Raw genomic sequence first — 72,089 nt, forward strand, 5'->3', positions numbered from 1 at the left:
TGACCACTATGTTCTGGGATAGGCTCTGTGTAAGCCTATCCCCCTACTACAGAGCATCCCCCCACAGCGCAGTGTCTGCTACAATGGCACCTGCGAGCACAGGCGCCGTTATGGCAGAAAACCATTTCACGACAAGGGGTGTTGAGGTGTTGCATCCGCACGTAACCCCTGGGTTTGGTCAAGCTGGCAAGGTATGCACATGTAAGGCAGTATACTGCTAAATTACCACGGCTGGCAACAACAACTGGTTGACACACCTATACACCACCACTATAGTGCATGGGCCGCACCGTCTCATGCATGTTGGCACCGCTTGAGCCCTTGAATTGATCGTCCCATCACACTTGATGCCGTCGCTTGCCACTAACGTTCCGGATCTGACGGTTCCCTTGGCTGTCCGCATCTTGCAGTCATCGTGGTGTGGAGCACTTCCCAGGTATCAGTCATGGATCTAGCCATACAAATCAAATCAAATCAAAATCAGCTTTATTCGGTAAGTTAATTTCAAACCATAAAAGCATGTGCAATTTTACATTTCGACATTTGTACAATACAAGAACATATAGATTAAAAACGTTAATACAATTTTAAAATGGCTCATATAAACGATATAATGGAAGTATGTGCAAAATAGCAATCTTAGGGGCAGAACAGGGTCAGATTATTATCATTTTTCTTTACATATCCATAGATTTAGCTCTCACTATGTACAGTTCTATATTCAAGCATTTGGTTCTGTGCAATACAAATAGATTAAAAATTTATATATTTTTAAAAAAGGTCAAAATGAGCTTTACGATAAAAATGTACGTATGAAGCCACAGTCTTGAAATGAAGGATAATCAATTATTATCATTATGTTTTGAATAATCATGAATTATATAGATTATCACTTTTCAGGCGGAAAGAAATATTAGGATGCTTTGGGGGATACACCCAAATCAACGTTGGGTACCTTATGTTTAAAGCAGTCCGTCATAACATTTTTATAAAATTAGATAGTAAGTCTTCAGTAGTATTTAGGCACTATCACTATTCACAGAAGGGTCTGAAGCTATATTATTTCGAAGTGTGATGAGATTCTTTAAAAAGAATATAACATTTGAAATTATACATTCATTGTCAAGACGTTTAAGCACCATAAAAGCGGGACGACATTGTCGAATGCCCCACATTTTCAAAATTGGGACTAACCATTTTCTTCTCAGATCTTTATAAAATTTACAAAACAGAGTAACATGGATTGTTGATTGCTGAGAAATGTCATCACACGGACAGGTTGGTAAATTCATGGTCCAGTTGTTAACAGATGGAAAGGTAACCAACCTGTGAAAATTATTCAGCCGGAAACGAGTAAGAACCAATCTATCATAACCGTTTGCAGTGATTTGTAAATACAGTTGCATACCAAAGGAGGAAGTTATCATGAGGTTAGAAATGATAGTAGGTTTTGTTGCTTCGCTCGTAAATCTCAACCTCTCCATATGGTGCATACATGATTTCTTAAAATCTTTCCCTGAAACGGCTAACATTGAGAGTGGATTGTAGAAATATTCAGATTTTCCAATGTCTACCATGAAATCCCTCACATATTTAATCCATTCTATGTCAAGGGAATAATCCAGCTTCAGTACGTCCTGGAGCACCAACTGGTTAAGTTCGTTGGACTGTGACTTCCATATGCGATGCCACAGGGTCACAGGTTGGATTTTTATAATATCCGTTATGTAGGGAACTCCTACCTCAACATGGCAGACATATGTGGAAATAGAAGCCGGCACAGCTAATAAGTATCTAAGGAATGCATTTTCCACTTTCTGTAAGACAGAAACGTTACAGTGGCCCCAAACCCCTGCTCCGTACGTAGCTACGCTCATGCACTTTGCATTATATATCTTGATTATTTCAAAGGGAGTCCTTTTTCCTAGTTTTTTTGAAAAATTGACAAGTGCTGATGTGGCTCTCATGAAAAGAAGCTTTCTTGTATTAATTGCTTGGCCCCAAGTGCCTTTATCGTCTATTAATATCCCCAAGTATGGGGAGGTGGATGTAGTGGCCAGTTTATTCCCATTTAGGAATAGATCCCTTCCTTTCTTGCTGCCTTTACCACAGTTCATCACGAATGTTTTTGTGACATTTATATTCAAATCGATATCCTGCATAAAGGTATTGTAAGATTCCAATGCCCGCTGTAGAGCCAATGGGGTCCTTGCTAAAATGACGGCATCGTCCGCATAAAGCAATGCTGGTATGCGTCTGATTGCCGAGTTCTGTTGCACTTGGGGGACGTCCTGGCTTCCTTCCAGTAAGGCCTTTTCAAGGCCATTTGTGTATAGTGTAAAAAGGAATGGAGCCAGGACGCACCCCTGTCTTACCCCTCTATACACCCTGAATGGCGAGGTACATTCACCTGCTGGCCCATAATGAACACGTGCTGTAGCATTGCTATTGAGGGCTTTCAAAAAATTGATTAGGGATGCTTCTACCTCCATTTCTTTCAAGATGTTCCATAGTTTCTTGTGTGAAATACAATTGAAGGCCGCGGAGAGGTCTACAAACGCCAAATGTAGTTTTCCTCTCCGCGCCTTCGTGTATTTGCCCATCAGGATAGACAGGTTAAGGCCCTGATCAATTGTGCTCCGGCCTTCCCTGAAGCCGAACTGAAGGTCAGATAATAAATTCTTTTCAGTTGCCCATGTTTGTAACCTTGACAGGAGTATCTTTCCTGCCACTTTGCCCAATGAATCTAATAATGAGATTGGTCTGTAGCAGGAAGGATCCTGTCTATTACCTTTCTTGTAAATAGGGACCATGATGGATTCGGTCCAACTTTTAATCAGGCCCATCGAGGAGGTTGCGTTAAGGACGCATGTTAGTAATGGAGCCCAAAGGTCGGTGTTATGTTTATAAATGTCAACAGGGACCCCGTCGGGTCCTGGGGCCTTGGAGCCTTTACTTTCGTTTAGTGCTAATAGCACTTCTTTTAACGAAAAAGATACCTCAATTGGATGGACCACACTGTCTTCGGAAGAAGGTAATATTGGAGTATTCCTAGATGTAATCCCCTCGGGAAAGCCAAAGATTTTTGAAAAATGGTTCACCCATTGGTGTTCATCTATCGTTACGTCCAGTGAGGGGATACTTTCAGAGGAGAAAAAAGGAGATCTGATTACTTTCCAAAAAGCCATACTATCTTTTTGGATGCTAGCCCTATGCAGATCTTCCCACAGGGAATTTTTTAATGTCTTTTTTCTTAACTTTATGGCCTGATTATATAATTTTCTTGCTTGCTGAATAGCGAATTTATCCGTTTCCTTATTGTGAATGGCTTTTTTTAGTGCGCGGTGGGCTTTTGTGCAGTTAGTATCAAACCACCTAAATGTCTTTTGGTCCCCCCTTTTTTTCTCTACGCTCAAACAGTTTTTTATTATTGCAGTAATGTTTTGAAAACTATCTAGGACCAGCGAAGGAGGAGAATTTTCATTTAAGCACGTCATGATTTGGTCCAAGGCCTTATCCACTACTGAATGTGTTGTTAAGTGGGGGCTATCAATTCCCATTTCAATGAATAACCGTTTATACTATCAATAGCCAAATTAGTGCAAGTATGATTAAGTTTATTCATCTTATTTTTATTTTGATGGTTGACATTTTTAGCTATGATTGTTACTGTTTGCGGGAAATGGTCACTTATAGCTATCTTATGTTTTTTTAATTGCGTTACCCTGCTACCAAAAAGGCTTAAGACCAAAATAAAATCTATAACAGAACTTCTAGCCATACATAAATGAAACATAAATGATTAGTGCTTTTCGCCTTTAGACGAAAAAATAAAATTCACAAATCAGCGCTCCTTCGTGAGACTGTACCCACCCTTTTCACTCACACCCCCAGCTAGGGTGTGCAGGTATTGTTGTGACACCACCCGGCCACATAATTTGACGGCCCATGGATGCATTGATACTGCGCGATACTACACCTGTATCCAGTCCTAAATTTTTCAAACCCAATGGTTCAGAGGTACTGTCTAACAACATAGGCATCCAAATGTCCCAAATGTGCACAAGCCCCAGGGAGACTAGGTCCAGTGCGACACAACACAGGAATAGCTTGCTTCATTGTACAGGCCCAAGGACGTCAGTAATGTGTGACCCCACACTGACATCTAACTGTGTAAGTGCACAGGCACAAGGGTGCAGAGATACCGTGTGACAAACCCTAGGCATATAATGCCACATTGTACATGCACAGGGGTGCAACGGTACCGTGTGACGCCACACAGACATCCAAGGCACAAGTGCACAGGCACATTGGTGCAGAGGTACTGTGTGATACAATGCATCACCAGGTAAAACAACTTTCTCTGTGTTGAATGGCTCGTCTCCCACACCTTGAAATTTTTATTAATTAATTTCTATAATACAAGAGACGGCACTGACCTTACGCAGCATGTGGTCGCCTTGCAATCTTTTATGCTAGAATACAGTCAAAAACACCACCAACACCTTTGAGTCCAATCTTATAGAGGCTGGGGGTAGGGCTATCACGTTTAAAGGTTGTACATTGGGATCAGTAATTGATTACTTTTTTCTGTCCTCTGGCGTTTTAACTAGGGTTTTAGCTCACACAGTTGTTCCATCTGCTCATAGTGACCATAACCCGGTATTTATGGAGTTGGTCATGCCGAAGAGCATGGGTGGTGCGCGCCATGCTTGTCAAAGAGATCTCCCCCTGATTGTGAAAGACCAGGGTCGTAGGGTCAAATGGGCCAAGGTGGCCCCTGCATTCTTTTTGGAGGAGCTTTGCGCCAAGATGGATGGGTCGTGGGCCACCTGTTTGAATGATCACTCGACCCCAGAGGAGGTGGTAGGGGCCTTCGAGGCCATCTGTGCACAGTTTCCAGGGATCTGACTTCCACCAATACTCGCCGAAGTAGTAACCCCCCTAGATGGTTTGATGGAAGTTGCTCTAGGACTCATAGGATTTTGTATGAGGCGCTAAAAAAGAGCCCTAGGGATAGGGGGGCAATTTCACATGCGAGAAGGGCATATAAAGAGGCAATTGCCAAAAGAAAAAAAGGTAATAAAATCAGAAGCCTGGGACAACCTTTTATCTATCGATGTCCTCCGGGACAGTGGTAAGTTCTGGGCTATAATTAATAACCCTTTTTTCTCGGATATCGAGGGCACAACCCAGGATTGTGTAATTCAGGATGAGTTATGGTACGACCACTTCAGTAAGATCTATGGGGCATGTGGTTCTAGTTCTATTAGTAGCACCACCCCTTTAGCACTTCGCTCCTTGCCCCTTCTATCTTTTGAGCAGCTGGATGTGGAGAGAGCCATTAAGGATTCTGCTAGTAATAAGGCGCCGGGTCCTGACGGTGTACCAGCAGACCTTTTTGGCTTCTCACCTAGTTTGTGGGCAAGGATTTTAGTCAATGTTTTTAATGCTGTTTCGAGCTACAGGTTTCCTGCTTCGTGGGCTACCGCACTAATTATACCAATTTTTAAAAAGGGCCAACGCGATGATCCCTCTTGCTATAGACCCATCTCCCTGTTAGACTCTGTTGTTAAGATCTTGGGCAGGGTCTTATTGGTTAAACTCAGGGATGCCTTAGATAGTCGGGGTATTTTATCGAATCTCCAATATGGGTTTAGAGCAAATAGGGGGACTCTGGATCAATGCCTAAATCTTCAGCTCTTAATTAGTAAATATACGGTGGCGAAGGACGGGTCCCTTTTCATGGCTTTCATGGACCTGTCCTCCGCCTTCGATTTAGTTAATCGGTCCAAGCTATGGTCCATCATGCTGGATCTAGGTATTGACCCTCCTCTAGTAAGTTTCCTTGCAGCTTTGCATCAGGACCTTTCTGCATCAGTGAGGGTCACTCAGGATGGGAAATGCACTAAGCACTTTAAGTCAGAGCGAGGGGTGAGGCAGGGGTGTATCCTTGCCCCACTCCTCTTTACTATTTATATTAACGGCCTGGAGGGGTCTCTGGGGGTCCCGAGAGCGGATGCGCCACGTGTGGGGGAACTAGATGTGCCGGTTCTTCTGTACGCGGACGACGCTGTCCTGTTGGCCCGCACTGCGGTGGGGCTCCAGAGACTGTTGGATGCTTTCGGTACCTTCATGGCTGCTCTAGATCTTAGGGTGAACATTAAGAAATCCCATTTTATGGTGGTGGGGAATCAGAGTAAAAAGCCTAATTCTAGATCTCTATTTTGTAATGGGGAAGAGATCACGAGGGTAAAGGTTTTCTGCTACCTGGGTGTTCTTTTTGACGAGAATGGCTCCTGGGGCCCGCAAATCAAGCTTAAACGTAACTCTGTAGCCAGGTCTACCTCAGCACTGATGAGTTTTGCTAAGAAGCTGGGGGCTAGACCAATGGAGGCTTTCTTGAAAGTTTTTACCTCAAAAAGCCTGGCTATCGCCACTTATGGCGCGGCACTGTGGGGTTACGTTACGCAGGATATGATCCAAGTAGTAGAAAATAGATTCCTGCGTCATTTGCTTTCAGTTCCCCAATCAAACCCTGTTTTTTCTATTCATGCGGAGGTTGGTTTAGGTTATGTTTCCGACAAACTGAATTTGGCCCCTTTGTTATTCTGGGTGAAAACCTGGTTAAACCAGGAAATTTCTCTTAACCATCGGATTTTGAACGACGTCCTAGCCTTAGACCATGTCAAAAGAATTCCTTGGCTGGAGTACGTCAGAGCGGCGTTCTCTCGTTTAGGGCGCCCTGAGCTTTTTTCATCCCCATCACTTATATTCAAGGCAGATATTGCGTGGATTAGGCAGTCTTTTTTAAACAGGGTCACAATGGATCGCGAGGAGAGTGAACTTTTAAAACCTAGTGTGAGAGCGCATTTTTTGCTTCTCCTGTCTCCCTCGTTGGAACCCTATTTAAATATTGTTTCCAATCCATTTCATAGATTTTTATTGCTGAGATTTAGATTTAATTTGATCCACTATTCACTTGGTTTCTATCCATCGTGGGGTAGGCCCGAATGTAGCACGCCATGCCAGTGTGATGATTTTTCATCCCAAGATACTTTGCATTTTATTATGTTTTGTGAGTTCTACACTGTAAGCCGTAAAAAATATCTGCGCCCAATCTTAAAGGAAGCTGCTTCTTACAAGTCAGACCTGCTCTGTTTTTTCTATAACAGCTGAGTAGTACTCGTATCATATTTAGTGTGGCAAATTTCTTGGTGGCTGCTATGCGCTGTAAAGCGTAAAAATCCTTCCAACCTGTGCAATCAATGAGCAATTTTTAATGTATGCCTTTTTATATGCTTGTATGTTGTTTTTATTCTCTGGACTTATTGTAATTATATTTGTACAGTATATGTCCTGGATTGCTCCTTTTTATGAATTTTGTACTTTTATGATTTTAATTAATCAAATAAAGTGTTTTGACTGACTGACTGACTGACTGGCATTATTGTGCATACGTGTATGAGCACGAGGGTGTAGAGATACTGTGTGGCAGACCCCGGCATACAATGCATACGTGTATAAGCGGACCGGTACAGAGGCACCGTGTGACATAACGCACTCCTAAAGCTTACGTGTACCTGCAAAGGGTGCCTAGGGCTTTTGACACAGACCCCTAATTCCTATGTACTGCCGCACACGTGCGCAGGGATACCCTTGAAGGTGTGACAACAAGGACTGGGATGTACTGTTTTGACGTCATAAGTGTTGATAGTGTACTTGAGTGACCCTCACGAGGCCAGTGCCAAGTAGGCCTGACCTCCAAACCATGTAAATAACTTGCTGTAACATGCTAAGCATAACTCCCTCAGTAAGTAATATCACCAAATGTGGAGTCCTGGAGCCTACCCTAGAAGGTAGCGTATATGTAAAGAAAAGCAGGTTTGAGCCGACATGGCAATTTACCAACTGCGTGCGCAGACCCTACAGTGATAGGTCTGACATACATTTTCAAGGCTACCCATGCGGGTAGCACAACCGGTGCTGCAAGCCCACTAGTAGCATTTGGCTTACAGGCCCTGGCACACATCCATGTATTTCCAAGAGATTTACCAGCAAATCAGATACGCCAACCATAGGAAACTTAGTCACTGTCACAATTTCCACAGAGGGCATATGCATTTTTTGGCCAGTCAGTATCACTTTAAACATTTGACACTCTCAAACGTAGGCACGTCACAATCTGAACACACCCTTAACATAAACCACCCATAAGAGCAGTGCACCAGTTGTACTGCATGAGGAACATTTGAAATCAGACTTTCTATTGTGACAGCCTAGCGCAGCACCAATTACCAGGTTGTTCCACCTCGTAGGAATGTTCTGGCTGACACCCAAGAAGCAAAACTGACTCATACTACACTATGACAATAACTGCATACTTTATTCCTCCATATTAAATGGAGTTGCCCTCTTACAGTGTTACTTAGTGTACTTGTAATACAGGCCTAAGCATTGCTTTAGCAATCAAATGAGTTTCCGAACAGCTTGGAATGTGACAAATGCATACATTGCAACTAAGGCACTGAGTACTGACTTATATGTACAACCCTTATTTGTTCCCAATTGATCTCAAGCCTGTAACAAGTGATATGACCCTGACTTCTTGAGCTCTGCATTAGTACTCTTGTCTGCTGTCCAGAAGAACCTCCATGAGTATCAAATGCATCAAGATCCTTCCCTCCTGTTTGCGTAATAGATTCCTAAATAACTCAGCATCAATATACAGTGCCAAATATCTTTGGGTTTGAAGAGACTTGTATTAAATAGAAACCCACTGCATCACCCCAAGTAGCATTTGGCAACGAGTACCTCCCCGAGGAATTTCATGTAGGGGTGTTTATTTCCTGAGGATAAGGGAAATAAATACGCAACTATGGTGTACCCCCTAACCAGTTTTAAATATTGCTTACTAGGGGCAATAGTCTGAGCCATTAGAAAAAGGATGACACAGATCTTTAGGCATTGTATCTTAATAGCGACACCAGCCGCGTTGTGCTGTATTGTCATTGCCTTTATATCAAGCCTATACCTCCCTGACACATGTTATTAGAGGTATGCACGGCACATCTGGGACAAGCAATAAGCCATATGCGTGAGAACACCCACAGTTACTCATCCAAATCCGGCTAAGACAAAGAAAGTAAATAGCCCCATAATGGGCATATCACATCCTGTGCATAAAGTTCATTATACGTTTTAACAGTAGGTGGCAGTGATGCACCTCCTTAAACATATGACATGTTTTATGGTAGATCTCACTGCCTCTGTGATCCTACATTTAGAAACCTCCTCCCAGAAACTGAGACTCGAGTCAGCCAGAAAGAAGTTCAGAAAAGCTCTCATAGTGTTCTGCATGTGCTCCTGTTCCCATTTACTTTTGGAAGCTAAACATAGGGAATCCTTACTGCCACCACTAAACTGCTGTTATTTGATAAAAATCTACAAATTACATGGTCGCGTGCTGACCCTCATATATGCAGCAACTCAATTCCCCACTGAGCCCCGGTCAAAGCACAGAGAGTTTGGTAGGATCTTGAGACTGTCTTCATGTCGCCCATATCGCTTCCGCAAACGAAAGATGCATTACTAAAGCAAGCAAAGGAATCCTGTTTAAAAAATAAAAAGACTTTAACCTGGGGTTTGTCGAACGAATGCACAAATAAAATTAAGGCATGCCTAGTAAATTGCAGATCACTGCCCAGGCATGCGGAAGAGGTTTGGGCAATTTTGTTTGAGTCGAGATGGGACATCATGTTTTTAACGGAAACCTGGTTAAGTACGGATGCAATGACCACAGTTGCATTAGCAATCCCGCCAGGTTTCAAAATATGTTTTGTCAAACGAGAAGATGGGAAAAGAGGGGGTGGGGTGGCTATTATCTTTAGAGAGTCATGGGAATTGGTGTCCTCAGCCCCGCTTCTTATGCAGGGCATTGAAGGCCTAAATTTCTGTCTTCAAATCAAACCCTCATTCGCCCTTGCGGGCATTCTTATTTACAGACCACCCGACTGTATAACGTCCGCTTTGCAGACTTTGTGTAATTTTATTACTCAAAAATCAGTAGTTTATACTAATTTTATGGTCCTGGGAGACTTCAACCTTCACGTAAATGACCCAAATTGTTCTCAAGCAGCGCAGCTGATCGTGTCCCTAGCAGGGGCTAATCTTTTACAACAGGTACCCTCGGCTACAGACATAGCGGGACATACTCTAGACTTAGGGGCAGATTTATGTTTGACTTGCGCCTCATTTACGCCGCCGTTGCATCACTTTTGTGACGCAGCAGCGGCGCAAATCCTGCGCCATGGTGCGGGGTATTTACAACGTGATGCATCTGGGAGATGCATCACGTTCTAAAGCCCTGCACCACATGTAGGCGTTCCAGGGCAGGTGGGGGCGTTCCGGTGCAGGAACGCCTCCTAAAAGTGGCTGAGTGAAATCTACAAGATTTCACTCAGTCACTTTTGAGCCCATCCTGCTCAAAACCCTGCGCCTGCTTGAAGCAGGCGTAAGGATTGACGCAGCATTGTGCAGATAGGGCCCCCCAGAGCATTGCTGGAGCTGCGTCGCGCTTGCGGCGCAACTCCAGCAATGCGCCACTTTTACGGCACAGATGCGTGACGCATCTGTGCCGTTTTTGCCCCATGGTGCGCCGCATTTATAATGCGGCGCATCCATGGTGGCGGAGCTGGTGTGCAAAATAACTGGCGCATCCCTGCTGATATGCAGGGATGCGTCAGTTATTATAAATATGCCCCTTAGTCTTTTCGAATATTAGGGATACCACCGTGGAGACCCCGCTGCCGCTGGTCTGGTCAGACCATTTTCTGATTCCCTTTTTAATTACCCTGCCATATATTAAACAAGTTAAGAATAATCAAAACATTTTAAAGAGAAATTGGAAGAACCTGTCCGAGGCATCAGTAAGCCCCATTCTGCGGGACAATTACCCCAGTCTTTCGGCTGACCCCAATGCTGATGCAGAGGCTATACACCAATGGATTGTGGTGGAGCAAATTGCACTGGTTAAGGTAGTGAAACCCTCTAGAGGCTCCCCCTGTGCTCCTTGGTTTTCCACTAACCTGAAAGAACATAAAAGTAGATGCAAAAAATTGGAACGCAAATGGAGACTGGCCTTTTGCGTTCTACCAAAGGAATCCTATAAAAAGGCACTAAAAGAGTTCCATAAGGCTTTAAAAGCAGCCAGACGGGACTATTTGGTCTCATGTATTCAGAATGCAGACCACTCTTGTAGTGAAGTTTTTAAAGTAGTTCAAACCTTTTTTAAACCTAAGGCAATAGAAACGGAAGTGATGCCATCCCTAGCCTTATGTGAAAAAATTGCCAACCACTTTCAAGATAAAATTTTAAAGGTTTATGATTCTTTCAGAACTTCTGTAGCAACTATGAAAGCTGATATATTTCCTGGGGCAGGGGTGACTGCTCCTCTTATTAACTTCATGCCGATCTCCCATCAGGAGGCGCTAGATGAAATTCAAAAATGTCACTCAGGCGCTCCAGATGACCCATGCCCGTCTAAATTATGGAAAATATTAGCTCTACCCTTGGCGGATGGGCTTTGCCACATATGGAACACCTCTCTGAATACAGGCATTTTTCCTGACAAATGGAAACATGCCACACTTCTCCCTTTGAGAAAGAAACCGAATGGAGACCCAGGTGACCTTGGCAATTTGAGACCCATCTCTCTGCTCCCCGCACCAGGGAAAATGCTAGAGAAACTGGTTCAGTGCCAATTGACTACTTTTATTGCTCAGAACGATGCCCTTCATGATACTCAATCGGGATTTCGAGCAGGCCGTAGTACGGAGACCGCTCTCCAGTACGATGGTCATTGGATGCAGGAGCATCAGCATTGCTGGTGCTCCTGGATTTATCCGCCGCTTTTGATACAGTTGACCATGCTATATTGGTTCAGAGACTTCAGTGTGCAGGCTTTGGTGGGAAGGTACTAGGGTGGTTATCTTCCTACCTGACTGGTCGCACGCAGAGAGTTGCTCTTCAACCATTGGAAACTAAACGGAAACAGCTTAGCTGCGGCGTCCCCCAGGGATCTGCTTTAAGCCCCTTACTTTTTAATCTTTACCTTGCTCCACTGCTCTCCCTTATCTCCAACTGGGGTGTGAAAGCAATCTCCTATGCTGATGACACCCAGTTGGGTTTTCCATTTAAGGAACGAACAGTGGATGCTTTTAAGAACTTTAAGGGCTGTTTGCGGGACATAGCGCTGTCGATGAATACAAACAAATTAAAACTCAATGCGGGGAAAACTGAAGTGCTGTTTTCTGGCAAGGGCCCCATACCAGATCCAGAGTTGTGGTGGCCGCCTAAAATGGGCTCACCTCCCGCTCCTACCTGTTGCATCCGTAATTTGGGAGTGAGATGGGAGGCGGACCTTTCTTTTTCAGCCCAGATACAGCAGGTGTTGTCCATCTGCTTCAGTAAATTAAAAAACCTTCGGAAAGTTTTACATTTTGTACCGGAGGATTGCCGCAAAACCATAGTACATGCCATAGTAACATCTAGGCTTGACTATGCGAATAGCCTCTATCTTGGCCTTCCCAAATATGCCATTGGTCGTCTTCAGATGGTACAGAATGCGGCTGCGAGATTGGTTTGGCGAATCCCTTTCCGCCACCATGTCTCTCCGCATCTACAGAAGCTTCACTGGCTCCCCGTGGAGAAAATAATTAAATTTAAGACTCTGACACTGGCATTCCGGGCCATTAATGGAAAATGCCCTGGTTATTTGAAAGAAAGATTCTGTCCATACAAGCAAAACCGGGCGCTGCGCTCAAACTCGCAGCTATGCACCCCCCGCTTTGTAAAGGCTCGGTTGAGCGGCAGAGCCTTCTCGGTTGGTGCAGCCTCAATGTGGAATGCCCTTCCAGGCTTCTTACGACAGATTATTATGGAGGCTGGTTTTAGAAAAGCCTTAAAAAGGTGGCTTTTCAAGTCAGTTTGATATGGTGTAATCATGTCCACTGTCTTCCTTGGCCGTATTTCTGCCTGCTGTTCTCAGCGCCGGGACACCCCTGTATTGGGTAGCTGTCGCGCTCTATAAGCTCCTGTATTATTAATATTATTATTATTATTACTGTGAATTGTAAGTCATCTATTTCGACACTAGAGGTTGCCATTAGATGGCACTGTTGTCTCATCGAGCTTTACTTTGAAGCAGGATAGTGTTTGAAATTAATCCGTATATCAAACTGCAGTTCGAGGGTTGCCTGACTTACATCTACAGTCTATCCTACTTTTAAACATGAGGTGTGTGTATGTACACACAGTTAAACAAACCTAGGCCACAGAGCCTTCCCAGATAAAAGCATTTTAACAAATAAAGCACAAGTATCCCAATACAGGATCTTCCCCAATTCCTGCAGGAGGCTTAAGGTGACCAAGGTCCCACGTGCTTTCGGTGGCTAAACATAGGAGGAGCAATTTGATCAAGTGACTGGGAAAAGATTCTTGGAAGGCTTTGTCACCTCCAGACCTGCTCCCACACTGTTTTGCAAACACTAGGCCGCTTGCTGGTATCAATAGGCTGAACAGACTTAAAGGGGTTTGGCTGTTTCAGTGTTTTTACTAAGAATCAGGCCATTGCCTGGAATGCAGGTGGCCATTTTCCTTCCAACAAGAGCCCCGAAATGCATTTCGGTGGGTTATTAAAAAATCTGGGGAAATTATTAACACAAGTCTGAATCCCAGTGGGTCTGAATTTGGCCCAAGACTGAAACTACAGCCATCCTATATTCTGTGCTACAGGAAGAGAATCAGGCAACAACGAGGAAAATGTCAGACATGTAAACAGTTCCATTAAGTTTTGCAAATAGGTGTTACGCCCCATTTACTAAAATTTAGAAATAACAAATGCACGTATTTTAGCCCAGCATAGCTAGGCAGTTGCCCTATAAACCAGGGCAGAACAATCAATGAGCAACCAGTCTTCATCCTATGAACAGCTCAAAAGAGAACTAACAGAACAGAAACTTTGGGAATTGTACACTTAACCTTGAGAGTAAGAGTCTCGGACCCTAACCATTAGGCCACAGTGACTGAAAATAGCTTAATTCGTAATAGATACAATACGCCTATCATTAAACACACAGCACGTCACCTAAAAGGTGGTAGACACAACCATACCACAAAACAAGTGTATTAGGAACGCGTGTGAGCTCGCGCTCTTCACTGCGCCAGCGTGCCAAAATGATACTTTCAATGGCTGCCCCCCGCAAATTTTTCCTTCACGCTAGGACCACGCTCCACACGCCTGTGAGCTCGCGCTCTTTACTGCGCAGTGCGTTAATCATTACTTTCAATGCCCAGCGCGCAGTGCTCCTACAATCTACAATACCGGACTTAAATCACTACACTCCCGACATAAAACAGTGAATCACTCTCATCAGCACTGGACAGGCGGCATTCCTGCAGCCTACAATACCTCCTTGGTGTGGTACTCCCGATCTGAAGATGCCGCTCCTGCTGCGCGCCTCCCTTTGCCGCGCCGATCTCAGCCTGGAATACATTAGAACTGGATATAAAGCCTCAACGCGAGGCTGCCCAATTCCATGGCCCTCAGTAGATCGCATCCAACGAGCCAAAAACCGATTCCAGGGCAACGATTAGCTGCTCAACTCCCGCTCTGTCTCGCCGTCACCAGCCCGCTTTTCGACCTCAACACGAGGCCGTCACGAGTCCACATCTCGTCCCGATCGAACTCTCAGAACACCTGAAAGATAAAACAGAAATTAATTACTGCCTCCTAGCGAGGCTGGCATGACTAATGGCAGGCTGAGGGAGCTGTGAGCAAAGAGGCAGACTCCGCCGCTCCCCAGCCTTTTATCACCGAGATCCCAGCCAGGCCAGTTTTAACCGGCCTGGCGTTAGCCCAAGCACATGACCCGGAAGTGCTTTCAATCACTTCCGGTCACGCCCCAATTTCTACCAACTAATGGCGATGCGTGCCTGTCGCGTCATCACTGCGCGCGACAGGTCTGCGCCTGTATGGCCGTCAGGGGGCCGGCACAACCGCCATACCTTCGGCGTGGCCAATGACGGCCAATGCCGGCCCAGCCTTTCTAGGAACCTCATATTTTGCACACGTCTCCTTTATGCGCACACATAGGAAAACGTAATTGTTTGAAATGGTTTCGGGTGATTTTCTTTTCTCTTTGGTCAGTAAATGTTCCAAGTGTCGGCGCTGCTGAGTTTTAAAAGCTATGAAAGCAAATGTCAGAAATGGTGACGTAAAGTTTGCTATTTTATGCAGGGCGTGGAGAACTGTGTTATACAAAACATGTCCACTGCTCCTCATACCCAGTATTAACCAGTGGCATTAGCTAGCTGTTGTGCCCGGGGGTGGGTGCTGGAGGTTGGTGCTGGCTAGTCTCGTGACGAGCGCCAAGAAAGGTCGCAGGAAAGGGGAGGGGGAGGCCGCCGCCCCCAAAATCCGTGCCGCCCGGGTTGCACCGCCCCCTCCCCTTGCTTCCCCACTAGTGTTAGCAATAAAAAGCCAATAATGTGAAACTGTTCCCGAAACTCCAAACATGCATATAACCCTAGAACCAGTAATCATCTTTTTTCATCTGTTGCTGTTCTTGCACACATAAGCATTAAGACGGTTGGCTTGTTCGAATCTGCCCACTGGGTGTTATGAATGTTGGGATTTATTACGTTTTATGTGAGTACATGGTCTGTAGTGTTGGATTGAGTGGATCAGACTGCATATTGCATGAAGGATAAAGGTAGCATTTTAAAGGCCCTGGTAGGGATTTAGACCCATTTAAATTGATGCCATAGATCACCTTCTCTTTATTAGGTTTCGTTTTATTAAGTTTGACATTCATGATATGCGGGAACCTACACACCAGAGGTTGCATTGCGATTGGAAAGTTACACTGGAAAGATAAAAGTCCTGCCAGTTCAACTTGCGTTATATGATGTATTGGCCTCGAGACAGGCAGCAGGCAGGGCGCGCGAGGAGATGAGACGGTGCACTCATTGGCGGTAGGAGAGGCAGGAGGTTGTAGGCTCAGCCGCAAAGTGAAGCACATAGCTTCTGGCTCTTCATACATCAGACACCACCCGCTGGATGTTATTTAGGATGGAGACAGCCGTAGTGTGCGTACTTTGAGCAGTAGGGGAGCGTGCCATTTTGATGGATTGATAGCGGCTCGCAATATTAAAGAAATGTATTTGCCACTTTTTGGGATATTCGCATCCTGAATTTTTCTGTTGGAGACGAGAAAATTACAGATTATGTTAAGGACGTAGTTGTTGTGCTGAAAAGCTGAGTAAACATTTGAATAGGAGGCTGGATTTTACCCTAATAGCAAGTGAAGCAGGTAGAAAATATCAGGGGAGAAATGTTGATGAGGAAATATATCAGTTAGCTGGTGATTCGGAAGTACAACTAGTTGAGAAGAAAGGTAAAAGAAGTGCTCAGAAGCAAAAGCATGCAAATATTTTTGGGTCAAACTGATGTTCCGTTTACAGTGGGTGAGTGCAGTTTGGCAATGATGAAAACAGGGAATGAGGAGTAACTGGCCTCAGCTGAAACAGACAAAAAAGTTCACAAATATGTGTCTTGTGATTAATCCTCCAAGTGTGAAGATATGGTGCAGAATTGTTCATCCGAGATTGAGTATGCCTCAAAGGATGAGAAGATTAAGATCTTTTGTTTTTGTTTTAAGTGCTTTATTGATTTGAAAAACAGAGAGACATTACACGTAGCATTCATGCAAAGAAAACAATGAATGCACTTACAGTACAATATGAATGAGTAAATACATGCTGTAGTAAAGTACAAATTTGATGAGAATAAAAAAGATAATAATGTTTCCATTAATAAAATCCATTTTGGAGGTAATATCAACTAAGGGTGGGCGTCAAATTCAGTTTCGCTCGCGGAATTGCGATATTTTTACATGTTCGCGTTCCACGGAGAGCGCAAAAATGCCCAAATTTCCTCTATTGGCCGCGTTCCGAAGATTTTTTCATGTTCGCGCTTTGAAAATGCGTTCTCGCGAGCGCGATCGCCTTGCCGGGATCCCTGCGTTCGCCGACGAGTTTTCCAATCCGTTCGCGTATGCCACGTTGATGGCCGGTCGCGCTATCACGTGAGAGTTCACGATCACGATCACGTCATTCTCCTCGCCATCAGACACCGCGAGAGTCTGCGATCGCGAACACGTCATTTTCCAGCGCAAGAGAGAGCGTGAGGTCGCAAACACGTCAATCTCTACCGCGACAAAGACCATGAGATCGCAAACACGTCATTTTGGACGCGCCATCGACATCCGGCGGAAGTGTGGTGAAGGTCGCGAACACGCCAAATTTTCGATTTGGAGAAGAATACTAACTCTAGCTGCATAAAACCTTCTCTAAATGATGATTTGGATGGAAAAACTCCTCTGATTGACATTTGGCTGTCCTTTTTTGTGCAAGGAGTCCTTTTTAAAAAAAACCTTTTGGGGAGGAGAGGGAGGAAGTGCCACAGAGTCTCCAACTTCCTGTTCCTGTCCATCAGGCTCCTCCCAGTGCTTTCTCCATCTCCTGTTTATTCTGCCTTTGGATTTCAGCTGGAAGGATCACTCTTTGTGTCTGCTGCATCATTATCATTGGATTTGAGGACTTTTGAATTTGATATTTTACAAGTAAGTTGGTGTTGTGTCTGTTTGATAAGGGGCATTGCAGTTGCTGCAACTACAATTTTGGTACTTAACATTCTTTTTTTTTAAATTGTTGGGGTAGCCAGTAGGCCCAGAGCTAGTCATGGGTGGGTGCATGATGAAGCAACTGTTCCTTTGGTGTGTGTTGAATGTTTTTCAAAAATCATTTAGGGCATGGATGGCATTGGATTGAGTTGGAAAATGTGTTTTTGGGCGGGGATTTCTGTTTTTGGGGGTGTGTTAAAGAAATGCCTTTGTTGTGTGTGCCTGGTGTGTTGGTGTGAACCCTGCATACCTTGTTTTGCCCTGTGGATTTTCGTTTTTGCATTTTATTGAATTAAAAAGGCACAGCAGTGTGGTTTAGCATGCATCTTTTGCCTGGCTTCTTTATAGGCCTTTTGGCAGTTCAAGGATTGCCAGGCCGCCAGCTTGTTGCTTGTGATTTGCGAGTGTCCATGTGGCTGTGGGCCTTTTCTGATGGGAGTTGTTATTAGTGTGCTGCTTTTGCCATATATAGGCCTGCATGGTATTCCTTTGTGACCTAGGCTTCTTGTTGTGGGCCTGGCCATGAGGCTGGCGGCCATTTTGAAGGCAGGCAGTGTGTTTTTTGCAACAGGCCTGCATTGTCTGTCTTCTCTTTCTTGTAGTTGTGTGGGCCTGGCCATGTGGATGGTGGCCATTTTAAAGCCTAGGCCTGCAAGCTTGTGTGGCCTTGTTTGCCCACGGGCCTGCCTTTATCCAGTAGGCTCAGAGCAGGTAGCCACAAGTGCATTAAACAAGTGTTTATCTGTGTGTCCTGTTGAATTTAAAAATCATTTAGGGCATGGATGGCATTGGATTGAGTTGGAAAATGTGTTTTTTGGGGGGATTTCTGTTTTTGGGGGTGTGTTAAAGAAATGCCTTTGTTGTGTGTGCCTGGTATGTTGGTGTGCACCCTGCAGACCTTGTTTTGTCCTGTGGATTTTCGTTTTTGCATTTTATTGCATTAAAAAGGCACAGCAGTGTGGTTTAGCATGCATCTTTTGCCTGGCTTCTTTTATAGGCCTTTTAGCAGTTCATAGTTTCCCAGGCCTCCTGCTTGTTGCTTGTGAGTGTCCATGTGGCTTGTGGTCTTTTCTGGTGGGAGTTAATATGGTCCTCCATGGTTTTCCTATTGGCTTACTGCTTCCATCCATCCCCTTTGCCAGCAGCAGCTCCCTTCTATTACATTTGTATTTGTGTGGTTGTTCTTATTCTTTCCTATCCTTCCTGAGAGTGTAGTGCGTGTATACTGTACAAAGTAAGTAGTATACCATAGCCCTTGTTGCCAAAGTCTCACAAATGGCTACACTATATCTTCTATTTTTTTGTCTGTACTAGTAGCAATTGAACCACAACAACAAATGCAACATTTCACTGATGTTCTTCTTCTGGCTTATTTGCTTTTAGGTGCACAAAAAGACATAGGAGGAGGTAACTATCAACATCATCCATTGTACTGCCAGACAGAAGTCCTGTTGCGCACCACATCACGTCCAACTGTGACCACAGACATCTCTGCAACTGTGCACCTGCGTCCTGTCTGACCTCAGGAGAAAATGGGCCCAAAGAAAGGTACAAGGTCCTCCAGTACCAAGAAAGTTGCCGGTGAGAAGAAGGAACAGAAAAAGCAAGAGGCACTAACCACGACTGGTGTGCCGGCAAATGTGTTTTTTGGGACCAAAAAACACACGCCTGCAGCATCGTTGTCCGGCAGGAACCAAGCTGGGAGCAGCACATCCGCACCAGCGGGCCAACCCCACCAACCTAGGCCCAAGCCCATGAGTGTCGCAGAGGTAGCCAGTCTACTAATGAGCAGCGATGTTGAAATGTCAGTATCGCAAAGTAGTACACAATAAACGCATGCCGAAACTCAGCAGATAAGTCTGCAGCAGCAGGCGCAGCCGCAAGAACAGCAGCAGCCGCAAGAACAGCAGCAGCCGCAAGAACCGCAGCAGCCGCAAGAACAGCAGCAGCCGCAAGAACAGCAGCAGCCGCAAGAACAGCCACAGCAACAGCCCACAATAGTAGTTGTTCCTCCTGAAGTAGGGGCATTTCAGGAAATCGAGCTTCCTGAAGACAAAGAGGGGCAAGCCACTGTTTCAGAAGATCCATTGTCTTCCAGACCCCCAGCAAGGAAAAGGAGGGTTATTCCATCATCTTCTTCAAGACCCGCTTCTGATGATCTTGATGCCACTTGGAAGCCACCAGCTCAGTCTGAGAGTGATGCACGCCACAAGACAAGGCCAGTGAAAAGGAAGGTTCCAGAAAGCCTTAGAGTTATGGAGGTAGATGTACAAGAGGGAGATGATGATGATGACAAGCCAATCATCATGGACATCACTCCCGGCCCAAAGGATATGGAGACCAACATTATTACCCTATCCAAAATGGCTGCAAGGGATGTAGCACGGATACCACCAACACAGGTAACACCACCACGACCTGCAGCTTCCATATTTTCATTTGCAAAGGAAAGGCAGGGACCTACATCCAGCTCAACAACCACCTCAGTAGGTAGTGGTAGAGGTTGCAGTGTAGTTGCTCAGAGTCACATTCCAAGCACACCCTCCAGTTCATCTGGTATTGAAAGTGGCACATCCAGCAGCACCAGAAAGTTTTCCTCCCCAGTTTGGGACTTCTTTTCGGTTAGCAGTAAGGAGGAGAACATTGCTAAATGCTCAATTTGTCGACATGCTGTTCGGCGGGGTAAGCTTGGTACAAACTATGGTACCGGAGGCCAAACAAGTCATCTCAAAATACACCACACTATCATGTGGGAGGTTCACCTACTTCGCTTAGAACAAAGTAAAACTCAACCCATTGTTGTTGGGCATGAAGAATCAGGGGATGATATTATCGCGGGGGAAGGTGAACAAGAGGGAGACAATTCTAGCCCTGCCCCCAGTAGTGTAGTAGTCCCGCCCACATCCTCCTCAGCAACATCTCAGGGGCACCGCAGTAAGAGTCTGAGTCAGGCTGAGACACCAAGGCGACCAAGTAGTACTGCAATTATTATGAAACAAAGTGCGTCGTTGAGCCTAACTGTGTTGAAGAAAACTGCACCACAAAGGAAAATAATCCAGACTACCATTGACAGCATGCTTAGGTTGGAGGGGCAGTACCAACGCAACCACCCAATGGCACGGTTGTACAATGCGAAGCTGGCTAAAATGTTAGCCCTGGACCTTCTCCCTTTTTCATTTGTGGAAGAGGTGGTTTTCCTTGAATTTGTGTCAACCATCTGCCCTAAATGGAAGGTTCCCAGCCAGTCCTATTTTGCAAAAGTTGCTGTTCCAGCACTACATCATGATGTGCTGGAATTGGTTGGACAAGTTTTGCAGCAGAGTGCTGTTCACAATATCCACCTAACAACAGACATGTGGACCAGTTGGCAAGCCACTGATTACATGTGCATCACTGCACACTGGGTCTCATTTGTGGGGGTTAGAGATAAGCTATCTGAAGGTGCTGTTGACGCAGCTGAGATTTTTAAAGCTACTCAGAAACATGCAACTGTATCCATGTTCGCCATGGAGAAAACTCATACTGCTGTAAATATATTGGAAGAGTTTCAGAGCAAGGTTTTTGAATGGCTGCGTCCAAGAGGGCTTAAGATTGGTTTTGTTTCCACGGATAATGGCAGTAATGTACTTAAGGCCATGGAGCATGGTTCCTATTTCAGGGTTCCGTGTTTGGCGCACTGCATTAACATTATTGTTCAAGACTTTCTGAAAAAAGAAGCCATAGTCAGCAACTTATTGACCATCTGCAGAAAAATATGCACTCATTTCAGCCATTTTTTTAAAGCTTGGAAGCAGCTGAGGATCATTCAACGTGACTATAGAATGCCAGTCAAAGCACTCGTCCAGGAGGTGGCAACATGTTGGAACTCAACTTATTACATGCTTGACCATCTGAGCAGTACAGGCCAATCAGTGAATATGTCATGCGAAGAGGGGATGCTACTGTGAAAGGCATGAGCCTTCAGATGGACCAATGGTGCCTAGTTAAATGCCTGACTGAGATGCTTCTTCCTTTTGAGGTCTTCACACGTGAAGTCAGCAAGGAGGACTGTACTATGGGCCAAGCTATCCCATTGTTGCAAATGCTAGAGCACCAGCTGAAGGAGGTGTCAGAAGCGTACAAAGATGTAAAGGAAAAAAAAGAAGCATATGAGTTGGTGGAGAGCTTAGCTCGTCGCTTAGCTGACAATACAAGGGTGCAAAATAAGATTTTGTCACAAAAACATTACATTTGTGCCACAATTCTGGATCCACTGACAAAATGGGCACTGAAGATATTAATTCCTTTTTCAGAAATGGATGTTGCCCGGTACAAAACGTGGATAGCTGAGTCAGCGAGTAAGTTGGAAAATGAACGTCTGATAATTAAAAGCCCGCTAGATAAACCCACAACAAGTACTGCAGCAGGGCATCCGGCGTCAAGTTCAACTTGGGAGCCTGAGCGCAGTGCGTTTGGCTCAGAACATTCACCAACACTATCTACAACACCAAGAGCTGAATCTTCAGGCCCAGTGAAATCGTTACAGGATTGGTATTTACAGCAAGACATTGGTAAGTCCAGTGCTGATGCAACAAGAAAAGAGCCCGAAAAAGGTTTTGCACCCCTGAACATTGAGCGCATGGTCCAGGCCTATCTGGACGACCCAACAGAGATGTACATTGACCAAAACCCATTGAGGCATTGGTATGGGAAAAGGGCCTAATGGCCAGTGCTCAGCAGGCTGGCGATAAACTATCTGGCTTGCCCTGTCGCAAGTGTTTCTTCGGAATGTGTTTTCAGTGCTGCTGGTTCCATTGTAACAGTGAGACGGACCAGTCTATCACCCAAAAACGTGGAGAGGGTAACAATGATCAAAATGAATCAGCACTTTATACCACCGAATTACACAATACATGAGTCAAGGGAGGAAGATGAGGACAGCAGCTCAGGTGACGGAACTGGTGTGTTAGATGATGATTACCTACTTCTGGTTGATCCCCCAGAGTTTGAGGACGAGCTATACTTCCTTGACAATTAGGCTTGCACTTCCAGTTATTACTGTCTTCCTCACTTATTTTTTTTATTGGTGTATCTGTCTTTCTGGTTAGAAACTTTGAATCACAATAAATCCATCACCACCATCTTCTAATTGTTTTATTGCCATATACAAATTTCGGCTGGCTGCATATCAATCAATATAAAATCAATCATCACAATACACTCCTCAAAATCCTGCTCCTCCCTCCTCCTGAATCTCCCTAAATCCATTGCCCTCAAGAAGTCAGATGATGATTGGATGATGCAAAATAGAAGAAAAAAGAAAAAATATTTCCAAGTCCCTCTAAAATAAGTGGAACATGATTGATGACTTCTATAGCTATCCTCCTTTGTGATCCGAGAGAGACTGCCCATTAACTGAAGATGAGAAGGAACAGGTACTGAATGATGCCATGCATTGGGCGCTGACTAAGTGGTTTTGTTGTTGTTTGTTGTGCATGAAGTTACTTCATTGTGTACTTTATGTAATAATCTACACACTAAAAGTAACTCAAGTCCCTTTTCCCTTCTTGTTTTTTTAATACCAAATTTGAACTTCTACTGCAGGCCGATAAATTGCATTTTGAATATAGATAGGGGACTCACTCGGTACACCCAGACTGAGTTGAACAACACCATCATGATGACCACAGTGACATAGTATCTTCACAGTCACTCAGTACACAGATCGGAGATGATTGATGGAATAAGTCAAGCCGTTTCATGAGTGGAATATAAGGTAAAAAAGTAAACAACAACCACAGCAGACCTAAATGTCTGTGTAGCGGTGGAGTCAAGTGTAGCGGTGGTATGACTGCGGTAAATTGTAAATTGATATGTTGCTGGATATGTGCTTTGTCCAAAAAATGTATGCTAAATGGAGGATGTGCAAAGGGTGCCATCACCGTGGGCCTGCACTGTCCTGTTGGTGTTGTAGGTTAATGCTGGAAACAGACTAGAGTAGAGATGATGCATCCATGCCGCCTCGGAAAGTGTTCTTGCTGCACTACAACATTAACTTGTCCATTTTTTTCAACTTGGTTTCAATCTCAATATTGCTTTTGTTTTTGCATCTACAATTACATGCTGGGCCTTACCCTGTGCTATACTTGGGTAAAAAAAACAATGCACACTTACCTTACCAATGAATCTGCATCTGCCAGGCAGGCGGTGGCGTCACCCAAGATTGATGGACGGAGTATCCATGGAAGGGAGGACCAAGAGGAATGCCGAGATTCAACTCACCATTTGACCAGCTTAACACAGTAACAGTATCAACTTTCATCTTTTAAATAATTTGATTCATTTTTTTGTCTACAATCATTACAACAGTGTATTCTTGTTGTTATTACTATTATTATCATTAGGTTTGCTCTCTGTCTATAATTCATCCCTACAGATATTTTAAAATGTTCTTTGCTGTCTGTAAAAGTAAGCCCGGTAACACTGAACACAAACTGTATGTAATCCGGGTCTCTCCTTATCATCAATCATCATGCATGCATTATTTCCTTTTTCTCCCTTAACATATTGATATGGATATGCTAGTCTACAAAGATTCTGTCGTTTGATGCATACTGTTTTTCTTTCTCAAACCTCTCCCCAAAACCCCCTTCCCAACCATTCAACAAACCCTATCCCTCTTCCCCCGGGCTGTGTGACTTATTGAGGTATGACTACATTAAATGTACATCAATAATTTATCACACGCTTGCTGGGGCGGATGTGGCAAAAGCAACAGTACTTCAATTTCAAGGCAGGGCGGGGATATTCTTCTGCTTGCCCACCCATGAGCAGTATATTTGTGAGGTAATTTTTTTACCAAAGGAACCGGCTTATACATCAGCATTAATTCACGGCATTGATTGGATTAATGGATTTCATTCGTTGTCATCCTCCTACACAGCACTAACCGTTATGCTTGTGTCAGTGTGCTGTAGGCCTAGTCAAGTGACTCGACTCAACTAGAGTTTATAACTCTGTGCACTACCAGGCTATCTCCACCACCATTATGTTTTGTTGTATTTGGGTATATTATTGTTTGGCAGTAAGTTCTGTTCTGTACTGTACTTCATTCTACTACTCCTCGAAGAGTCTCTCTCAGGCTACTGACTGTCTCATTTTCTTTTTTGGCAAATGCTGCTGCCAGTGTCTACTACTACTACTACCACCACCAAAACCATGGCATGTTAGGAAAGAAAACCATCATCACCATGCAGCCATCGCTGTGCCTAAGTTAAACATCAAGCAAAGGTAAGAGAAGTTTGGGGGAGGCATAATTAATAATGGACATGTTTTCATTAATTCAATTTCACACACCCCTTTGAGTCCAGTTGCAGAGTGCCTAGAGTAGAAAAGACTGACAGTACTAGTAGTAGGACAAGTCACTCAGTGAGGGGTGCCGCATCTATCTGTTTCTGTCTTACAAAGTCATCCAATTATTAAAATCAAAGACTGGCTGTGGGCGGCCCTGCACCAGCAAGGAAAGAAGGATACAGTGTGATGTGAAACAGTAACCCCACCCAGAAAACATTAACAACATCGTATGTAAACTTAAGTAGAAATATATTATTTAATACCCTAACAAAAAGAAACTATGTAAAAAAAATCCCACACCTGACCCACCCCTCTCCCTAACCCCAACCAATGTCCGTGAAGAAAATGTCCAATTGTCCAAAAGAGAAAACCCAACACCCGGATCCCACCCACCCCAAGAATAATTTAAAAAGGGGCAATAAGTACAGGGTCTAAGTTCGGCGGTACTTGTACCGAGACACAGAGCTTCCGGGCCCTCGCTCAGGCGAACCTGGAAGCCAGCCAGGATGAGATGAAGAGGTGGTATGACCAGCATACCACTCTGATGGAATTTCAACCTGGGCAGATGGTGTGGGTGATGGCGCCACTGGAGCCTTGCGCGCTGCAAGACAAGTGGACTGGGCCATATGAGGTGGTGGAGCGCAAGAGTGAGGTGACCTACCTGGTCAACTTGCGATCTCCCAGGAACCCCATGAGGGTCCTACACGTGAACCGCCTCAAACCCCATTTTGAGAGGTCTGAAATAACAATGCTACTTGCTACAGATGCAGGGATGGAGGAGGATAGCGATCCTCTTCCTGACCTCCTGGAAGCTAAGGAGCAAGATGGGTCAGTGGATGGAGTGGTCCTCTCGCCCACCCTGACCCCAGAACAGCAGAGGGACTGTCGCCATGTGCTGGGTCAGTTTGCATCTCTGTTCTCCCTGACCCCCGGTATCACCAACTGGTGTGTCCATGACGTGGACACGGGAGATAGCATGCCTGTGAAACAGAAGTTTTACCGGGTGGCTGACAAGGTCAGGGCCAGCATCAAGAAGGAGGTTTCTAAGATGTTGGAGCTAGGGGTGATTGAGCCCTCCAGCAGCCCCTGGGCTAGCCCTGTGGTACTTGTACCAAAAGCTGCTGCGCCAGGTGCCACTCCAGAACTTAGGTTTTGTGTGGACTACCGTGGGCTCAATGCTGTCACGAAGACTGACGCACACCCCATCCCCAGAGCTGATGAGCTCGTGGATTGGTTGGGAGCTGCCAACTACCTCAGTACGTTTGATTTAACTTCTGGGTACTGGCAGATTGCCTTAACCGATGGGGCCAAGGAGAGGTCTGCGTTTTCAACGCCAGAGGGGCACTTCCAGTTCCGTGTCATGCCCTTTGGGTTGAAGAACGCCCCTGCCACATTCCAGAGACTGGTCAACCAGGTACTGTCCGGGCTGGAGCAATTCAGCGCCGCATATCTGGATGACATTGCTGTGTTCAGCTCCACTTGGGAAGAACACTTGCAACACCTCTGCGCAGTGTTGAAGGCTCTGCATAGTGCAGGCCTCACTATCAAGGCCAGTAAGTGCCAGATAGGGCAGGGTTCGGTGGTGTATTTGGGACACCAGGTAGGAAGCGGCCAGGTGGCGCCCCTACAAGCCAAGATAGATACCATCCGGGCTTGGGAACCCCCCAAAACCCAGACAGCGGTGAGAGCCTTCTTAGGACTCACCGGGTACTATCGCCGTTTTGTCAAGGGGTATGGCACCATTGTTGCTCCGTTGACGGAACTAACTTCCAAGAAGTTACCGAAGAAAGTGATTTGGACCAGTGCCTGCCAAGAAGCTTTTGATTAGGGGTGGGCGGAATTTGCGTAATCGCGTTACGCAAATCTCCGCGAAACGGTAAAAAATCTCCGCGAACATGCAGAAATTCCGTGAACACGCGGAATTGCTTGTTCGCGATGCTTTTTTCCTGTTCAGAGTTGCTGTTTGCGTGCTCGGGGAGAAATATCTCGCGAACACGCATTTTTTTGAACGCGAACAAGAAAAAATGTCATGAAGTCGCGGAAAGCAGACTTTTAGGCAATTTCGGGTTCTCCGCGGAACGCGAAATTACCGAAATTCCGCAAATTCCGCGAGCGGAACGGAATTTCCGCCCAGGCCTACTTTTGATGCCCTGAAGGAGGCCATGTGTACAGCACATGTACTCAAGGCGCCTGACTTCTCCAAGGAATTCATAGTGCAGACAGACGCTTCTGAGCATGGAGTGGGAGCGGTGCTCTCACAACTAAATGATGAGGACTTGGACCAACCTGTAGCTTTCATTAGTAGGAGGCTACTTCCCAGGGAACAGAGGTGGAGTGCGATTGAAAGGGAAGCTTTTGCTGTGGTCTGGGCGCTGAAGAAGCTGAGGCCCTACTTGTTTGGGACTCACTTCCGGGTTCAGACGGACCACAGGCCCCTCAGATGGTTGATGCAGATGAGAGGTGAGAATCCTAAGCTGTTGATGTGGTCCATTTCCCTACAGGGGATGGACTTTACGGTGGAACACCGCCCCGGTACAGAACACGCCAACGCTGATGGTCTGTCCAGGTTTTTCCGCCTTAGCGATGAGAACTCCCAAGAGGGTGGGTAGTTCTCCCCACTTTCAGCTGGAGGGGACATGTGTTAGACCTGGCATCTTTGGCGTGGTTACCCCTGACTTTTTGCCTCTACCACCTGTGTTTTTGATGCTATGCTGGATTTCGTTTTTGCTGGTTTAGATGCTTTGGGCACTTTGCCACTGCTGATCAGTGTCAAAGTGCAAGTGCTCCCTTGGTAAATTGTTATATTGATTGGTTATCCATGATTGGTATATTTGTTTCACCTGTTAGCCCCTAGTAAAGTGCACTGCGTGTGCCAGGGCTGGTGATTCAAATGCTACTAGTGGGCTGCAGCACTGATTGTGCCACCCACAGGAGTAGCGCTAAAATGATGTCTTAGGCCTGCTTGCAGTGCCTATGTGCAGTCCAGGACTGCCATGTCGACCTGGCCAGTGCACCCACTGACCAGGCCTTATCCTTCCCTTTCTGTACATGCCAGGCATCCCTATGGTGGCCCTAGGTACCCCCCTGGGCTGGGTGAAGTGTATCTGAAAGGTAGGGCATGTACTGAGGTGTGTAACATGCCCTGGTAGTGAATTACAGCCATTTTCGTATTTCACTGCTGAGAGGCTATCTTGCCCATAGGATAGAATGGGGAAGGCTGTTTACATGCCTATCTTCCCATAAGGGCAAGATAGAAAATCCAAGTTTGGTATCTCTGTGTTCAGAATTTAATTATACATCTTTTTAGCAAGATGGTTTTTAAATTCACTGTGTGAGAATAGCCCTTTTTAGAAAGTAGCTATTCTCCTGTTTAACCTTCCTGTGTGCCTGTGTGCTGGTTGGCTGACTCGTGTCATGTGATGGGCTAGGTGGCTCAAGGAGCCTGGATGAGTCAGCAGCAGGGTGAATAGGGAGATCTGCTTTAGATGGGTGGGAGGAGTAGTCCCTGGGTTTGAATAGGGCTGCCCCGGCCAGCACAAAGCTGGCTCCACCCCCTGCTGGCCAGGCTGAGGACTCTGCCTCTGCTGGCACAAAGAAGGCTCCACCTCCTGCTGAGCGTCTAACGACCCTGCCCCTCACTCCGAAAGGAACCAGGTGCTCCAGGGCAGAGCACACCCAGGAACCGGTTTGAGCAGGGGAATCCCCCCACTGAAACACAGAGAGACAAAGACTTGGAGGGGTATAAGAAGAGGACTCCAGACACCTAAACTTTAGATCACTTTGGAACTAAGAAGAAACCTCTGCCAAGGAGAAAGCTGAAAAGAACTGAAGACTGCCTGCTTGCTGTTTTGCTTTGCTGCCAAGGAGAGGGGAAGGACTTTGCTGTGTCTCCTTCTTTTGATTCTGATCTCCAAGGGCCTGAGAAGAGCTGGCTCCCTGTTAAGAAGTCCCAGGAACAAAAGGACTTCACCACCAGCTCCCCTGGAACTCTGCTGAAGGAGTTCTGACCTGCCTTGGAGTGCTTGCCCAGTCTTGGGGCCTCAGGAGGTCGTTTTGCTGTGTTTTGGGAGCTGGGAAGCAGAAGCGTGAAAAAGAGTAACTGGTACCCAACGCATCATCCGATTGCGTGTGGCAAGAACGAGAGTGCGAGGAGAATTTCATCGTGGCGTCATCGCAGCTCCCGGAGTCCCCGCATCGCCGAGTGGGTCGAGCATCGACCCGGTACGAGAAGATTCCTGACGCTGCGAGGGTCGTCGCAGAACCAGTTTGCGGGCCGCACCACTGCCGGTGCGTGAAAGTATCCAGTCGCTGCGTGCGTCGACGCAGAGTCCTGTTCCGTGGCGCATCGAGAGTTGCGGCGCCGGAAGTCAACGCTGCGCCGCGCATCGTGCCACATCGAAGAGTGTTGCATCGAACCTGTGCGTGAAGCTTCCCCCTAAGAAACCTACGCAACGAAAGCCAAAGTCATCGCATCCTCCCCCTACAGATCGGAGCCGGCGCATCCACCTCTGCTGCGTGAAGCAGGGCTGCTGCAAAGCCTCCCCAGGATCTCAGGAGTATCGCATCGCCTTTGCCATCTTCCTTGTGATAGCTTTTGGGAACCTTATCGCAACTACAGGTACTGTTGGGCACGAGAGTGTCGCATTTTGTGCATTAAGAGTCGCATTGTGCAAGACACTCACTTCTACATCCTGGAGTACTTTCTGCAAACTCTTGAACTATCTTTAAAGTAACCTTTTGAATTATATGTTGGTTTGTCTGTAGTATTTGGTCTTGTGAAGTTTTTAGTAAAGATACATTATTTTTCTAAAACTGGTGTGGAGTAAATCTGTGGTGTTTTCACTGTGTTACTGTGAGTGTTGGTACAAATACTTTACACATTGCCTTTGATAGCCTAGACTGCTCAGGCCAAGCTACCTAGAGGGTGAGCAGGGGTTATCTTAACAGTGTATCCCCCTTTCCCTGACTAGAAGCAAGGGTCCCTACTTGGACAGTGGTACCTACCCTGCCAACTAGAGACCCCCAGATCTAACAACCTGCAAATTAAAAATTCCTAACAATACACCCTGTAAACCCTGCTTTTAGGAGACGGTGGGTGGGGAAATTCATTACAGCCTCCTAGCGAGGCTGGCATGACTAATGGCAGGCTGAGGGAGCGGCGAGCAAAGAGCCAGACTCCGCCGCTCCCCAGCCTTTTATCACCGAGATCCCAGCCAGGCCAGTTCTAACCGGTCTGGCGTTAGCCCAAGCGCGTGACCCAGAAGTGCTTTCAATCACTTCCGTGTCATGCCCCAATTTCGACCAACTAATGGTGAGGCGCGCCTATCGTGTCAACACTGCTTGCGACAGGCCCGCCTATATATGGTCGTCAGGAGCCGGCACGACCGCCATACCTTCAGCGTGGCCGATGTCAGCCCCACCTTTCTATATGGCCAGGTACTACCTAGACACCCTCCTTCCCTGTCAATATCCAGATAATAACATGAGAAGGTTTTGGATTAGGGGGTCGTCAACCCCCGGCCGTAAATTATTCAAATTAAATTTATATACAATATTTTACAATACGCAGAAAACCATTACATTACATTACATTGATTACATTGATAATTGCAAATATCAGATGGCTAACCTTAGCATATCTCTAATACAAAGGTATTCCTATCCGAATCTAGACATACCATAATCAATAATCATAATAATAACATTTCATTTTTCTGCGTATCCCTATTGTGAGCCTACGGCAAGGTCAATAACTGGCGCCAGATCCATATCAAATTATGCCCGCACTCCAACCTGGGTGTGCATGCGCAGGGCGCCCATTCACCGTGAGGGTACTTTCCCCCCAGGTCGCCCCCGTACGCCTTAAAGCCCGCCCTCCAAACGGAGTGCACATGCGCAGAGGGCCCGTTCCCCGTGAGGGTACTTCCCCCCAGGTCACCCCCATACGCCCTGTAGATTATCTCCATAATGGGGCCCTTACAGTTATGTGCTGTTTACTTGCGCCATTGTGCATGAGCGGGGTGGCCAAGCAGCCTACCGGAAAGCATGACTCCCACTCCCCCGCACCCATCCAGCCAACCAGCTGTAACTGCCCCTGGAGTTCTATGAGAGACCACTTGTCTCTCCCCCTTGGGTGACCCCATTCAGGAATGGCGCCGCCCTCTAAGGACCTTAAATTTACTGCTCACCAATCATGACCTTATCACCACAGGCCTGCATAGTTGACCGACTATCAGGCCCCCCCCAAGAGCTCACTGAAAGGTCATGCCCTGTCCCTATAAACAACTAACTAGGCCAGAAGATCCCGCATAATGATTTCATTCCCTAATTTGGACAAATGGACGCCGACTTTTAACAAGCACAACTCCTCAGATGCACCCATGGGCTATAGACTGCAGGTGTAAAGCCCTAGATAGCCTCACTAGTTTGTTACTAGAGAGACTCAATGCCCTCACAGACTCACTTCCCCCCCTTTGGAAACTCTGGAGTCTCTGTGCTACCCAGGCGTACCCAGTCATTCCCCCCCAAATGAGGGATAACAATGCTAGAACTGACTTACTCAAAGGGAATTAACATACCGTACAGGCCCCAAGCTCTCCCATAGGTATATCATGGAAACCTTGAACAACCGACACCTGACCACTATGTTCTGGGATAGGCTCTGTGTAAGCCTATCCCCCTACTACGGAGCATCCCCCCACAGTGCAGTGTCTGCTACAATGGCACCTGCGAGCACAGGCGCCGTTATGGCAGAAAACCGTTTCACGACAAGGGGTGTTGAGGTGTTGCATCCGCACGTAACCCCTGGGTTTGGTCAAGCTGGCAAGGTATGCACATGTAAGGCAGTATACTGCTAAATTACCACGGCTGGCAACAACAACTGGTTGACACACCTAAACACCACCACTATAGTGCATGGGCCGCACCGTCTCACCCATGCATGCTGGCACCTCTTGAGCCCTTGAATTGATCGCCCATCACACTTGATGCCGTCGCTTGGCACTCACGTTCTGGATCTAACGGTTCCCTTGGCTGTCCTCATCTTGCAGTTATCGTGGCGTGGAGCACTTCCCAGGTATCAGTCATGGATCTAGCCATACATAAATGAAACATAAATGATTAGTGCTTATCGCCTTTAGACGAAAAAATACAATTCACAAATCAGCGCTCCTTCGTGAGACTGTACCCACCCTTTTCACTCACACCCCCAGCTAGGGTGTGCAGGTATTGTTGTGACACCACCCGGCCACATAATTTGCTGGCCCATGGATGCATTGATACTGCGCGATACTACACCTGTATCCAGTCCTAAATTTTTCACACCCAATGGTTCAGAGGTACTGTCTGACAACATAGGCATCCAAATGTCCCAAATGTGCACAAGCCACAGGGGGACTAGGTCCAGTGCGACACAACACAGGAATAGCTTGCTTCATTGTACAGGCCCAAGGACGTCAGTAATGTGTGACCCCACACGGACATCTAACTGTGTAAGTGCACAGGCACAAGGGTGCAGAGATACCGTGTGACAAACCCTAGGCATATAATGCCACATTGTACACGCACAGGTGTGCAACGGTACCGTGTGACGCCACACGGACATCCAAGGCACAAGTGCACAGGCACATTGGTGCAGAGGTACTGTGTGATACAATGCATTATTGTACATACGTGTATGAGCACGAGGGTGTATAGATACTGTGTGGCAGACACCGGCATACAATGCATACGTGTATAAGCGGACCGGTACAGAGGCACCGCATGACATAACGCACTCCTAAAGCTTATGTGTACCTGCAATGGGTGCCTAGGGCTTTTGACACAGACCCCTAATTCTTATGTACTGCTGCACACGTGCGCAGGGATACCCTTGAAGGTGTGACAACAAGGACTGGGATGTACTGTTTTGACGTCATAAGTGTTGATAGTGTACTTGAGTGACCCTCACGAGGCCAGTGCCAAGTAGGCCTGACCTCCAAACCATGTAAATAACTTGCTGTAACATGCTAAGCATAACTCCCTCAGTAAGTAATGTCATCAAATGTGGAGTCCTGGAGCCTACCCTAGAGGTAGCGTGTATGGAAAGAAAAGAAGGTTTGGGCCGACATGGCAATTTACCAACTGCGTGCGCAGACCCTACAGTGATAGGTCTGACATACATTTTCAAGGCAACCCATGCGGGTAGCACAACCGGTGCTGCAAGCCCACTAGTAGCATTTGGCTTACAGGCCCTGGCACACATCCATGTATTTCCAAGAGATTTACCAGCAAATCAGATACGCCAACCATAGGAAACTTAGTCACTGTCACAATTTCCACAGAGGGCAAATGCATTTTTTGGCCAGTCAGTATCACTTTAAACATTTGACACTCTCAAACGTAGGCACGTCACAATCTGAACACACCCTTAACAGAAACCACCCATAAGAGCAGTGCACCAGTTGTACTGCATGAGGAACATTTGAAATCAGACTTTCTATTGTGACAGCCTAGCGCAGAACCAATTACCAGGTTGTTCCACCTCATAGGAATGTTCTGGCTGACACCCAAGAAGCAAAACTGATTCATACTACACTATGCCAATAACTGCATACTTTATTCCTCCATATTAAATGGAGTTGCCCTCTTACAGTGTTACTTAGAGTAATTGTAATACAGGCCTAAGCATTGCTTTAGCAATCAAATGAATTTCCGAACAGCTTGGAATGTGACAAATGCATACATTGCAACTAAGGCACTGAGTACTGACTTACATGTACAACCCTTATTCGTTCCCAATTGATCTGAAGCCTGTAACAAGTGATATGACCCTGACTTCTTGAGCTCTGCATTAGTACTCTTGTCTGCTGTCCAGAAGAACCTCCATGAGTATCAAAAGCATCAAGATCCTTCCCTCCCTCCTGTTTGCGTAATAGATTCCTAAATAACTCAGCATCAATATACAGTGCCAAATATCTTTGGGTTTGAAGAGACTTGTATTAAATAGAAACCCACTGCATCACCCCAAGTAGCATGTGGCAACGCGTACTTCCCCAAGGAATTTCATGTGGGGGTGTTTATTTCCTGAGGATAAGGGAAATAAATACGCAACTATGGTGTACCCTCTAACCAGTTTTAAATATCGCTTACTTGGGGCAATAGTCTGAGCCATTAGAAAAAGGATGACACAGATCTTTAGGCATTGTATCTTAATGGCGAAACCAGCCGCGTTGTGCTGTATTGTCATTGCCTTTATATCAAGCCTATACCTCCCTGAAACATGTTATTAGAGGTATGCACGGCACACCTGGGACAAGCAATAAGCTATGTGCGTGAGAACACCCACAGTTACTCATCCAAATCCGGCTAAGACAAAGAAAGTAAATAGCCCCATAATGGGCATATCACATCCTGTGCATAAAGTTCATTATACGTTTTAACAGTAGGTGGCAGTGATGCACCTCCTAAAACATATGACATGTTTTATGGTAGATCTCACTGCCTCTGTGATCCTACATTTAGAAACCTCCTCCCAGAAACTGAGACTCGAGTCAGCCAGAAAGAAGTTCAGAAAAGCTCTCATAGTGTTCTGCTTGTGCTCCTGTTCCCATTTACTTTTGGGAGCTAAACATAGGGAATCCTTACTGCCACCACTAAACTGCTGTTATTTGATAAAAATCTACAAATTACATGGTCTCGTCCTGACCCTCATATATGCAGCAACTCAATTCCCCACTGAGCCCCGGTCAAAGCACAGAGACTTTGGTAGGATCTTGAGACTGTCTTCATGTCGCCCATATCACTTCCGCAAATGAAAGATGCATTACTAAAGCAAGCAAAGGAATCCTGTTTTAAAAATAAAAAGACTTTAACCTGGGGTTTGTCGAACTAATGCACAAATAAAATTAAGGCATGCCTAGTAAATTGCAGATCACTGCCCAGGCATGCGGAAGAGGTTTGGGCAATTTTGATTGAGTCGAGATGGGACATCATGTTTTTAACGGAAACCTGGTTAAGTACGAATGCAATGACCACAGTTGCATAAGCAATCCCGCCAGATTTCAAAATATGTTTTGTCAACCGAGAAGATGGGAAAAGAGCGGGTGGGGTGGCTATTATCTTTAGAGAGTCATGGGAATTGGTGTCCTCAGCCCCGCTTCTTATGCAGGGCATTGAAGGCCTACATTTCTGTCTACAAATCAAGCCCTCATTCTCCCTTGCAGGCATTCTTATTTACAGACCACCCGACTGTATAACGTCCACTTTACTAGTAATTTTATTACTCAAAAATCAGTAGTTTATACTAATTTTATGGTCCTGGCAGACTTCAACCTTCACGTAAATGACCCAAATTGTTCTCAAGCAGCGCAACTGATCGCGTCCCTAGCAGGGGCTAATCTTTTACAAGAGGTACCCTCGGCTACACACATAGCGGGACATACTCTAGACTTAGTCTTTTCGAATATTAGGGATACCACCGTGGAGATCCCGCTGGTCTGGTCAGACCATTTTCTGATTCCCTTTTTAATTAACCTGCCATATATTAAACAAGTTAAGAATAATCAAATCATTTTACAGAGAAATTGGAAGAACCTGTCCGAGGCATCAGTAAGCCCCATTCTGCGGGACAATTACCCCTGTCTTTCGGCTGACCCCAATGCTGATGCAGAGGCTAAACACCAATGGATTGCGGATGCGGTGGAGCAAATTGCACTGGTTAGGGTAGTGAAACCCTCTAGAGGCTCCCCCTCCGCTCCTTGGTTTTCCAATGACCTGAAAGAACATAAAAGTAGATGCAAAAAATTGGAACGCAAATGGAGACTGGCCTTTTGCGTTCTAGCAAAGGAATCCTATAAAAAGGCACTAAAAGAGTTCCATAAGGCTTTAAAAGCAGCCAGACGGGACTATTTGGTCTCATGTATTCAGAATGCAGACCACTCTTGTAGTGAAGTTTTTAAAGTAGTTCAAACCTTTTTTAAACCTAAGGCAATAGAAACGGAAGTGATGCCATCCCTAGCCTTATGTGAAAAAATTGCCAACCACTTTCAAGATAAAATTTTAAAGGTTTATGATTCTTTCACAACTTCTGTAGCAACTATGAAAGCAGATATATCTCCTGGGGCAGCGGTGACTGTTCCTCTTATTAACTTCATGCCGATCTCTCATCAGGAGGCGCTAGATGAAATTCAAACATGTCGCTCAGGCGCTCCAGATGACCCATGCCCGTCTAAATTATGGAAAATATTAGCTCTACCCTTGGCGGATGGGCTTTGCCACATATGGAACACCTCTCTGAATACGGGCATTATTCCTGACAAATGGAAGCATGCCACACTTCTCCCTTTGAGAAAGAAACCAAATGGGGACCCAGGTGACCTTGGCAATTTGAGACCCATCTCTATGCTCCCCGCACCAGGGAAAATGCTAGAGAAACTGGTTCAGTGCCAATTGACTACTTTTATCGATCAGAACGATGCCCTTCATGATACTCAATCGGGATTTCGAGCAGGCCGTAGTACGGAGACCTCTCTCCTTGAGTCACAGCACGAATGGACAAGCATGAAAGTAGAGTGGAAGCGCTCGAGACCCGTGTGGCCGACACGGAGGAGGGTCAAACCGACATGGTTAAACAAATGCGCGGCATGGACAAAGTACTGGAGCTCATACAAAGGAAGAATGAGGACTTAGAGGCGCGATCGAGACGCAACAACGTTCGCATCACAGGTGTGGCGGAAGCAACAGACATTAATAATATGGAGCAGTATATAGAACAGATGCTGAAGGACTTGTTCGGATCTGGCCTGTCCGGGATGTTCCTTGTGGAGAGAGCGCACAGGACACTGGGGCCCAGGCCTAAGCCGGGAGCGCCGTCCAGGCCAATTATTGCGCGCGTCCTGAATTATAGAGACCGTGACACGGTGTTGCGTATGGCTAGAGACATACCGGACCTGCAGTACAGGGGCAATCACATCGCCATTTACCCGGATTATACTATGCAGGTGCAGGCAGCTCGCAGAGAATTCATGCCTGCAAAAAAACGTTTCCAACAAACAGGAACAAAATACTCCCTGATTTACCCTGCGAAGCTCCGGGTGCAGGGCCCTGGCAAACTGTCCTTCTTCCTAGACGCGAAAGCGGCGCTACAATACGCTAAACAAATTGCAAAGGAGCAGCGTAATCAACCGCCTGCTGAGGGTCAAGATCGTCAGGACAGGCTAAGTGACATTGAGTGAATGCATACGTTATCTGTTTGCGGCTCTGTTGTTGGCTTATGAGATGGTCCGATTGGGGGAGTATAAATTGTCCGTTGTAGGCTGTATTCCGCCTCCTGGGCAGTGAGGGTCATATAACTCACTACGATTCCGGGGGGGAGGGGGTCCTTGAGCCGGTACCCTGAGCCGGCACTTGATCGCCCTGGCATGAGTACAGGGCTAGTTGGCGGCCAACCTGCGTACCTCAGGGGATGATTCCCAATCACTTGCTATTGTTGTTGGGTTTAGTCATGGGTTTTCTGCCATGGCAGGTAGTTTGGGGGGATAATGCACAACCTGATTGGGGGGTTGGAGCGGGCGGGGGGTGGGATCACCGGAGTTTGGGGGGTGGTCATGGGGTAGGATTGTTTTGTAGAGTAGAGTCAGAGGAAGGGAATGTGACTAATATACCGAATGCTAACTATGCTGTGCTGCACTGTCGAAATCCACGCTGCTTATTGTACTATGACTGCCCACGTACCGTGTGGCCTGCTGTCCTGTTGTGTTCTACTGTGCGCCTCGTCTGGTGGGGGTTGGAGGGCATGTCGTGTGGCTTGGATACACTGTCTGATTGTAGCTGTCTCAGGTCCCTGTCAATATGGCGAACATAAACTGCCTTACCTGGAATGTGAGAGGAATGAATGATAGACGCAAGGCTAGATTGGTGCAGACCTACTTGCATAGAAAATAAATAGACATCTGCCTTTTGCAGGAGACTCATTTGACGGCCAATGCGGCACAGATGCTGAGACATCACAGATGGGGGGAGATAGTGCATGCATCTTACTCCACCTACTCAAGAGGAGTCGCGGTATTGATAAGGAGGGGTCTCCAGTGGACGACACATGAGGTGCTCAGGGATGAGGGAGGCCGGTATGTGTTGCTTGTAGGAACGCTGTGTGGCATGCGGCTGATACTGGTGAATGTGTATGGTCCTAACGATGATAACCCAGATTTCTTTGGGGAGTTGTGGCATATGGTGCGGGCGCGGGGCCCGGCGGCGATCCTGTGGGGGGGGGACTTCAATGTTGTGCTTTCAGGTAATATGGATAGTCAGGGCGCTGCGAGAGAACACCACCCTAGGGCGTCAGAGATGCTGGGCTGTATTATGCAGGAGACAGGAGTAGTGGATACCTGGCGACTATTGCACCCCGCGGATCGAGCGGGCACCTGTATCACGGCTCACAGAGCCGCCTGGTCCAGGCTGGATTACTGGCTGCTCTCCAGGGACCTGCACTCATCAGTGCGGTCAGTGTCGCATTTGCCGAGATCATTGTCCGACCATGCCCCGGTGCTCCTCGCGATAGCCACGCCATCCCAATATGTCAAACCATTTAGCTGGAGGTTTCCCTCTCGGGCGCTGCGAGATCAGGTCTTTCAGCAGGGACTGCGCGACAAACTAGAGGAATTTTTTGAGCTTAATGAGGGCACCGTAGATTCGCCGGGTACGCTCTGGGAGGCTTGTAAGGTGGTGACGAGGGGGCACTGCATGTGTCTGAAGACGGGCGTTCTGCGTTCGATCCGAGATACCTTGAGCAAACTAGAAACTGACCTGGCTCGTCTAGAGTCTGAATTGACCCATGCGCCCACAGATAGGATACGTGCTGAACTGCGTTCACAGCTCACTAAATACCAGGAGGAGGCGGACAGGGAAGTCGCGTACCTGTCCAAGGACAGTCGGGCTAGGCGATATGGCGAGGGGGATCGTGCCGGATGTACACTGGCCTATATGCTTCGCGGGCCGCGTGGATCGGAGCACATACTGGAACTACGGCGTGCGGAGGGGGACGTGGTGCGTGAGCCGCAAGACATCCTAGACACAATGACCGACCATTATAGAGAGCTATACACCACAAAGGTGTCGCCAGACGATAAAGTGCTCGACGACTACCTGGATACCATAGCCTTAGCGTGGATCAGCAATAGTGCCAGACAATATATGGACTTGCCGTTCACGCAAGACGACATAAGGACAACGATTGCTGGTCTTCCACTCTGTAAGGCGCCGGGCCCAGACGGGCTGACGGCAGCCTTCTATAAGGAATATGCGGACATACTGGTCCCGAGGCTTCATGGGGTGTTTGAAGAGGCTGTGGAAAAGGGAGTCCTCCCTCGGTCACTGCGGGAAGCATTGATCATTACACTGCTTAAACCTGGCAAAGACCCCAGTCACCCGGACTCCTATCGCCCACTGTCGCTCATAAACCTGGAGGCCAAAATATATGCCAAACTGCTCTCTGACCGTTTAAAATACATGCTGCCACAAATAGCGCTGTCAGATCAATCGGGTTTTGTGATGGGACGTTCCACTTCCCATAACCTAAGAGTGCTGTTTGGACTGCTGCATTACCTGGATCCTAGAGTCCCGGCCGCTGCGGCACTGTTGGATGCGACGAAGGCGTTTGACTCGCTGGAGTGGAAGTTTTTACGGACATTATTCACCCGGATGGGATTTAGTCTGCTCTTTGCCAGGAGGATAGGCGTATTGTATAATGTCCCATCGGCTAGGGTGCGGGTGAATGGCCAGACGTCTGCCCCGATCTCTATAACCAGGGGGACCCGGCAGGGATGCCCACTGTCGCCGTTACTGTTTGCGATTGCGACGGAACCGCTGGCGGCCCGCATGAGACAGCACCATACTGGGTGCAGCATAGGTTTCACGTCGCGTGGCCTGCTGGTTTCTATGTATGCCGACGATATCACAATCTATATGATGAACCCGTCGGACAATTTTGACCCATTAATGCGAGAGGTGACACGGTATAGTGGACTTACTGGCATAGACATCAACTGGTCAAAGTCGCCAATGCTCCCCCTAACGGACGGCACGCAGAAGTGTCACACGGAATTCCCGATCGCTTGGGTTACGGACGAGGTCAAATACTTGGGTATACAGATGAGCCGCTCCACTCATGAAATATTACTGGCTAACTTCGGTGTGGCTATGGAATGGTTGGAGAGCAAAGTGGAGGACGTTGCCGCTGTCTCTGACGGGCCGCATAGCCATCGCAAAAATGGTCGTGGCGCCTAAATTCCTCTACCTGTTCGCCAATGTCCCCGTGCCGTTGACGAAGGCATTTTTTCGGCGACTCCGCTCAGCGTTGCTTGATCTGGTTTGGGCAGGTAAACAACCCAGGGTGGCCTGGAACCTTCTTACACTCCCCTTCCAGCAGGGAGGTCTCGCTGCCCCAGACCTAGAATTGTATGCATACAGTGCACAGGCCCAATACTTACACTATTGGCATCATTCGATACCTTACCAGCCCCACGTGGCAATAGAAACAGATGTGGCGGCTCCTTGTCCCCTGCGGACAGCGGTATACCAAAAATATAAGCGGCAGAGGGAAGACATTGACACCGTAGAAATGGTGCGCTGGGCCTGGTCAAACATCGCGAAGCAAGCGGGCGTAATGGACCTGTATGCTCCAAGTATGCCCCTGGAGGCCAACCCCCTGCTGGGCCCGCTTACGGACACGGCGGTTGCACGCCGTGCGCACGCCTGTGGCCTGAAGGTGGCGGGGGACTTGTATCCGGATGACACCTTTATCACGCTGCCGGCCTTGACGGCAGCGCCTGAGCCGACGGCCTCGGAGCTCCTCTTGTATTATCAGTTGCGGTCGGCCTGCAAACACAGATACCCCATGTTCCCTAAGGCTCCGCCGACGCTGGCAGCTCTGGAAAATATTCTATCGAACTCTTCCCCGTGCAAATTGATCACACGCATATACAGAACCACACAACTCACGGCGCCTGTCGCACACATTGATTCCAGAGCCTTATGGGAGGAAGACGCTGGCATAAGTATCACAGAAAAGCAGTGGGAATTCTGCTGCACCCAACTAGAACACCTGTCGCCTAATTACCGACTGCGACTAATACACTTCAATTACCTGCACAGGACCTACCGCACACCCATACAAATGTTTAGGATGGGTCTCCAGGCCGACACGACGTGTTGGAGATGTGGCGAGAGCGAGGCCACGTTCTTCCACCTTGTCTGGTTGTGCGGACCGTTACGCACATACTGGGACAGAGTTTTCAACATTATTGGGCGGATAATAGGAGCGGCGTTGGTACCAGACCCGCTTGTTGCCCTCCTGGGATTCGTGCTGGGGGTGCCTAGGACCTCGCGTAAGCTTGTCGCCCTCTTGTTATTGCTTGCCAAGCGCCAAATAGCGATCCACTGGAAGAAGAGGGCCCCCCCGAGGGTGTCTGGCTGGATGGGCTCTGCGACATACTGCAGAGAGCAACTGACAGCTTATTGGGACCAAATGCCGCAGCGATCCAGACCAGTAGATGTGTGGCAGCCGCTGGTGGACTGGTTGGCTGGGACGGCAGTTGAGGAGGAGGACTGAGTCACTTGGGTGGATGGCTGCTGAGTGGTTCGTGATTGCATGGGTCGGATTGTGTGACGCGCGGGTGATGTTGGCGCCGGCCTGGTCCGAGCGCCACTTCTGGCTGCTGATGTGTATGGTGGGGATGAGAGACGTATCGTTTGGAAGATTCGGATGGTGCGGGACCACGCGGTGGAGGGCAGCTGAGAACTTCCACCCTCCTGTTGGAGGGTTCCTTCCTGACTCTGGTTTCCAGTTGGTATTGTTTTCTTGTTTATATAAAAAGATGTTATTATGCCTTCTACGAATGTACACCGTGGATACGATGGTGCGATTTATTGCACTGAACCCATGCTGCCTGCCCCCGGGTTGTTGGCTGATTAGCAGTGTATGTTTTATTGAGAAAATAAAGGTTTTTGAACCATCAAAAAAAATAAATAAAAAAATTAAAAAAATAAAACAGAAATTAATTACAGCCTCCTAGCGAGGCTGGCATGACTAATGGCAGGCTGAGGGAGCGGCAAGCAAAGAGGCAGACTCCGCCGCTCCCCAGCCTTTTATCACCGAGATACCAGCCAGGCCAGTTTTAACTGGCCTGGCGTTAGCCCAAGCACATGACCCGGAAGTGCTTTCAATCACTTCCGGGTCACGCCCCAATTTCTACCAACTAATGGCGATGCGTGCCTGTCGCGTCATCACTGCGCGCGACAGGTCTGCCCCTGTATGGCCGTCAGGGGACCGGCACAACCGCCATACCTTCGGCGTGGCCAATGCCGGCCCAGCCTTTCTAGGAACCTCATATTTCGCACACGTCTCCTTTATGTGCACACATAGGAAAACGTAATTGTTTGAAATGGTTTCGGGTGATTTTCTTTTCTGTGTGGTCAGTAAGTGTTCCAAGTGTCGGCGCTGCTGAGTTTTAAAAGCTATGAAAGCAAATGTCAGAAATGGTGACGTAAAGTTTGCCATTTTATGCAGGGCGTGGAGAACTGTGTTATACAAAACATGTCCACTGCTCCTCATACCCAGTATTAACCAGTGGCATTAGCTAGCTGTTGTGCCCGGGGGCGGGTGCTGGAGGTTGGTGCTGGCTAGTCTCGTGACGAGCGCAAAGAAAGGTCGCAGGTAAGGGGAGGGGGAGGCCGCCGCCCCCAAAACTCGTGCCGCCCGGGGTGCACCACCCCTCCCCTTGCTTCCCCACTAGTGTTAGCAATAAAAAGCCAATAGTGTGAAACTGTTCCCGAAACTCCAAACATGCATATAACCCTAGAACCAGTAATCATCTTTTTTCATCTGTTGCTGTTCTTGAACACAGAAGCATTAAGACGGTTGGCTTGTTCGAATCTGCCCACTGGGTGTTATGAATGTTGGGATTTATTACGTTTTATGTGAGAACATGGTCTGTAGTGTTGGATTGAGTGGATCAGACTGCATTTTGCATGAAGGATAAAGGTAACATTTTAAAGGCCCTTGTAGGGATTTAGACCCATTTAAATTGATGCCATAGATCACCTTCTCTTTATTAGGTTTCGTTTTATTAAGTTTGACATTCATGATATGCGGGAACCTACACACCAGAGGTTGCATTGCGATTGGAAAGTTACACTGGAAAGATAAAAGTCCTTGCAGTTCAACTTGCGTTATATGATGTATTGGCCTCGAGACAGGCAGCAGGCAGGGCGCGCGAGGAGATGAGACGGTGCACTCATTGGCGGTAGGAGAGGCAGGAGGTTGTAGGCTCAGCCGCAAAGTGAAGCACATAGCTTCTGGCTCTTCATACATCAGACACCACCCGCTGGATGTTATTTAGGATGGAGACAGCCGTAGTGTGAGTACTTTGAGCAGTAGGGGAGCGTGCCATTTTGATGGATTGATAGCGGCTCACAATATTAAAGAAATGTATTTGCCATTTTTTGGGATATTCGCATCCTGAATTTTTCTGTTGGAGACGAGAAAATTACAGATTATGTTAAGGACGTAGTTGTTGTGCTGAAAAGCTGAGTAAACATTTGAATAGGAGGCTGGATTTTACCCTAATAGCAAGTGAAGCAGGTAGAAAATATCAGGGGAGAAATGTTGATGAGGAAATATATCAGTTAGCTGGTGATTCGGAAGTACAACTAGTTGAGAAGAAAGGTAAAAGAAGTGCTCAGAAGCAAAAGCATGCAAATATTTTTGGGTCAAACTGATGTTCCGTTTACAGTGGGTGAGTGCAGTTTGGCAATGATGAAAACAGGGAATGAGGAGTAACTGGCCTCAGCTGAAACAGACAAAAAAGTTCACAAATATGTGTCTTGTGATTAATCCTCCAAGTGTGAAGATATGGTGCAGAATTGTTCATCCGAGATTGAGTATGCCTCAAAGGATGAGAAGATTAAGATTTTTTGTTTTTGTTTTAAGTGCTTTATTGATTTGAAAAACAGAGAGACATTACACGTAGCATTCATGCAAAGAAAACAATGAATGCACTTACAGTACAATATGAATGAGTAAATACATGCTGTAGTAAAGTACAAATTTGATGAGAATAAAAAAGATAATAATGTTTCCATTAATAAAATCCATTTTGGAGGTAATATCAACTAAGGGTGGGCGTCAAATTCAGTTTCGCTCGCGGAATTGCGATATTTTTACATGTTCGCGTTCCACGGAGAGCGCAAAAATGCCCAAATTTCCTCTATTGGCCGCGTTCCGAAGATTTTTTCATGTTCGCGCTTTGAAAATGCGTTCTCGCGAGCGCGATCGCCTTGCCGGGATCCCTGCGTTCGCCGACGAGTTTTCCAATCCGTTCGCGTATGCCACGTTGATGGCCGGTCGCGCTATCACGTGAGAGTTCACGATCACGATCACGTCATTCTCCTCGCCATCAGACACCGCGAGAGTCTGCGATCGCGAACACGTCATTTTCCAGCGCAAGAGAGAGCGTGAGGTCGCAAACACGTCAATCTCTACCGCGACAAAGACCATGAGATCGCAAACACGTCATTTTGGACGCGCCATCGACATCCGGCGGAAGTGTGGTGAAGGTCGCGAACACGCCAAATTTTCGATTTGGAGAAGAATACTAACTCTAGCTGCATAAAACCTTCTCTAAATGATGATTTGGATGGAAAAACTCCTCTGATTGACATTTGGCTGTCCTTTTTTGTGCAAGGAGTCCTTTTTAAAAAAAACCTTTTGGGGAGGAGAGGGAGGAAGTGCCACAGAGTCTCCAACTTCCTGTTCCTGTCCATCAGGCTCCTCCCAGTGCTTTCTCCATCTCCTGTTTATTCTGCCTTTGGATTTCAGCTGGAAGGATCACTCTTTGTGTCTGCTGCATCATTATCATTGGATTTGAGGACTTTTGAATTTGATATTTTACAAGTAAGTTGGTGTTGTGTCTGTTTGATAAGGGGCATTGCAGTTGCTGCAACTACAATTTTGGTACTTAACATTCTTTTTTTTTAAATTGTTGGGGGTAGCCAGTAGGCCCAGAGCTAGTCATGGGTGGGTGCATGATGAAGCAACTGTTCCTTTGGTGTGTGTTGAATGTTTTTCAAAAATCATTTAGGGCATGGATGGCATTGGATTGAGTTGGAAAATGTGTTTTTGGGCGGGGATTTCTGTTTTTGGGGGTGTGTTAAAGAAATGCCTTTGTTGTGTGTGCCTGGTGTGTTGGTGTGAACCCTGCATACCTTGTTTTGCCCTGTGGATTTTCGTTTTTGCATTTTATTGCATTAAAAAGGCACAGCAGTGTGGTTTAGCATGCATCTTTTGCCTGGCTTCTTTATAGGCCTTTTGGCAGTTCAAGGATTGCCAGGCCGCCAGCTTGTTGCTTGTGATTTGCGAGTGTCCATGTGGCTGTGGGCCTTTTCTGATGGGAGTTGTTATTAGTGTGCTGCTTTTGCCATATATAGGCCTGCATGGTATTCCTTTGTGACCTAGGCTTCTTGTTGTGGGCCTGGCCATGAGGCTGGCGGCCATTTTGAAGGCAGGCAGTGTGTTTTTTGCAACAGGCCTGCATTGTCTGTCTTCTCTTTCTTGTAGTTGTGTGGGCCTGGCCATGTGGATGGTGGCCATTTTAAAGCCTAGGCCTGCAAGCTTGTGTGGCCTTGTTTGCCCACGGGCCTGCCTTTATCCAGTAGGCTCAGAGCAGGTAGCCACAAGTGCATTAAACAAGTGTTTATCTGTGTGTCCTGTTGAATTTAAAAATCATTTAGGGCATGGATGGCATTGGATTGAGTTGGAAAATGTGTTTTTTGGGGGGATTTCTGTTTTTGGGGGTGTGTTAAAGAAATGCCTTTGTTGTGTGTGCCTGGTATGTTGGTGTGCACCCTGCAGACCTTGTTTTGTCCTGTGGATTTTCGTTTTTGCATTTTATTGCATTAAAAAGGCACAGCAGTGTGGTTTAGCATGCATCTTTTGCCTGGCTTCTTTTATAGGCCTTTTAGCAGTTCATAGTTTCCCAGGCCTCCTGCTTGTTGCTTGTGAGTGTCCATGTGGCTTGTGGTCTTTTCTGGTGGGAGTTAATATGGTCCTCCATGGTTTTCCTATTGGCTTACTGCTTCCATCCATCCCCTTTGCCAGCAGCAGCTCCCTTCTATTACATTTGTATTTGTGTGGTTGTTCTTATTCTTTCCTATCCTTCCTGAGAGTGTAGTGCGTGTATACTGTACAAAGTAAGTAGTATACCATAGCCCTTGTTGCCAAAGTCTCACAAATGGCTACACTATATCTTCTATTTTTTTGTCTGTACTAGTAGCAATTGAACCACAACAACAAATGCAACATTTCACTGATGTTCTTCTTCTGGCTTATTTGCTTTTAGGTGCACAAAAAGACATAGGAGGAGGTAACTATCAACATCATCCATTGTACTGCCAGACAGAAGTCCTGTTGCGCACCACATCACGTCCAACTGTGACCACAGACATCTCTGCAACTGTGCACCTGCGTCCTGTCTGACCTCAGGAGAAAATGGGCCCAAAGAAAGGTACAAGGTCCTCCAGTACCAAGAAAGTTGCCGGTGAGAAGAAGGAACAGAAAAAGCAAGAGGCACTAACCACGACTGGTGTGCCGGCAAATGTGTTTTTTGGGACCAAAAAACACACGCCTGCAGCATCGTTGTCCGGCAGGAACCAAGCTGGGAGCAGCACATCCGCACCAGCGGGCCAACCCCACCAACCTAGGCCCAAGCCCATGAGTGTCGCAGAGGTAGCCAGTCTACTAATGAGCAGCGATGTTGAAATGTCAGTATCGCAAAGTAGTACACAATAAACGCATGCCGAAACTCAGCAGATAAGTCTGCAGCAGCAGGCGCAGCCGCAAGAACAGCAGCAGCCGCAAGAACAGCAGCAGCCGCAAGAACCACAGCAGCCGCAAGAACAGCAGCAGCCGCAAGAACAGCAGCAGCCGCAAGAACAGCCACAGCAACAGCCCACAATAGTAGTTGTTCCTCCTGAAGTAGGGTCATTTCAGGAAATCGAGCTTCCTGAAGACAAAGAGGGGCAAGCCACTGTTTCAGAAGATCCATTGTCTTCCAGACCCCCAGCAAGGAAAAGGAGGGTTATTCCATCATCTTCTTCAAGACCCGCTTCTGATGATCTTGATGCCACATGGAAGCCACCAGCTCAGTCTGAGAGTGATGCACGCCACAAGACAAGGCCAGTGAAAAGGAAGGTTCCAGAAAGCCTTAGAGTTATGGAGGTAGATGTACAAGAGGGAGATGATGATGATGACAAGCCAATCATCATGGACATCACTCCCGGCCCAAAGGATATGGAGACCAACATTATTACCCTATCCAAAATGGCTGCAAGGGATGTAGCACGGATACCACCAACACAGGTAACACCACCACGACCTGCAGCTTCCATATTTTCATTTGCAAAGGAAAGGCAGGGACCTACATCCAGCTCAACAACCACCTCAGTAGGTAGTGGTAGAGGTTGCAGTGTAGTTGCTCAGAGTCACATTCCAAGCACACCCTCCAGTTCATCTGGTATTGAAAGTGGCACATCCAGCAGCACCAGAAAGTTTTCCTCCCCAGTTTGGGACTTCTTTTCGGTTAGCAGTAAGGAGGAGAACATTGCTAAATGCTCAATTTGTCGACATGCTGTTCGGCGGGGTAAGCTTGGTACAAACTATGGTACCGGAGGCCAAACAAGTCATCTCAAAATACACCACACTATCATGTGGGAGGTTCACCTACTTCGCTTAGAACAAAGTAAAACTCAACCCATTGTTGTTGGGCATGAAGAATCAGGGGATGATATTATCGCGGGGGAAGGTGAACAAGAGGGAGACAATTCTAGCCCTGCCCCCAGTAGTGTAGTAGTCCCGCCCACATCCTCCTCAGCAACATCTCAGGGGCACCGCAGTAAGAGTCTGAGTCAGGCTGAGACACCAAGGCGACCAAGTAGTACTGCAATTATTATGAAACAAAGTGCGTCGTTGAGCCTAACTGTGTTGAAGAAAACTGCACCACAAAGGAAAATAATCCAGACTACCATTGACAGCATGCTTAGGTTGGAGGGGCAGTACCAACGCAACCACCCAATGGCACGGTTGTACAATGCGAAGCTGGCTAAAATGTTAGCCCTGGACCTTCTCCCTTTTTCATTTGTGGAAGAGGTGGTTTTCCTTGAATTTGTGTCAACCATCTGCCCTAAATGGAAGGTTCCCAGCCAGTCCTATTTTGCAAAAGTTGCTGTTCCAGCACTACATCATGATGTGCTGGAATTGGTTGGACAAGTTTTGCAGCAGAGTGCTGTTCACAATATCCACCTAACAACAGACATGTGGACCAGTTGGCAAGCCACTGATTACATGTGCATCACTGCACACTGGGTCTCATTTGTGGGGGTTAGAGATAAGCTATCTGAAGGTGCTGTTGACGCAGCTGAGATTTTTAAAGCTACTCAGAAACATGCAACTGTATCCATGTTCGCCATGGAGAAAACTCATACTGCTGTAAATATATTGGAAGAGTTTCAGAGCAAGGTTTTTGAATGGCTGCGTCCAAGAGGGCTTAAGATTGGTTTTGTTTCCACGGATAATGGCAGTAATGTACTTAAGGCCATGGAGCATGGTTCCTATTTCAGGGTTCCGTGTTTGGCGCACTGCATTAACATTATTGTTCAAGACTTTCTGAAAAAAGAAGCCATAGTCAGCAACTTATTGACCATCTGCAGAAAAATATGCACTCATTTCAGCCATTTTTTTAAAGCTTGGAAGCAGCTGAGGATCATTCAACGTGACTATAGAATGCCAGTCAAAGCACTCGTCCAGGAGGTGGCAACATGTTGGAACTCAACTTATTACATGCTTGACCATCTGAGCAGTACAGGCCAATCAGTGAATATGTCATGCGAAGAGGGGATGCTACTGTGAAAGGCATGAGCCTTCAGATGGACCAATGGTGCCTAGTTAAATGCCTGACTGAGATGCTTCTTCCTTTTGAGGTCTTCACACGTGAAGTCAGCAAGGAGGACTGTACTATGGGCCAAGCTATCCCATTGTTGCAAATGCTAGAGCACCAGCTGAAGGAGGTGTCAGAAGCGTACAAAGATGTAAAGGAAAAAAAAGAAGCATATGAGTTGGTGGAGAGCTTAGCTCGTCGCTTAGCTGACAATACAAGGGTGCAAAATAAGATTTTGTCACAAAAACATTACATTTGTGCCACAATTCTGGATCCACTGACAAAATGGGCACTGAAGATATTAATTCCTTTTTCAGAAATGGATGTTGCCCGGTACAAAACGTGGATAGCTGAGTCAGCGAGTAAGTTGGAAAATGAACGTCTGATAATTAAAAGCCCGCTAGATAAACCCACAACAAGTACTGCAGCAGGGCATCCGGCGTCAAGTTCAACTTGGGAGCCTGAGCGCAGTGCGTTTGGCTCAGAACATTCACCAACACTATCTACAACACCAAGAGCTGAATCTTCAGGCCCAGTGAAATCGTTACAGGATTGGAATTTACAGCAAGACATTGGTAAGTCCAGTGCTGATGCAACAAGAAAAGAGCCCGAAAAAGGTTTTGCACCCCTGAACATTGAGCGCATGGTCCAGGCCTATCTGGACGACCCAACAGAGATGTACATTGACCAAAACCCATTGAGGCATTGGTATGGGAAAAGGGCCTAATGGCCAGTGCTCAGCAGGCTGGCGATAAACTATCTGGCTTGCCCTGTCGCAAGTGTTTCTTCGGAATGTGTTTTCAGTGCTGCTGGTTCCATTGTAACAGTGAGAAGGACCAGTCTATCACCCAAAAACGTGGAGAGGGTAACAATGATCAAAATGAATCAGCACTTTATACCACCGAATTACACAATACATGAGTCAAGGGAGGAAGATGAGGACAGCAGCTCAGGTGACGGAACTGGTGTGTTAGATGATGATTACCTACTTCTGGTTGATCCCCCAGAGTTTGAGGACGAGCTATACTTCCTTGACAATTAGGCTTGCACTTCCAGTTATTACTGTCTTCCTCACTTATTTTTTTTATTGGTGTATCTGTCTTTCTGGTTAGAAACTTTGAATCACAATAAATCCATCACCACCATCTTCTAATTGTTTTATTGCCATATACAAATTTCGGCTGGCTGCATATCAATCAATATAAAATCAATCATCACAATACACTCCTCAAAATCCTGCTCCTCCCTCCTCCTGAATCTCCCTAAATCCATTGCCCTCAAGAAGTCAGATGATGATTGGATGATGCAAAATAGAAGAAAAAAGAAAAAATATTTCCAAGTCCCTCTAAAATAAGTGGAACATGATTGATGACTTCTATAGCTATCCTCCTTTGTGATCCGAGAGAGACTGCCCATTAACTGAAGATGAGAAGGAACAGGTACTGAATGATGCCATGCATTGGGCGCTGACTAAGTGGTTTTGTTGTTGTTTGTTGTGCATGAAGTTACTTCATTGTGTACTTTATGTAATAATCTACACACTAAAAGTAACTCAAGTCCCTTTTCCCTTCTTGTTTTTTTAATACCAAATTTGAACTTCTACTGCAGGCCGATAAATTGCATTTTGAATATAGATAGGGGACTCACTCGGTACACCCAGACTGAGTTGAACAACACCATCATGATGACCACAGTGACATAGTATCTTCACAGTCACTCAGTACACAGATCGGAGATGATTGATGGAATAAGTCAAGCCGTTTCATGAGTGGAATATAAGGTAAAAAAGTAAACAACAACCACAGCAGACCTAAATGTCTGTGTAGCGGTGGAGTCAAGTGTAGCGGTGGTATGACTGCGGTAAATTGTAAATTGATATGTTGCTGGATATGTGCTTTGTCCAAAAAATGTATGCTAAATGGAGGATGTGCAAAGGGTGCCATCACCGTGGGCCTGCACTGTCCTGTTGGTGTTGTAGGTTAATGCTGGAAACAGACTAGAGTAGAGATGATGCATCCATGCCGCCTCGGAAAGTGTTCTTGCTGCACTACAACATTAACTTGTCCATTTTTTTCAACTTGGTTTCAATCTCAATATTGCTTTTGTTTTTGCATCTACAATTACATGCTGGGCCTTACCCTGTGCTATACTTGGGTAAAAAAAACAATGCACACTTACCTTACCAATGAATCTGCATCTGCCAGGCAGGCGGTGGCGTCACCCAAGATTGATGGACGGAGTATCCATGGAAGGGAGGACCAAGAGGAATGCCGAGATTCAACTCACCATTTGACCAGCTTAACACAGTAACAGTATCAACTTTCATCTTTTAAATAATTTGATTCATTTTTTTGTCTACAATCATTACAACAGTGTATTCTTGTTGTTATTACTATTATTATCATTAGGTTTGCTCTCTGTCTATAATTCATCCCTACAGATATTTTAAAATGTTCTTTGCTGTCTGTAAAAGTAAGCCCGGTAACACTGAACACAAACTGTATGTAATCCGGGTCTCTCCTTATCATCAATCATCATGCATGCATTATTTCCTTTTTCTCCCTTAACATATTGATATGGATATGCTAGTCTACAAAGATTCTGTCGTTTGATGCATACTGTTTTTCTTTCTCAAACCTCTCCCCAAAACCCCCTTCCCAACCATTCAACAAACCCTATCCCTCTTCCCCCGGGCTGTGTGACTTATTGAGGTATGACTACATTAAATGTACATCAATAATTTATCACACGCTTGCTGGGGCGGATGTGGCAAAAGCAACAGTACTTCAATTTCAAGGCAGGGCGGGGATATTCTTCTGCTTGCCCACCCATGAGCAGTATATTTGTGAGGTAATTTTTTTACCAAAGGAACCGGCTTATACATCAGCATTAATTCACGGCATTGATTGGATTAATGGATTTCATTTGTTGTCATCCTCCTACACAGCACTAACCGTTATGCTTGTGTCAGTGTGCTGTAGGCCTAGTCAAGTGACTCGACACAACTAGAGTTTATAACTCTGTGCACTACCAGGCTATCTCCACCACCATTATGTTTTGTTGTATTTGGGTATATTATTGTTTGGCAGTAAGTTCTGTTCTGTACTGTACTTCATTCTACTACTCCTCGAAGAGTCTCTCTCAGGCTACTGACTGTCTCATTTTCTTTTTTGGCAAATGCTGCTGCCAGTGTCTACTACTACTACTACCACCACCAAAACCATGGCATGTTAGGAAAGAAAACCATCATCACCATGCAGCCATCGCTGTGCCTAAGTTAAACATCAAGCAAAGGTAAGAGAAGTTTGGGGGAGGCATAATTAATAATGGACATGTTTTCATTAATTCAATTTCACACACCCCTTTGAGTCCAGTTGCAGAGTGCCTAGAGTAGAAAAGACTGACAGTACTAGTAGTAGGACAAGTCACTCAGTGAGGGGTCCCGCATCTATCTGTTTCTGTCTTACAAAGTCATCCAATTATTAAAATCAAAGACTGGCTGTGGGCGGCCCTGCACCAGCAAGGAAAGAAGGATACAGTGTGATGTGAAACAGTAACCCCACCCAGAAAACATTAACAACATCGTATGTAAACTTAAGTAGAAATATATTATTTAATACCCTAACAAAAAGAAACTATGTAAAAAAAATCCCACACCTGACCCACCCCTCTCCCTAACCCCAACCAATGTCCGTGAAGAAAATGTCCAATTGTCCAAAAGAGAAAACCCAACACCCGGATCCCACCCACCCCAAGAATAATTTAAAAAGGGGCAATAAGTACAGGGTCTAAGTTCGGCGGGCTTTTTTCAGGAGGACACGAACTTGCACCTCCAGGCGGGCAACACGGTGCTTCAATGCGTGGCAGTTGCATCCACGGGGGGGGGCAGCACTGATGGAGGGGCAGCGGTGGGTGGCTGCCAGATGGTGGTACCATACCACTTGAGGGCAGTGGCTGTCGCCCGGGGCATTGGAGGAGGCTGCAGCTGCTTCCGCCTCCTCCTCCTCCTCTTCCAGGACTACCAGCCGACGATATTCGGTCTGTATGGCCTCCAGTTTCCGGCGCCGGACCTTGGCTGCCAACTCCTTCCGGTCAGGTTTCCTCTTGGAAGGAGTAGCTATATATGAAGAAGAAAAAACAAGATTATTATAAAATATACTCTTAGCAAAGCAGTAAGACAAATATTTCTGCACATAGTGTCACGGTAGCACTAGCAAGCACATAACATTTGTGGTATGTACTATCTAGCCTCCCACTTTCTTGGACTTTAACATTTGTGGGAGTTCCAGGCATTCAACCAACCATGCATCTGATTCCTATCAGCCACCAGTATGCATGCTGCATGCATCCCACGAATCCTTCTCTGCCAGTCATAAATCTTAAATCTCGCCCGTCCTTCTTCCTTCCACTCTTCTTTCCCTTTTCGTTCAACCCATCCATCAACGTCATCTGATCTGACTTTTAGTCTTCTCCATAAAACTTTCACAGTTGAAATCATCAGATAGAAGAGGCCATTGGTTACTCAACAACACTCCTGCCTCACCTCTTACTTAGTAAGTCAACTGTACAGTATTATACAGTACACCCTTGCAGTGAGTGTAATGTCAATAAGTAAGGATTAGGTATCTAAATTACCACCGCCCGCCACTGCTGCTGGCTCACCCCCTGCAGCTCCTCCTGCAACTGCCGCCTCCTCCTCTCCTCCGTAAACAGCTGCGTCGCCGCTGGCCCCGGCACTGGTGGTTGGTAGTGCGCCTTGAAAAAACATTGCACATTTTTTAGGTGTCATATCCACCTCCCCCTATTTTTCACTAGCAAGATTGAAAAATGAGTTAATAGTAATACATACATATACAACATACATCACTAGTACAAATCAGGTAGTAGTAGAGTAGACACTAGTAGTTATATGGTCCATAGAGTCATTCTAGTCTTTGCTTAGTTAGCCCGAACCATGCTACCATTTTACCTTTGTGTCTTTTATTTTAGCACACGCGTCATTACCTCGCAGCTTGTTGTATAAAGAGTGACGCCTTTGAGCCCCCATGAGCTCATACTGCTACTGTCTAAGCGCTGCGTAGAAGGTCAATCAAAACAAGCCACTTTGTTATGGAGTTCTGGTGTTAGTCCATATTGCTTATCCAAAGTGCTACACTTTTTGCCACGACTGAGAAATGCTTGCAATATACTAACGCGCACCATTTTCCCCCTAACAGACGGAAGATTCCATTCTACGAACCAGAGCTTTGCAGAGCTTATGATGTAACCAGTACTAGCTTCTTCTAAGGTGAGGGGTCCACAGAATTCGCTCAGATCTTCATTTATAATTTTATATAAACTATATTCCTATTCCTACAAAGGGGATGGTAGTGCTTCCACCACTGTTTACTTATTTATTAATCCTGATTTCGCTTTTTTTTTCTTCGTTCTATGGACTTGTAGTTGTTGTAAGTGTAACTAAGTGCAACAATGTTTATAGTTTTAATCTTATGCTTTTTGATGTTGATTATAGAACAACGTACATAGCTTGTCAGTTGCAAATAAAATTATTTTTGAACTTACATAGACTCAGTGGTATTTGGTGTGGATGGACTTACACGAGTGAGCGAGAGAAAGGAAGGGTGTGCAAACTGTGCTTGTGCATTGCTTCCACGACTGAGAGGTCGGGAGTGTTATGTTCTGGGTTCTCTACTCATTGGGTATCTTGGGGGGGGTTCGGAGAACTAATAGTAATAAAACACTATTATAACTAGTAGGGCAGGGGATTGTGGTGGGTTCTGTTCTGACTGAGGTGTGAGTGTGAGGAAGGTCCAACCTCCCATCACCAACATCCTATTTTCTTGTTCAACTGCAATGTTCTGTATGTGGAAAATCCCTACAACAGTAGTAGTATGTCCTATCCTATCAAAATAGTGAAATCTGGTTGGGTATTTTGTTGGTGGGAATTGTCGAAAAACATCAAGATTAAGAAAGCCTCAAAGATTAAGAAGAATAGAAGGAGTACAAGAGGACAACCCAAATGACTGGACTCATCAATGGCTAGAGCTACTGGTGAATCTGAGTTTTATTTAAAACCTTTTAAATAAAGAGTGGCCAACTGGACATGCTTAGCTACAGACAGACTAATAGTAGTAGTACAGATAGTCATAGCAGAGGCAGTTTGAGGCAGGGATAACAAGAATCTAGAAACAGATAGTCTAGATCGAAGGGTAATTGTTGGTAAAAAATAGCATTAGGAAACGGAAACAATAGTTCGGGAAAAACAATACGGTGCAGTAAAAGTTAGTGAATAAGAATTAATATTAAAAACAGGAAGACTTACTGGGGCCAGCAGAAGACCCCTCGTTCTTGTCCTCCTGTCCGACTGGAACTGGTCCGGCTGACTCTGCCCCGTCTTCTTGACCCTGGGTGCTGATCATGAAAGATATAAGAAAGGAAGAGACAAACATTGATGATTGGTGTGAAACAAATAAAATATTTTTATAAGACTGTCAAAAAAATATTTGTGTAAACAACAATTGCAATAAAATTGACCTATCTAATCTGGTCGACAAGTAGTATCTGGGGTTTCACGGACCGACTAGTTATTATTTATCTACACTAATCCAGTGTTCCTTTCTGATTCCAGAATACTAACTAAGCCTAAGTAGTACGTACCACCTGACCGAGCCCACCTATTCCAGGCATGCCAATTGTACATTAAGTAAGCATTTCCACTTCTTTTAGTCCTCAAAAATGCATAAATGGAGAACATATGCCTGTATTTTTGCATACACAAAATTGTTGGTTCGTTGATGCAGATGTTCTGCTAGTGCTAAGCCTATTAGCACTCACTGAACAAACTACAAAGGTTCTGCTAAGGACTGGGGTAAGCAGTACCAGCACTCAGCAGCACGTGACGTAACAGAGGGGGCGTCACGCGTCGCAGACCACTAAAAAATTACAAACTTATAATAAGTAACTAAACCTAAGTATCAATCCACCCCTATCTCTTGGTGACAGGGCAAAGGAAGGACTAGAGTCACTCTAGCATTACCTAACTTAAGTTTTCTAACATAAACTCTTACATAATCACGCAAAACGAGCGCAAACGCAAAGTTGCAAATAACAAGATTAGTAGCGCAGAGCACCAGTGTCATACCAATCACAGAAGACTTTTAAACGTAAATTACCTGTAATGTATGTAAGCAGCAACATTCTAGCTGGTCGGAAAAAAAATATATTCGCAATATATAATACAGAGCAGAAGAACAGACACAAAGTAGTAATAATTAAATAGCTACTCACAAAGACCCGGGACCTCCACTCCTAGCAGGTCCAGCAGGTCCTGCTCCTGGTCCAGGATATCGGACCACCGGTGTGTCAGCTGGTTCTTGCTGCGTCAGACACCCGAGCAGCGAAACACTGCCCGGCGCACCTTCCCCCACCGCTGCCGACGCTCCCGGAGCCCGGACCCGGACCCAGGCCTGCCGCATGCTGCCAGGGTTTAAGGGGAGGTGGCGCTGCACAAAAAAAAACAGTGCAGCCAACTCCACCTCCCGAAACAAGGCCCATGCCTGCACTCCTTGTGGCTCAGGCTGAGATGCCCCCTGTGGCCCTTTGCCATGGTTCTGGGGTAGGCGGGGGTAGTAAGTAAAAGAAATGAAAAAAGCAGGCAATAGAAACGAGTGAAAAAGTAGTTAAAAAACACAAAAAAAGTAGACAAAACAGAAAAATAGAGAGTCAGGAAAATAGAGAGAGAGATAATAAAAAAATCAATAAAAATTTTTCAGAAGCAAAGGATTGAAAAGATAGAGGGAGGATTGAAAAGCAGGCCCCAGAACCATAGCATAGAGTGAAAAACAAGATGGCCACGCCCATTGCGACCGCATGGGCAAGTTTGTGATATATTTTCCCCCCGAGCACGCATAAAGCATTGCGAACTTGCAATACGTGTTCCCAAACAGGAAATACCTAACGCGCACAAGCGCGAGCATGCATTGCGCGACCCGGAACAGGAAATAGCATCGTGAGTGGGCAGGACAAGTGAAAACAAGATGGCTGCGCCCATTAGCGACCGCATGGGCAAGCTGGCGACACATTTCCAACGCTATCACGCAAAAAACATCGCGAACGGGTGGGACAAAAACTTCAGAGTCTTCGCGATATTTCCACGCTTTCCCGATAATTTTTAGCGTTTTCGTGAAGATTTGCGTAACACGATTACGCAATTTCCGCCCACCCTTAATATCAACATTTGCTTGCATTCAGTGAGAAATTCCAAGGGTTGTGGGGGAGAGAGGAGTGACTTAGGGGGTACATTGCGAAGACAATATGGTTTACACTTCCACCTTAAGCATATATATATAGATCAAAATATTTCCTTACATAAAATAAAGGTATTCAAGGAGATATTATTTTGAACTGAATTTAACAAGAGTAAGGAGACTGGAGGTGAAAAAAGTAATAAAAATAAGGCCCCTTAGGGGAAGACATGTTAGATCCTCTCTTTTTTTTTTTAGTCCTCATTTATCAAATTATGTTCTGGGTTCAGAAAGCCAAGACCAAACCAGAACTAGGAGGAAACCAAAAGAGGCACCCGATCTCTTCACAAGGGAGGAAGGATAAAAATATCCCGGGGCCAAAAATTGTTAATACCTCCTGGATGGGTGATGGCACTGATTCCTCTAAAAAACAGGTGCTAAAAGTAGGTGATCCAGACCACTAAGGCAACCTGTGAAGCATACACTTAATCATTGGACCATATGATCTAAAAAAAAAACTCAAAACATGGGCATGCAAGAACAGAGACGTTGAAATAAGCGGAGTTAGGAAAAAAGAATAGTGAAAGAAGCAAGTTCCGTGCTCAGTGAGATAGGCTGGAGATATAAAGCTTAAACCAATCCTTCCAAAATTTCGTTCTCTTGACAGGTTTATCCACCCGATCAAGGTATGACATTTTTTGTACAGAGCGAATACATTCATCCTCATTTGTGGAACAAGGGAGGATACACTTAACACACAACTCCCTTCGTGCAAGGAGAATCAAAACAAAGATGTGGGCTTTATGAGTCCTGAGGGGGCCCCGAACATCTACCCCATCTGGGAACATTGCAAACATCACAAGAGCCAAACTCAACTTAATATTGTGGCCCTTGATACCTGAAATAATCTTACCCACTCTCTGCCAGAATAGCTAGATTGAGGGACATTGCCAAAACATGTGGGCCTCGTTTGCGTTGTTTCCTCCACATTTAGGTCACTTCTTCATCACGCGATTCCCAAACTTGGATAGTTTCTGTGACGTCCAGTATGCCTTGAGGACAGTAAAAAGATGGTTCTTCCTTAAAGGAGCAGCTTCCACATATAACCACACATGAGACATAGATACTTGCCCTAAAGATTCGAGGTCTTCACCTGGCAGTTCCCTCCTCCAGATCTCTGGGAATGGGACGTAGACAAATCTTGGATGCCAAATCCATGTTCCCTTTACCCTTCATCCCCAACGTTTTAACCTAACTTAAAAGTTGATAGTACTTGAATTTAGAAACGAGTTTTCAGAAATCCCTGAGAATTGTTACCATGAGATTAGTTTGTTATCCTTGATGAGCTGTCCCCACTTACAAATACCACATCCCCGTAGTGGGCCTGCGAGTGCGTCCAATAAACAGTCCAGAGTACCTGGAGATTCCCAGATCGGTGCTAAATCGCAATAGTATGGTATTTGTAAAGCCAATCTCACCTGATGCCATAACTTCTTGGCCGCTAAAAGGATCTTTGGCCTCACCTTCTTGAAAAATTTGGGGTGACCAAACTTCAAAAGGAAGAGATCTACTTGATACTGAGAGCTCACCGTATGGGTCCTAAAGAGCGGGGACAACCAGGAGCTTTCCATCATCAACTGACTAATAGTTTTCAGATGGAAAGCACAGTAGTATTGGTAGAGATCTGGGATTGTAATCCCTCCATATTCTTTCTTTCTTCTAAGCTTCTTCAAGGAGATTCTAGGTCTTTTATTTCCCCAGATAAGCAGGAAAACTCCCCCTGCACTTTCTTCAACCAGATCTTCTTCAATTCTAGTGGGATGGCATTAAACACAAAAGTGAACTTTGGGAGGATTGACATTTTTAGGAGATTTGATCTACCCAAAAAGGTGGGTGGGAGAGCCCCCATGATCGAAGCTGTGATTTAACACCCGCAGCTGCTTGATCGAAATTTAACTGGGCTATCTTTTCTATATTATGTACTGTTTGTACTCCCATATATATTATCTCCTGTTTCGTAAGATCACTCCTATAGGAGGTGTTCCATTTCATTAACTCAGTTTTTTCTTGGTTGATGGAGTATCCAGATACCCTCCCAAAACCTTCCAACTACTCCCATATTACAGGGAGTGAGTGCTGTAAGTCACTCTGTGAAGATTATAAGGTCATCTGCGTATAGCCCTATTTTTTTCGCCCAACCATTGCAAACGAAAGAATGAATTTTCCGACATGCCCTTAATTTATATGCCAATAGTTCGATGTAAAAGGTAAAAAGTAGGGAGGAGAGAGGGCATCCCTGTCTAGTCCCCTACCAATTTTTATTTGCTTAGTGAGATTACCATTGACCAGGACCCTGGCCGATGTATTTTTGTATAGGGCCCTAAATGCTGCTAGGAAGGCCTCCCCCAGGTTAAAGCGATGGATCATTTTATATAAGAAGGGCGAGCTAACCCTATCGAAGGCCTTTGTAGCGTCAAAGGACATTACTGCCAACAGAATCCCATATTCTCTTGCCATATCAAATCGTGTGTTAACTTGTGGAGTTGCCTCCCCTTCATAAAACCTTTTTGATTGAAATGAATTAGTGACCCTGCCACCTTATCCAGACATTTAGTTAAAATATGTGTGTATATTTTATGATAGCTATTAAGTAGAGAAATAGGCCTATAGGACTCAAAGGACCTCGGGTTTTTATTTTGCTTCAAAAAAATGGTTATAGTGGCATCGTCCCAGGATAGAGGAAGGTCCTGGCCAGATAAGAAGGCAGAGTTATACAATTGGAGCAATAGTGGGACAAGTTCTTCCTTTAAAATAGTGTATTTTTCATTAGTAATATAATCTGGTCCTGCGGCTTTCCCTTTTTTTAGTGTGCTGATGATAAGAAGTATTTCTTTCAAGCTAATGGGGCTATTTAAGTTGTCTTTTTCTGGACTCTGAAGCATGGGGAGTTCTATATCTAAGAGAAACTCCTCCATTAGTTATTCACTTGCTGTTTGATCCGCTGTATAGAGGCCTTGAAAAAACTGAGCAAAAGCATTCTTAATCTCAATATCCTCAGAGATGATATTACCAGAGTTTGGACACCTGCGGTCTTTTATCAGACTCCTGGACTGATCTGCTTTGGCTTTCCATGTAAGCAACTTGCCACACCCTTCCCCATATTCATGGTGGGATAACCTGCTGCCTTCCCATTTCCTCCTGACTATTGCTTCCAGATAGTCAGCTAGTTCAGTTTTTGCCAAGCATAACTTTTGTGATGTGTTTAAACAGTTGGGAGCTTGTTCTAGCGCTAGCTGGTCAGTAAATACTGCAGATTCGAGTGATTTAATTTCTTGTCTGACTTTCTTGTTTTGTGCGGTAGAAGGGCAATTAAGGTGCCTCTTAAAACGCTTTATACATATCCCAAACTATATGTGGAGGGGGTTGAGTCTATGTTAACTAAAAAAACTCCTTGGTGGCAATTTTCGGCTTATTAATTACTGATGGTTGCAAAAGTAAAGCACGATTTAGGGTCCACCTGCGAGAGAGGGGCTATTGACAAGAGCGATCTCCAAAAGGATAGCAGAGTGGTCAGACAGATGTTCAGGGACATGACTGACCCTTGTCGTGTACTTAGTGATGAAGGAGTCCACCAAAAAGAAATCGATCCGAGAGCGATGGCCGCATTTTTTATGAAGGAAAGTGAAGTTTCCCCCTGATGTCCTTGCCGTGCTTCCCATCACTCTCCAAATATCTGAAAGGCCCATATCTAACATTAACTGTTTCAGAGCAGCTCTCATCTTGTGAGTTGCAGCCATTGCTCCCCTCGAAGTTGAATCCTGTATTGGACCCAGGACTACATTGAAGTCTCCACCCAATATAATAGGGGCCTTAATATTGACCAACTGAAGGAGTAAAGTGCGTAAAGGTCCTGGGTCATCTAAATTGAGGCCATAGTAGCCCACAAAGGTCAACCAAGAACCATTGATTTTAGCCCTTGCTATTGCCCACCTACCAAGCGGGTCAACAACACAATCTCTGAGTATAGCTTGGAACATTTTTTAAGGGCGACACTTTTCACCGGGCATGTCTGGGTAGTGCAAATGTAATGTTCCACCCATTTCTGTTTTTTAGAGTCTCTGCTCACTCCCCTTTACATAGGTGTGACTCCTGTACCAGGAAGACCTCACTATCAGAAATTCTCAGGTACTCTAAAAGGTCCCTTCTCCTGGAAGGGACCCTAAGGCCATTTACATTCCAAGATATCCTTTTCAACTTCTTAGGCCTATCTATATCTGTCATAAGAGGCATAAGTGAAATTTGTAATGGCCAGACAAGCCCATAAGTGCTACAACAGTTTGAAAGAGTATTAAATGTACTTGAGTCTTATTTATAAATGAGGACATTTTTTGTTTTTTTCCCCCACATGCTCCCCCACCTAGTGTAAATGTTAAAAGTGTTCATTTTTTGCATTTTCTTTTTTCTTGGGCTCCCGCCCCACCCCTCCTCCCACCCCTCCCACACCGGGGAACCCTCCCAAAAGTCTAGAGGTATACTGAAAGATACCTCCACTTGGGGCTTTCTCACTATATCCCAGCAAAAATTAGATCTTATCTCTTGGATGTGTTTTAATCTGTTTGATCAGGGAGCTGACTTCTGAGGGGTCCCTGAAGTTGTACAGTTTATTGTTCCACATCATACTTAGGGAGGCCGGGAACCGGATGTTGGCAGTAGCACCCAGCCCCCTCAATCCTTGGATAAAGTTCCCTAGCTCCCACTGCCTGTCTTTTGTGGCACGTGATATATCTGATCTGATGCAGAAGGACCACTCTCCTTTCTTATACACCCGTGCTTTGAGACCCCCGGCAAGGATCTTCTCTTTAATTGAATATGTCTTAAAGTTTACTAAAATCCTTCTTGGGTTTTTCTTCCCTGGTCTTTTAGAGAACGGGTCTCGGTGTACTCTCTGGATGTCACCTCCCAAAGACTGCTTCTCTATGTCTGCATTGAACTCTCCAAGGAAGTATATGATAAAACGCCTGATGTCCCCTCCCTCAAGTTCCTCTGGGACATTCAAATTCCTGATGTTATTTCTTCTGCTGCTATTTTCCAGAGTTTCTAGTTTATCTCTGAGTTTTCTGTCACTATCTTTAACCTCGTAATCTCACTCTTGTTGGTATCCACTTGTTTTGAAAGGTCCTCAAAGGCTACCTCCATTGCTCCAACTCTTTCCATGACGTTATTTATCTTGCTTGATAACACCTCAAAGGCCCCCTGAATCTTTTGTTGATTAAGTTCAGAGACTGCAAACTTTTCTCTTATCTCCGCTAAAAAGGAGGTTAGAAGGTCCTGATTGGAAGATTGCTCCCCCCGATAGGCCAGCAATGCACTAGACCCTTCCCTCTGTTCCAAAAGCTGTTCGGAAAGCTGGCTCAGGGGGCTGGAATCACGCTGGGTTTGTGTGATGTTCTCTTCTCTTGCTGCCAAAGGGGCAAACCTGTTTTCAAGGCGCAGGGTGTTACTCCCAATGTCCAGAGCACTTCCATGCCCAGGCAGACCAGGACTATGTCCTGAGTAGGACAAGCAGCAGTGGTGGCCATAGCAGTGGAGATAGACTGAGTAGGCTGAGTAGATTGAGCTTGAACCTTGAAATAAGAACGGAGTGAGGGAGTAATTTGAGTTCTTTCAGGTTTACTTCTGGCTGCCTTCTACCCGTAGACAGAAATATCGTTTCTGCAGGCACTTTTTTAGTTAGTGAGGGGCGAGTACATGGTGGCCAGGCATCCAGGTTTTTCTGTAAAAGATTTTGTGATGATAACGGGGTATGTTTTTGGGGAACCCCCAAGGGCTGCTGGCCATTCCCCCAGATATCCCTACTTCTTAGGGTATACCTGTTTAAACCCCCAATAGATGCCTCAATCAGATCCTTATTCTTTGTGGGCTTCAGCACCTCTAGATTAGGGGCCTCCCCCGCAATTGCCTGCTCTTGAGCCAAAAAAACCCAGTTCCCCCCTTCTCCTTCTTACTGGGGTCGTTGAGGGACTTTGTACAGCATCATCCACGTTTGCCCCATTCGCCGTTCCACAGTTGCACCCAGAGTAGTGCTTGGCTACGAGACTGTGGGTTGGAGCACACACAGCTGCTCCGTGGCTCCTGCTGCCAGGGAAGCCGATTCTCGCTGTGGCACGCTGGCCTCTGTCGAGTCGCGCTGCAGCCTCCGCCCACACACTGCCATGCAACAGCCCCACCGTTGCTGTTGCTGCCACTGGCTCCAAACTGGGGAGAAGCCAGCCGCAAAGCAAGCAAGAGAGCGGAAAAACAAAGAAGATGAGGAAAGAACAACCAGAAAGTCAAGGCTTCACCAGCCTGACCGCGGAGACCTCATCCGCATCCGTATGGGTGAGTAAATGCTCATCTGCCGAAAGCAGGATAGAAATCCCGCAGCTGGCTCTAACTAGTGGCTGCCATGTTCCCCCCAAAGCAAGTAGGTTAAACAAAAAGTTAGATCCTCTTTTAATTCATCGCTTACTATTTCTACAATATGCTTCGGCTCACCATGTAGCATACTGTGCAGAATATTGGACGAGATGTGAAATGTCATAGGAGGCATGGTCAAAGTTGATGTCTGAACGCTCAAGGCTGTCTTTGATAAATATAGTGGGGTTAGCACCAGAGTTTGATGGCTTTTTGTTAAAGATGTCGAGGAAGGAACGAAGAACATAATTAGATAACTAATAAAAGAGTTGCCAGAACAGACTGCTGGGTGTGTGGGGACTTTGGAATCATGTATTTGATATGACTGAGCAAACGTATATCAATAAAGTGAATGTTGATGTAGTGAAGTTGCATCAATCTGTAAAAAACGGTGTTTTTGTTGGGCAACACAGATGCCGTAATTGGTATGGAAAGAAGGAAAAGCATCTTGCTAAAGATAGCTCCTGAGTTACCTGAATTGGGAAGCCTAACGACATCTTATTTACAGAAGAAATTATAAATGAAATATTAAGATGGCTGGGTGCTTGCAACTCACTTCAGAATGCCCAGAATGATATAAGGAAGGCATTCAGCGTAAAAGCTTTTCTTTTGTCTGGGAGATGGCAGGGTCAATTCCCTACCTGAGGTCAAGGTTCCACCTGTAGTTTTTCATATATGGATATAGACACTTAGGATTTCATCAAGAAATCCCAGAGAATAAAAAAAGTCTGAACATCACGCGACAATAGAGAATCGTAGATCAGAGTCAATGGCAGGTGGGTTTGGAAAAGGTCCTTGTTTCTAGGGGTGTGCAAAACCCGCATTATTTGCTGCAGCATAATTTTGTGCAACTCTCACAAAATTACGTGAATTACGCATTTTTATGCAAAATGCACTGGGCACTAAAACATTATCTGAGCAGTCAGTTTGGGTAAATATTCAAATCTGAAATGTAATTTTGATTTAATTGCTGGATGCTAGTATTCAAAACTCTGCTGCTTGCATTCAGATTTGTAGTTTTGCACTCAAAAATCTACTCAGCTTTCGGAATGTTTGAGAACAGTAATTCAGAGCCTATGGCTCTTATAGATTGTTCAAGGTTACCACAGAGAGTTCAGTAAGACATCAGAGCAGTTCGCAAAGTCAAAAGGGTTACATTTCAATTAAAAAAAGTCTAGGCTGGTATCTCAGGAAGTTCAGACTTAGTTAGAGAATGTGTTATAGAAATAGAAAGGTTTGCATCAAAGGGGATTGGAAACAACATATTTGGTGTGGAAACAAAACATGAAGGAAAGAGATTAATGTTCAGTCCGAGAGATCTGAATGAATTGTAGCCTATTCTCATTTCAAGATCAAGGAATTCCAGCTATTGAAGCACATGCTTAGGAAAGGGGTTTGGGTGACATGTCTAGACTTGACAGATGCATACTTAACTGTCCTGATTTGTCAAGATTAGCAGGATTATCTCAGTTTTTGGTGAGAAGAATAGCTGTGGAGATTCATGTTTCTTCCATTTGATCTGACATCAGCACTTTCACGAAGGTGATGGGACCAATGGCATCTTGGCTGTGGAGCAGGGGTTATGGTCAATTGTGTAAGTGGATCAGATTTTGATCATGGCTCTATGAAAGACACACCAATATACATTTATAGAGATGAAATTACTCAAAGCTTGGGTTTTAGGGTGAATTTAGTAAAGTCAGCATGGTTCCTGGTGAACTAGATTCTTTTTTTAGGTTTTCATTTTTTGACATTGTATTGTATGTTAGAATTACAGAGGGAGAAGTTGAGAAGGATTTGAGGAAAGTCTGATTGTTTCTGGATGCAGAGAAAGTCTCTTTGAGACAGTTAGTGAGAATGGTATGGATCAGTGATTAGGTTTGTGAACAGATTTGAGGTCCACGTTCGTCGGCTGAGGTGGAGATAGCAATGGAATTTTCCGTTACTGTCTAGACAAGGGGATAATTCTACAGCCACAACACATTCCTGCTCATAAAAATGTGGTAGCAGACTGTAATCTAAGGAATTTGTGGGACTATGGTAATTGTAGGTTGAGCATGGAGATCATAGAGGAGATGCAGAGGCTGTGGGGTGCTTTTGGAATCATTTTATGTGCAAACAAATTTAAACCCTAAGGTGCTGAGAATTTTCCAACCCCAGTACTGAACCCTTATAATTGGAGCACTTTGCTCCTAAGCCGTCATAATTGTTTTCTCCACAAAAGGTATCCAGGCCGGATTTGTGTCCTTTTTTTCACACATATTGGGACTCTAAAGGTACCCATGGCTTGTAGATTCCCCTCAAGCGACTGGATAAAATAGCCAAAATGTTCTTTGTTAGAAAAATGGGAAAAAGTACTATGCAAGAAATCAAATGATTTTTTTCTTAAAAATGGTATCAGAAAAAAGTTTGCTGTGCTAAGATCACCATTTTCCCACGTTTCGTAAGCAAGTAGCAATGTAAAAAGAAAGTCAATTTTTAGCAGAGTTTTGCATTTTTCTAACTTGTAGTCCATTTTTCTTACATTCTGCAGTTTCAACATACTTGCAGATTTAGGTGAATACATGTGTGAAACCCATTGGTGAAGCCAGAAAGCTATACATTTTGGAAAATTAAGCAAACTTCCAAATTCAGGAATGGGTCATTTGTGTAGATTGCAAACTAATCGCTGAAAAAAAAAAAAAAAGAAAGAGAGAAAAATTGCTATTGGCGACATTTTCCTTTGTAAGATTTTGCCCTGATGATCAATTTACAACAATACACACTATTACATCTGTCACACCCTTATAGTTTGCAGGATTTTTTGTATTTATTTATCTTTCAAAACATGCAATACCCAGGGACAACAACTAAGCAGCAGCTTCTAATGATTATGCATTGTGCACTGACCATGCAGCAATTCAGATAATAATATCTAATAAATAAAAAATAGGCAGGAAAAAAATCTATATAGTTTAGAAAAGTGCACAAGGCACTGAGTTTACGAATAGTGGGTATTTGTATATCTCCGAACTTTGGATTGGCCATGCTATAAATTTCATTAACTTACATTTGAGGGCTAGTACTGGACATAAATTTAATTCATAACAACAAATATTGTGCCATTCCATATTCCTACAGTTCTCCCAATAAAAACACTACCCCACTTGCATGACTGGCCTAGTGCCCACACAACAGAAGGACCCAAAACAAACTGTGCAGACATTAGCATTCCCTTTTAAAAAAGAACCTGTTTTTGGAGACTGGTATAGCTGCTGTGTGTGGGCCTGGCTCTGCCGTCAACCAAAGAAATCTACCAAAAATAACTAGTCACCCAGGGGAATCCAGGGTGATGTGCCTTGAATTAATGCCTTGATGTTTCAGAATCTGTAGAGATCTCACCCAGCATTCTAATTCTTCTGATAAAACGTTTCTCCACTTGTGTGGCTCTGCCTAGCACCATTTGCTGTAAAAAAAATTACCTGCTTTGGCAAAGGGGTAGCTTCAGTATTTTGGCCAGCACTCGGCCTCCACCACTGTAAACCTACCATACGAAGACATTTTTGAAAACTATATGCAAAAGGGAATCCTGGGTGGTGTGCCTTGCATGAATCCCATGATGCTTTCTCACCAAAAATGCCCTGCAAACCTCAAACTTTAACTAAAATTACGTATTTCTTTGCATTTCTGTGAAGGAAACTTCTGAAATCTGCTGGAATCCACAAAATGTCAACTAAGCCATTGTTCCCACAAATAACAACGCTACCCCACTTGTGTTACAGCCTAGTGCCTGTGATCCAATAGGCCCTAAAATGAAACGTGGGGATGGGGTAGATCTGGCTTTTGGGTCCAGGTTAGGCTGGCATCCAAGGAAACCTACCAAACGCAGACATTTTTGAAAATTAGACACCAAGGACAGTCTGGGGTGGTGTGTCATGTGCACATCCCATGTCCCATGACGTTTTCTTACTCACTATGCCCACAAACTTCAAACTTTGCCTAATATTTTTACGAGAATGTTGGGGGGATCCACAACATTTCTGCACCTAATTTGATTTGAACTTTTGCCTGGTTTCTAGTGGAATTTCTACACTCCACAGGGTATATTGGGGTAAATAACCAGGGGGACATAAAGACTTTTGTGCCCAGAACAGGGGAAGCACAGGCACCTGCCTGAGGTTGGAGCTCCCGCAAACGGAAAAAAATAAAGATATTCTCTGGTGCTCTAGTAGGCTTTCACTTCCCTGGGAAGGCAGATTGAGGTAAACACCACCTATTACCCCTTGGGGGCAGAAAGACTCTTGTGCCTGAGGAGACCATGCCTTTGCCTAGGAATGGGTCCCCCTCCAACAGTAACTCTAAAATATTTCCTGGTGGTTTAGTGGCCCACCTGTTTTCCTCGAGGCGAATAGTCTTGGTGTAAGCCCTCCCTAATGCCCGCTAGTTGTGAGCAGAAAGATTGTTGTGCCCAGACCCATGCCCACAGGGGACACTCCCCAATAAACAATATCCCTGGTGTTTAGTGCAGTGAATACAACTCAGGGAATGAGGGCAGTTATTTCCTTGTTGTAAAAAAATAGGCCCTTTTTAGTGATACCACCTACGTTTGTCCCCCATTTGGACAACTAGAGGCTGGTTTTGGACACTGACAGTGCACTGAAGCTTGCTAACCAGGCCCCATTGTCAGTGCTCTCACCCTAAAACTAATATGTGTGAATTGGTGTTAGGCCTGGCATGAGTCTCCCTTCCATTTTTCACTGATTGCCTCCTCTGTTTTTGATATGTTTTGCTGGTTTAGATGTTTTGGGCACTGTACCACTGCTATTCAGTGCCACAGTGCAAGTGCTCCCTATGTTAAATTGATGCATTGATTGGTGACTCCCTGATTGGCTTATTTGATTTACTTGTCAGACCTTAGTATAGTGCACCATGTGTGCCCAGGGCCTGTAAATCAAATGCTGCTGGTGGGTTTGCAGCACTGATTGTGCCACCCACAGAAGCAGCCTGTAAAGTGTGTCTCAGGCCTGCCATTGCAGAGCCTGTGTGCAGTCTAGTACTTCCATGTTGACTTGGTAAGTGCAACCACTTGCCATTCCCTAAACCTTCCCTTTTCTACATCTCAGACACCCCTAAGGTAGGCCCGAGGGCAGGGTGCATTGTATGTAAAAGGTAGAACATGCCCTGATGTGTGTGGCGTGTGGCATGTCCTAATAGTGAATTACAGCCATTTTCGTTTTTTACTATTGCAAGACTACCTATCCCCATAGGCCAGAATAGGCAGTTTGATTAAAACATTTTATAATCCTAACTGACCCAGGAAACATGGGAGAAATTCGAGTTTAGTATGCCTGAACTCAGAATGATAAAATACATCTTTTAGTGAAGCTGGTTTTAACATTCTGTGTTTGAAAATACCACTTTTAGAAAGTAGGTATTTTCTTACCTAACCATCCAGCCTGCCTCCGCTAGCTTGTGTATTGTATGTCTGGTTTTGTGAGTGACAGGGGCTCGGAGACTCCTGGAGACTGGGTGAGTCAGCACAAGGCTGAATAGATCTATCTGCATGTAGAGTGGTGGGAGGAGTAGCTTCGATCCTGAATAGGGCTTTACCTGCCTTCCACAATGCTGGCAACACCTCCTGTGGTGTGTCTGAGGACCCTAGCCCACCCTGCCAAAGGAAAGAAGGAGTCCTGTAAACAAAGTGCTCCAGGACTGCACAGAACTGGTTTGGACTAGGTACAGGCCGCACTGCCTTCAGAGGACAAAGGATTTTGCAGTATAAATATGGGGACCTCTGGAACAACAAGACAAACCTTTGCCAAGGAGGACAACCAAGGAAGCCATCTTACAGCATAGTAACCGGCACGCAGTACGAGAACCAACGCATCACCTCCTCTCCGGTAAGGACCAAGAAGCATCCCCTACTCTGCGCAAGCATTGAGGTGCCTTCAAAGGACAAAGGACTTTGCAGTATAAATATGGGGACCCAGACCGCAAGACTTTAGAACACGTCTGGAACAACAAGACAAACCTTTGCCAAGGAGAAGAACCAAGGAAGTTGTGGGAGTTTGGACTGCCCCCCTGCCAGTGTGCTGTGTTGCTGGGTTGGGCTGCAGTGGTGTCTTCATTGCCAAGGAAAGGAGAAGGAACTTGTAACAAAATGTCATCATCCTGCAGAATATTTCTCCAAGGGTTTGAACTTGTGCTTGCCTCCTGCTGAAGTCTCAGGGACAAAAGACTTCACCACCAGCTCCCCTCTGAATTTCCTTGCTGGGAATTCTGTCTGCAGAAGCCTGTGTGTCGCTGGGAGCTGGAAGCGCGATTCAACGAGAAGAAGCATGTTACAGTTGCAGCTGTTGCCGTCACATCGCCAGAGAAGCGTGTCGCCGCCGCAGAGGTCACCGCCGCAGAGGTCGCTGCCGCATCACCAGAGAAGCGTGCCTTCATTGCAGCTGTTTACCGACGCATCACCACCATCGAAAGGGTCGCCATTGCATCACCGAAGAAGCATGTCGCAAGGCCTGTCGTGGCTCCCAAGTTACAGAGTTTGCCGCACGCCCGCTGGATATCGTGCAAGCATCTTCTTCACGTCATCGCATCGCATCAGGGGCACCATCTTATCGCATCGCACTGGATTGTCGCATCGCATCGAGGCGCCATCTTACCACATTGTAACCGGAACGCATCACCTCTTCTCTGGTAAAGATCAAGACACATCACCTACTCTGCGCAAGCATTGAGGCGTGATGCATCGTCTCCCCTGAAGCAAGGAACCAACACATCCTTCTCCCTGCGAACCTTTTGTTTGTTGTGCGTTACGCATCCAGGTACTTTTGTAAGAATCGTCTCGCATTTATCATAAACTTGAACTAAGTTACTGCTACCATCTTTAAGTCAATTTTGAGTACAGTATTGTGGATTTTTGTCTTTTGTGGTCTTGTGTTAAGTCTATATAAAGAATACTTATTTTTATAAAACCTGTGTGGTGTCCATCTGTAGTGTTTCACTGTATTGCTGTATGTGTTCACACTGCCTCTGAGATAAGCCTGTCTGTCGTGCCAATCTACCAAGGGGGTGAGCAGGGATTATCCAGGAGTGTAATCCCCTTCCCCTGACTTAGAAGCAAGGGTCCCTATTTGGTTAAAGGTACCTACCTCTGCCAACTAGAGACCCCCAGTTATAATAATTGGTAACCCAGTTGGCAAAGGACTTTAACTCCCTTGTAAGTCCCTAGTATATGGTATATGGTACCAGTGGTGCCCAGGGCATGGGTGATAAAGGGGTCACCAGGGCCTGAAGAACTGTTTGTGCCACCCTGAGTGACCCAAGTAAAGTACTGACAACAGGCCTGCCATTGCAAACTGCAGGAGCAGTGAAAACTGCTCAAACTCTACTTTTCCCTCACCATGTGTTGCAAAGTCAATACACTATTTTTATAATATGCCAGTAGGGCCTCCTAAGCCCAGGATTCAGGGTGCATTATATTAAAGGTGTGGGCATGTAAGTGCAAGCTTATATGTCCCTATCGTGGCTTAACCACTAAAAGGACAATATAGGTGATAGACGGTGTTGTGTTGAAGACGATTTGACATGCACCCAGTTGTCTGCATTAGAGGTTGCTCACCTGGTTGCCCCAGCTTTTACTGTGCTCTGGCTGCCAGACCAAACTTGCCACTGCCAAGACAGAAATCTGACCTCCTGCCAGGAGGTGTGAACTCTCCCAATATTAAGAAACAATGGCCTGGATGGAAAGGAGGTCACACCTCTAGGAAAGTAGTATCTGCTTCTTATGTTTTGGCATAGTCTGACTGGGATCCTGCTATCCAGGACGCCAGTCTATCTGCTTTCTCCTGTAAGTTGTTATGCATGCACTTTAGGTACACTCCAGAGTGGATTCTGGAGTACCCTTATCAGTCCCTAGTATATGGTACACCATGTACCCAGGGCATAGGTACCTCAGAGGCCTCCCATGGGCTGAAGCATGTATTGTGCCAGCCCTGAGAGGCCATCCAAATTGACACGACCAGCCTGCTACAGCAGACTGTGTAAGCTGGTGCTTGCACCACTTACTTAAGATATAGGTTCACTATATCTATCTAAATCACTACACTTAAAAACCTATCAATCACCCCTATGGCAGGCCTTAACAATCCTGAAGGCAGGGTGCTGGGTTTTACGTGAGAGGGTGCCCCTGCATGAGCAGAGCCCCTCTGCAGCCTTCGGAGACCATTCTCCATGGTTGTCTGTGATGCTGCCAGACATATATGTTTAAGTGCATTATAATCTCGTGGAAAATGCTAACTTTGAAATGGCTGATTAGAAACATGTTCTGTTTGGTGTCAAACACCTTGGAATCATACCTCCCCGTCAGTAAC

Source organism: Triturus cristatus, chromosome 8 (genome assembly GCF_964204655.1).
Source record: "Triturus cristatus chromosome 8, aTriCri1.1, whole genome shotgun sequence".
Lineage (NCBI taxonomy): Eukaryota > Metazoa > Chordata > Amphibia > Caudata > Salamandridae > Triturus > Triturus cristatus.